The sequence below is a fragment of the Typopeltis vanoorti genome, chromosome 10, assembly GCF_054136105.1.
Source record: "Typopeltis vanoorti isolate ZY-2024b chromosome 10, IOZ_Tvanoo_1.0, whole genome shotgun sequence".
Classification (NCBI taxonomy): Eukaryota; Metazoa; Arthropoda; class Arachnida; order Uropygi; family Thelyphonidae; genus Typopeltis; species Typopeltis vanoorti.
Window position 1 is genome coordinate 37,084,978 of NC_143558.1, and position 60,948 is coordinate 37,145,925.

The 60,948-nt window shown below is 35.8% G+C and overlaps 2 protein-coding genes across 2 annotated transcripts; one reads left to right on the forward strand and one right to left on the reverse strand.

Moving 5' to 3' along the window:
- Positions 1 to 5,317: 5,317 nt before the first annotated feature.
- On the reverse strand, positions 5,318 to 29,473 carry LOC150102345 (cystatin-POGU1-like). The gene is made up of 3 exons (XM_090398955.1): positions 29,122 to 29,473; positions 8,914 to 9,024; positions 5,318 to 5,556 (listed from the first exon to the last, which is right to left on the reverse strand). The coding sequence occupies exons 1-3, from the start codon at positions 29,323 to 29,325 to the stop codon at positions 5,461 to 5,463; spliced, it is 411 nt and encodes a 136-aa protein (XP_090255081.1). The 5' UTR covers positions 29,326 to 29,473; the 3' UTR covers positions 5,318 to 5,460.
- An 8,643-nt stretch (positions 29,474 to 38,116) lies between these two features.
- On the forward strand, positions 38,117 to 60,172 carry LOC150102346 (uncharacterized). Its single transcript, XM_090399407.1, has 3 exons — positions 38,117 to 38,463; positions 56,860 to 56,970; positions 59,874 to 60,172. Exons 1-3 carry the CDS (start codon positions 38,260 to 38,262, stop codon positions 59,967 to 59,969), a joined length of 411 nt encoding a protein of 136 aa, XP_090255533.1. The 5' UTR covers positions 38,117 to 38,259; the 3' UTR covers positions 59,970 to 60,172.
- The last annotated feature ends 776 nt before the right edge of the window (positions 60,173 to 60,948 follow it).

Genomic DNA, 60,948 nt, shown 5'->3' on the forward strand with positions numbered 1-60,948 from the left:
CCTCGAAGAACTTGATTACAGGAGGACAATCCATTCCACAAAACCTGCCATCTCCAACTACCATGTAGTGTTCATCAGGAGTATTTTTACATCACCTCTTTCCAAGTATTATTTGCAATATGTGAAGTTATTGAAAATAAGTATTAGAAGTCATTGATTTATTTTTTATTTATTCTTTCTTGCACACTTGTTCTCTACACTCAGATTTCTTCTTCACTCTCTTCAGTTATATTTGTCATGCAGCTTCTCTTGATATTTCGTAACTCAAACTCTCCTTTGTTACTCTCCTATGCGTTCTCGTGGCTTCTTGTTTGCTGCTGTAGTCACTCCAAATGGCTCACACTAAAACCATTCAGTGGGAGTCCATCATTCTTATACATTCAATTCTTCCTTCAGACTCATTTTAAACATTAAAAACTGCATTGCATTCTATTCACACATCTCTGCTTACATATCATTCATAATTCTTGCTCTCCATCTCATCTCATCATTGTCATACCTGAAAACACACTGACCACCTTTCTTATCACAAATGTGGTTTTTCTAAGACTGCGTTTAAGAGCTCATTCTGGAAGACTCAAGAACTGTTCCGTTCAATGGCATTGTCATTTATTATTATTATTATTATTATTATTATTATTATTATTATTATTATTACTATTATTATTATTACGTTGCACCTTCAGTGAGTTCAAAGACTCATCGAGGAAGGGTACCTAGTCTACCTCTCTCCGCACCACTCAATCCAGTGACTGCAACTAACCACAACTATATCAACGCCATCTACTTCGTGAAACCACCACTAGTATTTCCACAGACAATCACAAACATCCACATCCAAGGCAGGATTCGAGCCCGCATCCTTTTGGCTGGAGAGCGGATACGCTAATCACTCGGCCAACCAGGCAGCTTATTATTTCCTTAATAAGAAGCAAAATCAGATCTAGTCCCACTACCTTGATGACACAGGTTATATTGTACGATAATATATCCTCTTCATTCTTTCATATTCTACCTTTACACTTCTCTATTAGTAAAACATACATCACCCGGGATACGTTCCTTAAAGAAAAAGTAATATCCTCTTATATTCTCAATTTTTCCTTTTTTACTGTAGTAGTCACTTTTTCAGTTTGAGCCATATTTCTCATGCAGCTGCTCTCCACTCTCTCTCTCTCTCTCTCTCTCTCTCTCTCTCTCTCTCTCTCTCACTCTCTCACTCTCTCTCTCTCTCTCTCTCTCTCTCTCTCTCTCTCTCTCTCTCTCTATATATATATATATATATATTAAATTGTGAGTTTTTTTATAGTATATTATAGATTAAAAACTTGTTTCTTTCGGTCGCCTAAACACATCAGTTCGAACTTCACACGTACTAAAGAGATGAAACTCAGAAAACAAAAACAACAACGCAAGACAAATCACAAAGTTAAATTGGATTGGTTGAGAATATAGCCAATGACAACAACGACTGCTAGGTGCTAGTGTCTCAGGTCACATTCTGCCCCACGTCTGGGTGGTTTATAACATTAGAACGCTACGAATTCCACAGCACCATCTGCACGTCTGTACCAACGTCTAAAAGGTGTCCATATTTTTGATTGCTCACCGGCTATTTACTATCACATGACCTTCTCCATTCTTAAACATTGTGTTTAATTTCAGAAATCATGGCAGCAAACAATTAGGAGAGTGCTTAACAGGTATCAGCATAACCAACTTCAGTTGTCAGGAGTTTATAAAAGCATCTGCAGTTGTGGAAAAACGTATTACGGGCAAACCCATAAGTCGGTCTCACTACGTCTCGAAGAGCATCAACGTGATATCTCTTACAACAGAACCCGTGCAAGCGAGCTCTCCACTCATGTCCGTTTCTCTGCCGATTCCAATTTAAAAGAGTGTCAACACCATTTAGACTGGAATCTTACTACTAATATCCATAAATGCGCTGACGAACCATAAAACCGCATCTTAGAATCAAAATAAATAGCTTTGGACCCTTCACACATGAATAGTAATTTAAGCTATAGCTTACCTGACTCACACAGCGCAGTGAATCATTTGTGGTGCTCACGAGATAGTTGCCACTCACTAACGCCTCACGCTAGACCTGCCACGCGGACATCAGTTCAAACTTGACTGTTGTTATTCCTAATTTGTTTATATGAGAAGTCTATGTTTTATCTTTCTATTTTTCCAGTTTTATTGATAATGTATACACCTGAAGAAGTCGATGTTCTGAAGAAACTAGTTGCGTTTTAAGTAAAATTTTTATCTTATCTTATCCCGGTCTGGTGTTCCTAGTTAGTAAAATTATGATTAAAAGCACACACACACACACATGTGTGTGTGTGTGTGTGTGTTTGTGCATATTAGGGGGATACGCCCCCCCCACCCCCCCCACCCCACACACACTGGAACCTGCGGCGCCCAACACTCCGTTTTCCTGACTGGTAGGCCGGTTTCTCTTGAATTCTGAAGACTCGAATTTTGAAGACTCGACACACAAGGTAGCCACAAAGTTTCTAAACGTTAAAAAAACCTGACAAACAAATGTGACATAAAAGGCTTGTAGAAATTAGGGTTTTCTCGGGATGTATACATTTATAAAAATAAATTTAACTGACTAGAACTCGAGAAAGTATAACAAAAACCTTTAATACATCACAACTAGTTTCATCGGTGCTCCGACTTCTTCAGGTGAGAAATACAAAACATAAGATATAAAATAACACGGTAAAAAGTGAACTTTCCAGCTTAATAAAAAGCAGAATAGTAACAGTCATATTTGAATAGGTGACCGCGTGCTACCGTTGGCATGAGTAGAATGTGTGCGATAGCTAATTTTTGAGCGCCAGTACTGGATTACTGCGCTATGGCAATCAGGCAAATTGTAGCTAAGATTATTGTTTAAATGTGAAGGGTCCAGAACTATTTCTTTTGATTCGATAGTTCTTCTTTCGAATTCATCCTTGCAAATATATAAATTAGTAGTGCGTTCCCAGTCAACTTGATGTGGCTGTTCTTCAAGGTTAGAGTTTGCCGAGAAGAGGACATGACTTGAAAGGGCGCTCGCTCGTGCTCTATTGTAGGAGATGTCACGTCTATGTTCCTCAAGACGAAGTGAAACAGATTTATCTGTCTGGCCAAAATAAGGTCGACCACAGTCGCACAAAACTTTATAAACACCAGGAAAATGCATATGGTTGTGTTTTGGTTTTGGTCGACTCAGAAAAGAACGAAGTTTTGCAGCGTAGTATAGTCGGTCTTTATGTTGAATTTTTTCAAAATCTTAGCTAGTTTTGGGGTAAGAGTGCTGATAAAAGGTAACTGTATATGAGTGATAGGGTTGGAGTCATCTTCTTGTCGAGGATGTTGGTGTGGCCTCAAACGTTTAGTGATGTTACGAGATGAATATCCATTATTTAAGAAGGTGTTTTTTAGGAAGTTAAGCTCTGTTTGAAGGTCTTCTTCTGTGGAAATGAGACATTTTGCTCGATGCTCGACTACTAATTTATATATTTGCAAGGATGAATTCGAAAGAAGAATTATCGAATCAAAAGAAATAGTTCTGGACCCTTCACATTTAAACAATAATCTTAGCTACAATTTGCCTGATTCCCATAGCGCAGTAATCCAGTACTGGCGCTCAAAAATTAGCTGTCGCACACATTCTACTCATGCCAACGGTAGCACGCGGTCACCTATTCAAATATGACTGTTACTATTCTGCTTTTTATTAAGCTGGAAAGTTCATTTTTTACCGTGTTATTTTATATCTTATGTTTTGTATTTCTCACCTATATATATATATATATATATATATATATATATATATATATATATATATATATATATATATATATATATATATATATATATATTTATATATATATATAAATATGCATCAAGGGTTCATTTAGTGTGTGTAGGTTTTTTGTATGTGTAGGTTTTCTGTACATCGAAAGTTTACGTTTTTGAAAAGAACTGGTTAGTTTGACGTCCTGGAAAGGCAGAGCACCATTAGTTTCAATTAGTTTCGTTCCTGGCTGAATTTGTAACTAATGGGTCCCTGCTTTTCCAGTACGTGAAACTCGCCAGTTCTTCTTAAAAACGTAAAATTTCGATGTAAAGAAAACCTACACACACCAATAGATATCTCCATAGTCAATACCATCATTTCCCCTCCTCAGAAACGTGAAATTATTTCTATTTTGGGACATAGAGCTCGCTCTCTACTTGACGACCCAGATGAACTTCGTAAAGAAATCAATTTTCTTAGATCTACTTTCAGACTGAATGGCTATTCTCAAATAATTACTAAAAAATACGATTTCAATCTCCTAGTCGCCATACTGAAGAAAGAATAATGTTAAAGAGAATACACCTATACCATACATAAGCTCAGTCTCTCAAAATTGAGTCAAGGTTCTCAAAAATATAACATTAGAAATTTATTTACTCCGTTTCCTAAGATCCGCTCTTTAGTTAGCTGTCCAAATCCTAGTAATCACAATCTAAAATATCCCGCTGTGTACAAGATATGGTGAGTCTGCGATATTCCTTACTTTGGCCAGACGAATAAATCTATTGAATTGCGTATGGAGGAGCACAGGAGGGACATCGCTTACAAGAGAACACGTGAAAGTGCTTTATCCAGCCATGTCCTCTTTTCGGCCGATTCTGATGATGAACTCCATTGTCATACAATCCTTTGGGAAAGATCTAACAACATTTTCCATTGCCATGACGAATTGGAGAGAACAATTGTAGAATCTAGAGAAATCATCCTCAACCCTGTACATTTAAATAATAATTTAAGCTACAACCTCTCAGACTGTCATTCGGCTGTGATCAAATACTGGCGCTCACGAGATGCTATATGCACGCACTCACCCAACAATGTGGCCAACGAAGGAACAGCTTTGAATACGTTAAGTACAACGTTTTCACGTTAAACATGTGTCGGGATTTTCCTGTGCTGGTCACAATTTTTATCTTCAATGTTTAATGTTTTTGTTTTTTATAAATCACCTGAAGAAGGCTGTAAAAAGCCGAAACTAGTCGTGTGATACTATTAAACCTTTTTTCTTTTCTCTCGGTTTATACCATTCAATTCTTTTAATTAAATAAATATATAGATATATATATATATATATATATATATATATACACACGAGACAGAGAAATCAATTCAGCAATGCATTGCAGAGCACATCCGTCGGTGATATTGTATAAAAAGAAAGTGAGGCCTCAGCTTCGTCATCAAATATATACTCTTCAGCTGACCCACTAGACGCATTTCATGATAAGAGTATACACAATGGGATGTATTTTATTGAATAATATTGTTCAAAAGTTTTACATTCAATATATATATTTTCTGAAACACCAAAAACATAAATCTACAAACGAAATGGATTTTTGTTTCTTTTTTTTTAACATTCGCTGCTGTGTTTTCTAAGTTTTTTTCTTGCAGGAATGAGCAGTCATCTCCATTGAAGTTTTCCAGTCTTTTACCCATACAGTCACTTCACATATTTCTATGTTCTTGCCCTGTAATAAACAAACGGTTATTTCATAATATTACAGTGGCGAACAATTAATCAGAACATTTCCAATTTTAAAGAAAAATTTAATTTCGTAAGAAAATAAATACAAAAATTAATTTCCAATTTTACCTAATAATTTATATGTGCCTGTGTTCTATTAATTTCATTAATTCGCTTTACCAAAGCAGAATATTTTTCTCATTTTTCTTCTCGAAACCATACTTTTATGATGGATTGATTAAGTTATCCTTTGAACCACAAATTAATCTTCAAGTCTCTTTTTCACTATGACCCACAAATTTTCTATTGAGCTAATGTGTGGAGAATTACCGGTCCACTGAAACAATTGAATGTTCTGATTTTTGAGGAACTCTTTCACTTTTTTTGAAGTGTGGCATCGAACGAGATCCTTTTTGAAGATGAATTCTTTGTTTTTCGATCAGTGGGACAACTCTTTTCTCCGATAATACTTTTATGTACGGAGCACTTTTCATCATACCGTCGACATGCAGGAGTGAACGTGGACTGTCGTGTGTAAAACAGCCCAAGAACCTTTCAGGTGGGTGTTTAGGAGCTTGTTAAAGGTGGGCGCGAGAAGTCTTCTCAGCTGCTGATTTGCGAACATGGGATACTCGCTCTACTTGGACAAAGAACTGGCCCTCATCTGAGAAGATGTCCTTCTTCCATGTCTCAACAGTCCAATATTTGTGTACTAATGCAGACTGGAGCCTTTTTTTCTGCACAGCGTCGGCCAATAGTTGTTTCTTTTTTGGTCTGTGTACAGGCCTCCCTGCTTCAAACAATCTTTCACAGACCGTCATGTCCGAAACATCAATTCCACTAGCTGCCAAGCAGTGGCGGCCCGTACATAAGCGCTGAGACACTGCTCCATCCTCAAATAAAAAATAAAACATTTTTAATTTTGTTTGTATTTGTAAATAATAACAATTCTTACAACATTATATAAATGCAATACAACATGTTAAAGGTTACAGCTTATCTTCCGACAGTGATTGAATAGCTGGTAATTGGAATTGTTCGATTAACGCTTTATATTACGAAACAAATACACTGCGAGCTAAGGCAGTGTCGATATTATCACGTTCGACCAATTGCAGCCAGACTCGCGGATATTCGTTTGCGCTTGCTACGTTACACGTCATGCCGACACTGCTCGTTTGGGCAGTGTTAAAGCTCTTACCCTTAAGCAGTGCATCGTGTGCTTGCGCGCGTAATTTCTGTGAGAAACGAAACTTTTATTATTGGTGCGTGTTCGTGGTGAGGGTGAACTATTTTTTGTAAGTTTTATTTTATTTTATTAAAATAACATATAATTATTTATTTATTATAGATACAAGGCTGAATTATGATGAGTGTCACTGGTGAAAATATGACAGAATTATTCAAATTAAGAGGATATTGAATCCAACATTATTTCTTACCTCCAGCGTTTTACCAGGTGTTTGCATATGTTTGGACTCGCCGAACGTGTATAGTTTTCTATATTCGGCATGAAACCCTTAGATTTTCCATATTTGAGTTTCGTATTCGGCAAGTGGATCTACCAGGTCACTGATGAGGCCTCAAAATAAGGTCGAAACCTGTCTGGGTACTGTCCTTCTGCCATAAAGTATAACAACACACATCTCCTAGGAGGTGTGTTTTAGATTATGCGAAAATACTAAGGACAGTGATCGGAACGGCATATGAAAAAGTTATGCAAATAAAGGATAAAGAATGGGAAGGAAAGTAGATGCATGAGGAATATAAAACTCGAGCATTACTCTCATACTCCAAAAATGGAATATGAGAAGAAACTCTCACTGCTATCCCAGAAAATCACAAGGAATTCTTTCATTTTTCCAATTTTATGAATACTATAATATCTTCTTTAAAGTGTAGCCTATTATGACCAAAGAACATGATTTCTTATAAATCAATTTTTTAATTTTTTTTTTTTTTTTTTTGTTAATATTGGGAATATTTATAGCCATAAGTATTCGGGTGCTCTGGCTTATTTGTGTGTTTTTGTGAAAACACGAAACTCAAATTTCAGGAGCAAAAAACCTTAATTTTTGATAGGACTAGCTAATTCACTTGAAGCCGATAAGGGTCTTAAAATATGTCCCTCATGTAATAAACAAGATATTAACACAAATGTCTTAATCTAAAGAGATTCATCATTACTGACAACACATGGAATTGCCGTTAAAGTTAAGAACACAAAGACGCAGAGATGCATATTTCTGCAATTTTTGCAATGAATGAAACTCTTCAAATTTTTAATTTTTATCTTAATTACACTCTAACTAACACTTACGATGAGTTGTGCTGTATTCCTTCAGAGTGAAGAACTGAGATGAAAATGATGATTAGGATTTGAAAGAGTATGGTGTAAAGTGGAAGGTTAAATACAGAATATTTAGTCAGGTGTTGATATAATCACGTAATGAAGATGAAAGATGTGCATGAGATGTTTTGGAAGATTAGGTATTGTAGTGCAAAGCAGGTAATGTAGAGATGCGGAGACCTCATTCCAGAATAAGAAAGACTGAAATTCTTAAGGGATAATTAACTCAATAAAGATGTGGTTGAGAGAACATTATCATGTACAGTTTTAAATTTAGTTCCTAAATCAGAGGATAATATTGTGAAAAAAGATGTCAACTCCAAATCAATCGGAGAGAGAGAGAGAGAGAGAGTAATTGTGTAGTCCTAACTTATGCACGATCATTAAGAATAGTGTGACTACGCATATGAAAGTTTCTATAAGAAAGTAAGTAATGTAGAATTACAAGTCAAGTGATTATAATTGGTTTAGAAACCATACCATTGATAGCACACGAAGAAAAATACATCAGTCGCATTTGGTAGTTAGTTAACATATATGTGATAACATAATTAATACGGGGTTTCAAGGTGGGATTACGATGTTTATAAGCTAAGAGATATGTCAATGTTGAAAATAATTGAAGAAAAGGAACTAGCAGTGACTGATGGTAATTAAAAGAAAAGACTGAGGTATATACAGCAGACTGCCTGCAATGAGTTCCTTGACTTAATGGAGATCCAGGAATCATAACGGTGATATCTTGAAGCGAGAATAAAACTGCATTCAGATATGATATTTAACTTATTCAACATTAATTACTCAGTATTTCAAATCCTACTCAAATCGTATTGATCAATCAAATTCAAATCTTAGATGCATCATTTAAAAGAAAAAAATAATATTATTAACTTTACTCATGTATGTAAAATAATATATATTTTTCGTCAGATATGCAAATGATGAAGTGTAGCATCAAAATATATATTTAGAAATATAATAATATTATTAACTGGAAAGAAATATGCTTACTTTATCTTTCTTAATAGCACAGGTTTTTTCTTTAGTAACAGGGACATCATCTTTCTTACAAACTGTTTCGATAACTTCCATGGTTATGTAGTAATTCGTTCCAGCTACCTCCTGTAATAATATATATGTATTAAAAACACTGTATTTTTCAATGAAACATTGATAAAAAATAAATCATTTTTCTTATAATCCTTAGATATATATACTTATAAACTTTCTCGTCATTTACACCAATTACACTCTTCTTTGAACGTTCAATTTTCCCTCACAAGAGGCCGATTAAGAGTGGAAATCACTGAATAGCACATAACAACACCAACAACGAGAGCGTTTGGTGAGGGGAAAGGCAAACTGTAATTTTTTTCAGATTTTACAAAAACATTTCAAGTAGGATGAAAACGATATGTTGATATTTAAGGTAAAGCATATGGCTTTAGATGTTGAGTTAGTGAGTCGAAGATTGCCTACTGATATATATGAGACATTTGTATACAAGGGAGCAGTATGATAGGAGCATAAAGTTGCAAGTAGGAGTTCTCAATACTAGCACCTTATATACATGAGCACCTGTATACCAACGAATTTGCAATTGATGTACATTGGATTTCAGAGGGACATTCAGTTGTTAAAATGATATAAATTTGAGAAGAGTTATTAGTGATAGTGCAGAAATGAGAACTTATCAGAAGGATTTTCATAAGGACCCCCGAGACGGTTCTTTGACTCCATGGGGTAATAATAATGAGTGATTATGCATACAAATTTCTGCATTTGCTTATAAGGATTACTTGTAGATGGGTGAGGCAAGTTAATCCCACCTGCTTCGAAGCTTGAGTTATTTTTATGAAGAGAGTGGGATTTAGCCTTCACTATTTGTGTTGTTGCTACTATTTATGTATGGGATGTAGGCACTGGACGTTAGTGATTTGTGATGTGTATGTTAGTGTTAAGGGTGTCTTAACTTTGTTGGTATATTTTTTTCCAGAGTTAGTGTTTTAATGTTCTGTAGTTATCTGCGGGTTTTAAATTTCCTCTTAGGTTGTTGAGTTGCGTGGGTATCTGATATGATCTCAGAAAAAACCGTATGAGTTGTTGAAGCGTGTCGGGATGTAGAGAGTTGTTGTAGGTGATGTTATACGATATGTGTTTCTGTTGTTTCGATAGGTGATGGTGAAGTTATTCCTTCTTAATGTCATGTAGTTCTTCAGGTTTTCAATGCTCAGAATTCTGTGTATCGCTATGTGCTTGTCGGATATTGGTTGTTGCGTGTAAGGTGTCCAGATTACTGTTGACACAATTTTGCTGTGTAATGTTTCTAATTTGGTTAGGTGGGTGTTGGATGTATTTGCATAGACTGTTATTCGGTATCTGAGTAGGAATTCGCTGATACCGTGATATAGGAGTTTTTTTATGTTGAGTGGAATAATGTCTTTAACTTGGAAGAGTTTTGCTGCGATGATTCGGAGTTTGGTGTGTAGGTATTCTATATGTTTTGTCCATTTAAGGTGTGAATCTATTTAGAGACCGAGATATTTTGCGTGTGTTACAGGTTTGACTTCGGAACATTCGCAGGTATTTTTGTTATTAATGCATCGGTATGTGTGAAAATGCGTCGAAAGTGATGCGGGACGTATGATTCTTGGGTTGTGTATTATCAACATCTGTGTTTTGGTGCCGTTGATTAGAATTGCGTTTTGGTGTAAGTATGTTGTGATTTCGTTTAGGTCTTGTTGTGATTTGCAGAGAGCTGTATTAAGGTCTGTGTGGGTTGCTGCTAGTGCAATGTCACCTGCGTTTTGAAATATTTGATTTCTTATGGATATGTTGAATATAGTGGGTGATAATATGGCACTTTGAGGTACACCGTGTTCTACTTGTATACTCCGATTGTGACATGTACCTATTTATGTTACTTGTGTTCTGTTTTAGAGGTAGTTCTAGAACCATGTATGCAGTGTTCCTCTTACACCTATTAAGTATAGTTTGGTGAATAGTATGTCAGGTTCAAGTTTGACACACTTGACACATCTGAACATGTGTCAAATGCTTTGGTGAGGTCCAGCAGTATAAGGACGGCGTACTTGTTTTTGTTGAGAAGTTTGTTTATTGTGTCGGCGATGTCTTCTAATAAAGTAATGGTGCTTTTGTTTTCTGAAAGCCGTATTGGTTTTGTGAGATGATGTTGTACTTCTGTAAGTAGTTCTGTAGTCTGGTGGGTGTTATTTTTTCTGGAATTTTTGAGATGACTGGTAGTGTAGCTATTGGTCTGCAGCTCAGAGTGTGGTTTCTTTTGCCGTGTTTGTATATTGGTGTAATTACTGCAGTTTTTAGTTGCTGTGGAATAATGCCTGTGTCGAATACGAGTGTTCACGAGTTTCAAAAGTATTGGATTTATTTTTTCAATGTGTGTTATAAGGTCTGTGAGTCTTATTTTGTCGATTCCTGGAGTGGTCTTTAGTTTTAGTTGTAGGATTGCTTCTTTCAGTTCCTGTTTTGTTATCGGTGGAAAATACATTGTTTGTTGTTGACTTTGTGTCCGTAGTTTTTCGTTGATCGTTGGTAGTTTTTCTTTTTTTAGTTGTGTGATATTGTTTGCGAAAGCATGGTTGAATGAGTCTGCTAGTTCCTTTATTTTTTAATAATAATATTATTATTTTATTATTAGCTTTTTTTATTATGTCTCAGTATAAGTTACATACAATAATAATATTTATAGTATTTACAATAAGGATTATACAGAATTTTTTTTTTATGTCTCAGATCAATTGCATACATAGTTGCTGTAGTAATTATATGTATATAATATTTATAACGCATTACAAGTGTGTATAACAGATACTTGCAAGTTAGTAATTTTCTTCCTCGAAGCTTAGCTGAGCTTATCTGAGGAGGAAGATAATAGATGATAGAGGGTGATGGTTTCATGGTTGTGTTCCTATACTGGTCACAAGCCAGGTGTTGATTTTACTGTTTGTTGGTACATGCTTGGAAGACTTCGACTGCTATTACAGTTTAACTTTTTTTTTCTTTTTTTTTTGTGCAAATAGGGTTGGATTTAGACATGGTGTGTTTGTTTCTTTGTGTTCTTGTAGTGGTAGTTTTTTGAGAGGGGGTGTTGTCGTGGTTTGTGTGTGTGTATGTGTGGTGGGGGAGAGAGAAACAGGAATTGCTCTAATTTTCATTCTCGCTATAATATTTATATAGTGCCTGTTTCAGCTCTCTGTATGTTCCTAGGTTTCTGTTGTCGAACGGCAGTTTGTTTATCATGTCAGGTACGTAGAAGTTTCGGGTGGCTTAGCCGTAGTGATTGTTGTACTTATATGTTATGTAGTTTGTTGACTGTGATCTTGTTATTTGATATGTTGTTCTGGTTACTCTATATGTTGGGCTGTAGTAGTGTTTTAACATGACTGTGTAGTGGCGAAATTGTTTCACCTTTAATATTTTGTGTTTTGTATATGCTTCCTGCATAAGAGTGGGTTGTTCCCAGAAGATGATTATTATTATTATTATACATTTAACTGGACTCTTCAGTTTCATTAGCTCTTGCCCAAACTCTTCCATGTTACTTCTATTATTAGCATCGCAAGCACTCCCATCCATTTCTTGATTATTTTGTATCTATAAACTGTAAACTGTATCTCTTTAACTTTCATTGATTTAGGAGGGTTGCTGAAGATTCCAAAAACAGTTTTTCTTAAATTTACCATGATATAACATCAGTGTCTGATTGGTAGTGTGGACGAGTGGTCTAAGTCATTGGTTTTAGGCACCAGTCACACTGATGCGTGGGTTGGAATCCAGCCGTGTTCATGGATGTTTCTGGTTGCGGTGGGTAGTAAATGGCGTTGGTATAGATCAAAGATGGCGAACATGTGGCACACATGCCGGAGGTGCCATGTTCCATAATTTTGCTGGCACGTCAACGATTTACAGGGATATACTTTTATACGCTTATAGATTATTCAACCATTTTTTTTTAATTGTTACAATATGTACAATTTAAATTTTGTTTTACAGAGAGTAACTATGAAGACGTGCATATGATTGGTTTGGTATTAAGTAAGTGCTCCCACCGATGAGTCTTTGGACTCCCTGGAAGTGTCAGGTAATAATAAATAATTTGAGGAGAGGTCCTCTTGTAAGATGGAGGAAATTGAGACTTTTGTCTGCTCGATAGAGTGACCTACGACAGGAGCACGCACACGCCAAGGTGGCGATGAACCTATAGCATAAGGCGAGCCACCCAAGAGTAGTAAAGAGAGTCGAAAGAATAATGAAATAAATTGCCGTCATGGTTGGCAGAGTGGTTAGCGTATTCACTCTCAGTCCAAAAAGTTGTGGGTTCGAATCACTCCGTGGGCATGGATGTTTGTGATTGTCTGTGAAAATACTATGGTGGTGGTCAGCGGTAGATGGCGGTAGTGTAGATAATGAAGGTAGTGACGGTTGGTAGATTGGTGGAGACGGAGAGTTGTAGAGTAGGTGCCGTCCCTCGATGAGTCTATGCATTCCCTGGAAGAGTTAAGTAGTAATAATAATAATAATAATAATAGTTTTCTTCCAGGAGATTCCATGTGTGGTTTTCAATACATGGCCCACTAGACCAGACTGGCGATAGTCATCATTGCAGATGTAAGTTTTATGTTAATCTAAATGGATGGAGGCTGATATACCTGTCTGTGGATAGCATGCAGGGCCGTCGCCAGATTAGATCGTGCCCTAAGGCCAACAATTAAACATCGCCCGTAATGGATTATAAGAAAAAAATATAAGAAAATCTCCAACTGTTGTTTTGTTTTTATTACAAGAGAAATATTAATGCAAAACCATAACATATTAATATTAATTAAATGTTTGCTGTACAGGGATATCGCACAATAAAACTGTTAAAAGCTCTTCTAATTTTAAATTATAAGCTATGTCCACCTCTATCGTTATAGTTGCTAGACCAGCCAATATTTCTTGGTTCGTTGCTGTTTGCAAATAAAATAAATAAATAAATCAGCTAACGCTTGTTATATTTCCTTGTAGGGAGTAGGCGACGCCTTTATAGCCTATGTTGCTTTTTGAGGCTGAATGGGCAATTCACTCTCCACCGGTAGCCAATCAGAGATAGCTATGTCTATCACTAATTATAGCAGCCAGCGATGAAGATGCTGGCAAACAATTGCTGTCATCTCTTCGTACCTAAACCTAACAAGATATGTTACTGTCTGAATTGATGTGAGTACTTCGGTTGATTTTCTTCAGTTTACGGGAGGAAAAACTCGCTTGCCTGTGCCAGAGATCGACTAACTCGGGAACCGGTCAAAGAAAGGCTTAGAAAAAGTTCCTCCAGTAAGCAACTAGACTTGAACTTAAGTCTAATTTGGAGCGATCAAGTGCAGACAACGCAAGCGTCACTTCCACAGAGCTACACAGTCCTTTTGCAAATAATTTTTTATCAGTTTAAGCTTGAAAAAATTTCCTTTCGCACTTATTACATAGCGATGGCGCCTACTGCAATATGGCTGAACAAGCGCCCTTATAAAGCCACGCTTTGTCACACATCACACCTTCTTGACGGTATAATGCACGCAGGCATCCCCCCCCCACACTTGTTGAAATTGAAAGAACTAGAAAGGACTTCGTTTTCTTTTTAATATATATATCTTTCAATCAGTGTAAACGGATTTGTGATCAGGTATCTTAGAGCCTTTGACGGATAGTTAATAGCTCAAAAAATAAGATATGTTGGCTTATAAATAAGATATGGTGGCACTTGTATGCCAACATTTTACTCCAAAGTCTCGAAATCATCGATAACTAAACTACAGAGCGTATATAAGCTACTCACCAATTCCCAAATGTTTAGGATAAAAGAGTTTCACTTGCTCCCTTTAAGAATAAAAGCTGTTAGTGGATTTGTTATTATTATTATTTTTTAAATTTTATTTATAACGCTTTGATGACATCATTGCAAGATACATCACAAAGAATTAACATGCTTCAGTGCTCAGAAATTACTATGAGAAATGGAAGAGAAGAAAATAAAATAAAAAGAACAGAAAATGAGCGAATACGAAACTCAGTCCACAGCGAAAGTGCAGAAAGAATACATTTTTGAAAATTATGGAGACAACTACCGTGTTTCGATAAAAACTTTAGTTTAATATAAGTAAAATCTACATTCGACGTTTCGACATTTATCTCAAGGTCATCTTCTGAAGCATACAACTATACACAGAAAACAAGCTACACTACAATCAACTGGTTTGTTAAAGATACTGACCAACCGCTGCAACAATTGTTGGCCTGACCTCTGGTGAAAAAAAAAATATACATCAACGCTAGAGTACTATTACTAGTGTTATCTGTTGGTTGTAGAAATACATTGGGCGTAACAACAAGTATCTATCTATAGACATATATTAACATCATGATTATACTTGTACATTCCAGCCAGTTGGTATGGAATGGATTCTAATACTAGCTGAAGATTGGCTAGACTCCTGACTTATGCTGGATCTTGTATATTAGGTAGGCTGAATGTGTGCCATCCAGATCCTTGGAATTTTCATGCCATCTTTGTTGTTGATATTTGGGTGGTTTATCAGTATTTCGCAGGCTTCTTAAATCATACCAGGTTTTTGTGTGGTGTAAACAGCGGGCACTTTTCCATTTGATTTGGTGTAAGGTGTTGAGCGCGTGGTCTGTGAGGCCTGCTTCACCATAATGGTTATGGTTATATTTAATGTGTCTAATGCGTTCTTGCGTATAGGAAATGTCCGTCCTGTTTCACCAATGTACGATAAGTTACAGGTGCAGCGGATGCAATAGATTCCAGGATGTGCTAATGGGAGGAGAGGATCCTTAGAGGAGTTGAATATGGTTTTAAGATTAATGGGTGGTTTAAAGGTGGCATTGAGGTTATAATGTTGTAGGATTCTGTTGATTTTTTCTGATAACCCTTTAATGTATGGGATGGCTATGGTTCTACTGTAATCTAGATTCGTTTTTGTTGTTGTTTTATGGAGTATTTTATTAATAGCATTTTTGTTAAAGCCAATATTTATGAATATATCGCTGATGATTTTTAGTTCTTGTTTCAGGGCTTGCTGGTTAGAGCAAATTGCTGTAGCTTTGTTTCTAAGGGTGTTAATGACTCCATATTTTTGTGATGGGTGGTGGTTTGAATTAGCATGTATGTATTGATCATTGTGGGTGTGTCGCTGTTCGGTAGAACCGTGAAGTATAGACTGCCTGAAGGAAGATGTGTGACTAGTGTGCCTAGGAACGGAAGCTAATTTTGATATTCGATTTCGATGGTGAATTGTATCCTTTCGTGTTGTTTGTTCAGGTGGCTAAGGAATGTGTGTAGCGATCTGGCTGTACTGGCGACAAACGCTAAACACACTTGTTAGTTTCAAAAATTTTCAAAAATACATTCGGATCACCGTGTAAGCTTAAAAGAAAGGAAGCAGAAAGAATAAATGACAGTATCAAATTTTGCCTTTTAAACACAGTTGAACTTGATTATAATGATACCAGAGGACCGACAAAGGTTATCGTTATAAACATTACTTGCTTATATTGTTTATATATCAGTGATGAGTTAAATCTACCTTCTGTTTTTTTTTTTGTTACTTCTCTATAACTTGTTAACTATAGACAAAAAGAAATTAAGTCTCAGAGAGAGAAAAAATAAAATAATATAATTACACATCTAGATATTATTTGTATAATTATGCTTATTTAAACTATAATCCACTTAATACTAAACACAGTTTCTTTGTTTATAATTAAAAACAGTAGAGGTATATTTGAGAGCAGATTAGGTCTAATGCTTCAAGTGTTTTAATGAATTTTAAAGATTATGTAGTGTGTTAAAAATATGTGAAACTCTGGTTAAGTAGTGTAGCTGCTAGATTAACTCCCAGAGACGCGATTATAGTTTTTGAATTATATACAAGAACAGCAAGTTAACAACACAGGTAAGTGGACTGTAATTGGGCGATTCGATAGGCCTAACCGCCGTTGGAATCGCCATTGTTGATTAATTACTAAGAGCAACTGAATCGTAGGCATACCGCCCTTCTCTTTTTCGTAGGGTTTTTTTGTAGCCCTTAGATAAATCCAGGAACTCCCGATTAGTATGGAAGGCCTCAGGAAACAGATTAAGACTCTATACAAGGTGGAATCATTAGAAATTTTTAAACTTATCATGAAAACGTTTGAGACTGATTGGCCGGGTTATTTAAACTTGTACGCTCAAACAAATGATCCAGAAGTAGACGATGAAGAATCCCAAGGGGAATTCATAACTGTTCCACCATCTAAAAACCCCCGTCAGAATAACTCACAAGAAGAGCACTCAAACAAACGGAGACGAACAGCAGACGATCTTATGGAAGATGATTCACCCACACAGAACGCGCTGAAAAAGTCGGAGAAGGTCTCCACAGTTTTTCTATGGGACAAGGAGAAATGAATTTCTGTAATATCAGCCATTAAGGAGCAAACCATCACATACTCCTGGGCATAAATCTCAGAAGAGGGAGTCAAAATCAAGCCACCCACCGTCACTCACTACAGGCAGATGACAAGGCTACTGGACACCAAAAATCTTCCTTATCATACATTCGCTTTACAGAGTGAAAAGACACTAAAAGTGGTAATACTTGGAGTCACAGAAGGAATCATTCTAGAAGAAATCTCAGTTGATCTAAGCAACCAGAGACTGACACCCCAATCAAAGTAAGCAGGATGCTCAGGTCTGTTAAGAGGCCAATGCCTTTAGTACTCTTGGAGATTGATAACACCCAGAAGAAAATATACCAGCTGACTGCTGTCTGCGGCCTCAGAATTAATACGGAACCTGTAAGAAAGAGAGTATCAGCATGACAGTTCCACAGATGTCTACGGTTTTGGCACACCCAAAACGTATGCCGGGACAACTTTAGGTGCTTAAATTGTGGGGAAGGCCACCAGATCATCATATGCACCAAGCCAAGATCTATGCTAGCTAACTGTGCAAACTGCGGAGGTCCTCACCCCGCCAACTATAAAGGATGCTTAGCACACCCAAATAACCACGGGTCACCTAAAACCGCTAATCCATTACCCAGTAGTGACAACCTGGGCAACTGTGCAGATCGCCATCTAGTTCAAATAACCTCCACCTTGACAGCTCAGAAAGGAAATCAACCTGAATCCAGGATCAAAACATATATGACTCTGCACGATCCAAGAATACTTCCTCCAACGAATTTACAAGATCCAAACCTTACATCAGTTCTGATTGCTTCACTAGCTACCATGCTTCAGGAATTCAGCAAAACAATTCCTACACCATTCTCCACGAAGAAATTTCTTCAAGATGCCCATTCCATTCTGACAGCCCTCAATCATGAAAAATAGAAAATATAAGCCTAACTCCCTTACCATAACTGCATGGAATGCAAATGGATTGAACAAGAAATTCCTTCAACTACAAGAGATCACTCACAGATACACTCCTGATATAATTCTAGTAAATGAAACACATCTCAGGCCAGCTAATAACCCTATATTACGGAATTAAGCAATGTACGAAACAAACAGACTCACTGCAGCGGAGGAGGCACTGCCATATTCATTAAAAACTGCATAAGCCACAATGTACTGACCAATCCACAAACCAAGACCCTAGAGATAACAGGCTTTGAAGTTCATACAAACAATGCTGGCAGTATTAAAATCTATGCAGTATACAAACCGCACAGCATTCCATTAGTGGTATATGACTTGGAGTTTATTCTCGGCTCCACAGACTCCATTGCTGTAGATTTCAATGCCAAGCATACAGCTTGGTATAGCTCCACAGTCAATGACAAATACCGCACCCTAAACCATTACTCAACGCAAAATTCTATTGTTATAGCCGGATCCACTGAGTCCACTCATCACAGTCCAGGTGGAAGCTCACACGTACTGGATATCGAAAACCTCAGAAACATCAGACACCAACACCAAATGGAAATGCTAAACGAATTATCATCTGATCACAACATCATTCTGCTCAATTGGTTCTCCCCTACACACTCGTTTATATCATGGGAAAAGCTCTCCAAAGCTCTCTCTCAGACCACATTGGCCCTGCACCCATTATCCATAACAAAGAGGAGATAGATATAGCTCTCAATAACCACACTTACCAAATTAAACAAATCACCAACTTCAGTCACACAAATCACAATTTCTTATTCCAGTAGTCGGATCCCTGAGGAAATTGTGGACCTGATGAGACTGAAAAACAGATCTAGAAAGAGGTACCCTAATAACACAAAAGCCCCACAAGATGAAACTACTCTGAATAATTTAAATAGCAAGTCCGGGATGTTCTACAAACACATTGAAATCAAGATTGGGAAACCTAAGTGAATAAACTAAACCCAGAGAATAACCAGATCTGGAAATTCTTGAGAATCCTCCACACTAAAAGGTAACTCATACCATCAATTCAGACAAAGAACACTGACCAAGAAAAAGCAGAAGATTTGGTTGACAATTTGGAAACCCCTCATACAAGAAATTTAAACATCAATCTGATCTACAAGATTCACCACAGAGTCAAGGAGGTCATTATAGATCAAAAGGAAAAGGCAGAATCCATCATAACCACCTCTCCAGCAGACGTTATAAACCCTATAATCCGCTCAAATAACAACAACGCTCCAGGCCCAGACGGAATCACAAACAGAACAATCAAATTACTCCCCAATATTATCAATGCTATCCTCAGATTCAAATATTTTCTCTTAGTATGAAAAACGGCTGACATCACACCAATCAAAAAGATTGGAAAAAAAACATCAACTTTCCAAAAGCTACAGAGCTATCAGCCTACTGTCCAGCCTAGGTAAGGTTGCAGAAAAAATCATCCTTACAAGGCTTCAATCAGCAACAGATAAACTAGGTATTATCCCTAATGAGCAGTTCGGATTCAGAAAAAAACCGTAGCACCACACATCAGATACACCTACTGGATGAATTTATCACCACAGGTTTCAAATGGAACCTCCACACTGCTGCTGTCTTTATAGACGCTTCGATAAGGTGTTTTCTTTCGATAAGGTTGCTTTTGACAAGGTTTGGAACCAGGGTCTTCTGTACACACTCATCAAATTTAGCATGCCAACTAATCTAATAAAAAAATCATAGATAGTTAAAGACAGATTCATGCAAGTAAAAATAAATGAAACCGTATCAACCAGGCGCAAGATCCTGGCAGATGTGCCGCAAGTTTCTCTTCTCGCTCCCCTGCTGTTTTCTATCTACATAGCTGATATTCCACAAAATCCAAGTTCACCAATCACAGCATTATATGCTGATGATACCGCTATAGTAGCAAGATCTCCCATTCCCAAACTAGCTATCAAAAGACTGCAATACAGTATTCACACATTGGAAAAAATGACTGATGTACAGGAGCATCCGAACAAACCCACTGAAGAGTTGAGTCATCCTGTTCACCAAAAAGAAGTTTCAGATCGAGGAACACATACACTTGCTAGTTGTCAAGATCCCATGCCAGAGCGGTCAAATACCTCGGCGTTATGCTTGACAAAAAACTTCATTTTTTTTTTCATTTGTAAGATAAAATAAAATTTTATCGTACAGAGAAAATTGTATAACAATTAATTACGAACAAAATAAAACAAAGCAGTTAAATAGCATTTAAATTTTACATTTTACGAATAAGACTGGATTTTTTAATACAAATATTCTAAAAACCAATAATTTATACAATTATTTTGAACAGAGCTTCTTCATTTCTTTGGAAAAATAAATACTCTTTGATTAGAGTTTTCTATTTTTTTGGGTTAGTTTCATTTCTTATTGTTAAAGTGTGTTGAATTCTTTTGGCGCTAAAAAGTATAATGTTTATATATTGGTTCTTTATTTTTGCTTTTGGAACTAAATATTTTAGGCCCTTATGTCTACTAATTCTAGAGGTACAGAAATGATTTTTCTAGAGGGTACAGAATGGTTATTCTAGAGGTACAGAATGGATTTAGAAAAGGACGATCATGTATAGACCCAGCCTTTTGCCTAAAATTAATAGTAGAGAAAAGAAAAGAATATAATTTGGAAAAACATATTGCATTTATTGACTTTGAAAAAGCATTTCACAAAGTTAAAAGAAACATATTATTCAACATATTAAAAGATAGACAAATACCAAATAATATCCTAAAAGCTATCACAAGTATATATGAAAATAATCAAATACAAATAAGATTAAATCACTAGCTATCATATAGGAGGGAGATAAACCAAGGGGTCCGAAAGGGATGTCCCCTCTCAGCAACTATTTTTATATCTACTTAAATGAAATAATAATAAAATGGAGTAAACATTTACATCAAGGAATTAAACTTTCACCTAGAATTAACGTAAACACTCTCCTCTTTGCAGACGACCAAACAATAATTATAAATTCTGAATATAACTTACAGAAAGCTATTTTAAATCTATATGAGATATCCAAATGGTATGATAATATCAAGAGAGAAATCAAAAACTATGGTCTTTAAAGGACAAGATCCAGCAAGAACTAAAATGGTAATAGATAACAAGATCTTAGAACAGGTGAATTCATTTAACTACCCAGGATGTATGATTACATATGAAAATGAAAAGATATAAACGTAAAAATTGCAAAATATTTAAAAATAACAGGTGTAATTAACTCTATATTTAAACCAAACCTAGTTCAAAATCAAACCAGGCTAAAAGTATACAATAATTTAGCCTTACCGGTCTTCATGTATGGAAGCGAAATCTGGACAATAAAACAAAAAGACAAACAAAGATTAACAACAGCAGAAATGAAGTTTATGAGAAAAACTGCAAAGTATACCCTATTTGATCACAAAAGAAACGAAGATATTATGAAAGAATTAAACCAAGAACTAGTAATAGAAAAAATTAAAAAATATAAACATAAATGGATGGAACACTTTCAAAGAATGAAAACCGAAAGATTTCCAAAACAAGCCTTAAAGTGCAAGCCATTAGGAAAAAGAAAACCAGGACGTCATCTTAAACGATTCAACGATGACATCTAAGGCCGGAACAGGCTACAAGGCCTACATTCTTGATACGTATGATGATGATGATGTCTACTAAGGAAAGTATCTTGTTTGATATTTACGTATTCGTTGTCTTTTTTATGAATAATAGTACCCTGTAGACGTATAACTATCTAAGGAATTGTATGTTTAGTATGGTGTGTTTATTACACATTGCAGTATCCTTATATCTGAATAAATAATTAAGATTTTAATTACTTTATTCAGAGTCGAGCCAAACGTTTCAGAGTAGTGCGATAAATTCCTCCCCAACTTAGTATACCATATTGTAGTGTGCATTGCATCCAGGCAGAATACAATATTTTTAGCATATTTAAATTTAAGAATCTGTTTAGGTAGTAAAGTCTGTTTAACATAATCCTTACTTTATTTACGACATCGGTAATATGCGGTTTCCAGCTTAAATTACTATCAATTTTTAATTCCAAGTAAATTTTTACACTGACTTTTTTTATTTGATCGCAGTTGTAATTTGAATTTGTCCTGTAATTTCAATCATGCAAAATCAATTGTGCAGTGAAGTTCATTTTGCCAGTTGTATTTCTCAAGTTAAAATTTACATATTTAGTTTTTGAGACATTCAGACTGAGTTTGTTTGACTGGAACCAATTTGTTACTTTCAAGAGATGAGCATTCACGATGGTTTTCATTTGCTCGGCTGTGTCTGTAGAGAAAATTAGTACTGTATCATCTGCAAAAGTATTTATTTTACTGTTTAGTTTAAGACTGCAGAGGTCATTGATATAAATATTAAATAAAATTGGTCCCAAGACAGATCCTTGTGGTACACCGCAGTCTACTGTTTTGGAGCTGCTATAGCTGTTGTTTATTTTTACAATTTTTGATCTGGCATTCAAGTAATTTTTGAACCAGTTTAAAGCAGTACCTCGTATTCCTATGACTTCTAATTCTTTTTTAATTAAAATTTCAAGCGATACAGAGTGAAAAGCTTTGTGTATATCTAAAAATACTGCTAATGTTAGTTTATGTTCGTCAAGGGAGTTATAAACTGTGTTTGTGAAGTTCAGTAAAGAATGTTCTTTGTTAAACATTTGCCTGAATCGAAATTGTTTCTTTTTGTCCAAAAATTTCACGAGTCTAATTTTTACCAATTTCTCTAATATTTTCGAAACGACCTGTAGAATGGAGATCGGTCTGCAATTTTTCAAGTGATTTTTGTTTCCCTTTTTGCAAATAGCTACAACAACGGCTTTCTTGAAATCTGATGGAAACGTGCCTGTCATCAGTGATAAGTTAAAAATGTACATTAGGGGTTCTATGATGTACAGTAGGCATTCTTTCACAATGTTTGTGTTAATAACATCGTATCGTGAAGTTTTGATTGTTTTTAAACTAGAAATAACATTTTTAATTTCGTTTTCACAAGTGGGGAAAAGATATATGGAGTTTTCAAGTCTCTTTGGAGTGCAAATCCGAGGGGTGGGTTTAGCATATTTCAGAATGCTTTCACTGACTGTAGCAAAACTGTTATTTAATTCTTCAGCTAATCCTCAGTCTCCATTTTCTCTATTCCTATCGATATCTTTAAGTATGAGGAGGTTTTGTTTGTGTGTATCTTTGCCGATTAATTTATTCACAAACTTCCATTGATTTCTGGGGTTTCCTTGGTATTTTAGGAATTCATTTCTGTGTTGCTCGTTTTTACTTTCTTTTAATTTATGATATATCAGATTCCTATAGTACTTGAAACTGTGTTCATAGCATTGATTGTGCGGGTTTTTTAAACTTTGTATACATTTTATGTTCTAAGTTTTAGTTAGTGTGTGATTTCCTGTGTAATCCAGGGCTTTGTTTCTTTCATTTTGTCTATTATTTTAACTTTAATGGAGTCTTTAATTCAGTCGAACTTCTTAAGTAATTCATGTCGTTTTTTTTTAATTCTTTTATTAATCCCATTAAATCCGTTATACATATATTGGCTGCGTCACTAATCTCTGGAATGTACGAGTCATCACCCCTGGAAGAAGTTGCCGGTCCTTGTTGTTCGCCGAATTTGCAAGAAGCGCATTTCCAATTATGTTTCCTGTCTTTGGAGAGCTTTTTAAATTGGCTTTCATTGAGACCATCACAATGAAAATGATAACGAGTTTTGCACTTATCTGTACATTTCATAGTAGATGTAACATCAACACATGTGTCTTCACAAACTTTGCAGCGGATCCCCATTATGTTAGAGTTTAGTCCTTAAGGTTAAGCCTATTTGTTCGAGGTACTCACCTTGTATACTAGTATACAGGGTGGGATAGTATACTCACCTTGTATACTAGCCCAATGGCGAACGTTGAACAACATTAGATTGGATAGGCAATTTTTCAAACCTACTTGCAGAGGTTAAATTTCTTAGAGTTGAGCATTACAGTTCCACATAAATGACTTAATTTATCCTAGGAATGTCTTTACAGTTGTTATAATATTAGCGTTGTAACAGCAAATTGTAACAGCTGTTACAATTAGCGTTGGACACATCTTGGCTGTTGACCTTGAAGGATTAATAGGTAACCTCAAGGTGAGAATGGGGTTGATGCAACACGTGGCTTGAATTTTTTGAAGAACTAGTTTACAGGAACCACTGAATCCATTTCGATAATTTATACACTCTAATTTTTTACGTTACTGAGACAATTCATTAAAGCACATTTTAAAGATGATTATATCAATACAATTACTTACATTTAAGTATAACACCGGAGCAAATTTATCAAAAAAACGTTCACTCTGTACCCTCACAGCGCTTTGTTTAACTTATGTTTAACTTTGTTTAGTTTTTTTTAACTTATTCACGTAATTCCCATCACATAGTTTATGTTAAACCAAAAATTTCACTAAACTAGTCGAGCAAACATTAAAAATAGTTTTTTATTCCGTTCTGATTCATTAATTGTAATACTGGCAAAAACATTTCCTAGTAGGCAGCTTGATTCAGCAATCATATAAAACACACAAGCTCGACAACATCCAAATCAATCGCTCAGCTCTATCCCATGATCAACAGAAGAAGTAAACTCGATACCAGGAACAAACTACTCATATACCAGATGGCCATACGTCCAGTCAACACTTTAGCATCTCCTGCATGGAGCCACACCCCGAATACAAATATTCAAAAGTTGCAGAGAATAGAGAACAAATGCCTGAGAATGATTTATGGATGCCCGATGGTCCATTAGAAACTCCCAGATCTACAGAGAAGTCAAGAGAAGTACAAAGAAGAAGGCAAACCTTTTTCGTATGGAAGCTATTTTCACCATAAATCATCCAAGACCGCCTTCTGATAACATTTCTCATTCTGAGAGATCAGCTATTAAAAGTTTCAGATCTCCCTGCAGACAAAGGGAATGCTACTGCCATCTTAAATAGATTGGATTACCATAACAAAATTTTGGAACTTCTAAACACTGACACTTACTCTGAACTAAATAGTGATCCTACAAAAGAAATGCACAATAGAACCAACAATTTACTGAAACCATCTCAGGGTTACCAAGCAACATCCATCTTTCCCTTAGGTCGATTCATCCTCTAATCCCTAGATTATATGGACTCCCTAAGATCCATAAATTAAACTCTCCACTAAGACCTATCCTTGAGGGTAGAAACTCCCCTACTTACAAGCTTTCAAAATACCTCGCATCCTTTTTAAAAAACCTTTGTGGTACTTCCTTTTCTCATGTAAAAAATTCAGTTGATTTTGTCTCCAAAATAAAAGACATCAAACTCAACACATCAGATTTAATTGCAAGTTACCGATATTGTTTACCTCTTCACGAATGTACCTACTCAAGAAGGTCTAAACCTTCTCCAGAAGAAACTATCCAAGAAATTGTTATACTTATTTTCTCATTTTTGTGAACTCAGGATACTTCAAATACGATAACAAGATTTATAAACAAAACTCAGGTTTAGCTATGGGCAGGCTGCTCTCACCGATTCTTGGTGACATATTTCTTAAGGATTTTGAAGAAAAAGCAATTAAATCCTCGACTCTTAATCCTAAAGTATGGTATCGTTATATTGATGATGTATTTCTCATCTGGGAACACGATGTCAACAACATCAACTTTTTTTCCGGAACACCTCAACAAGTTTCATCAGAAATTTCATCAGAATGATGAAATTCTGATGAAACTCAACAAGTGCTAGATACTCGAATTCTGAGCCAATTCGAGTATCTAGCACTACGTACCTCTTTCCATCACTCGTAAATATGGACCCGAGGTATTTAAACTTCTCCACCTACCTCAGTGGGACTCCACTCTCACTTAGAGTTCACTGAGATGGTTGTCTTGAGACCACAAAATGTTTCATTTTTGGTCACACTGATCTTTATACTGGCTTCTGCATAAACAGCTACAAACCTAACCAAGGTCCGCTGGAGGTCAGCTGTGGAAGAATTAAGCAGAACTAGGTCACCTGCAAAAAGCAGACGTCCATCCAATTCTGACACATACACTGCCTCGTCTGCGCCTATCAATCCAGTCCATAAATATTATGAAAAGGAGGGGTGACAGAACACATCCTTGGCGGAGATCAACGGAGACTGTGAAAGATTCAGACTTTGTGCTGTTTACCCTGACACAAACCTCTGGGCATTCATACAGGCACTTAATGGCAGCTAATAGTTGGCCATTCACTCCATACTCCGATACTAATTGCCAAAGCTAATCCCGAGGAATCCAGTTATATGCCTTTTCCAAGTCTATAAAACATGTGTAGATATTCTCAGCGCATTCCCAAGATTTAACAAAGACTTGCCTTAAAGTGAAGATTTCGTCAGTTCTGCTTCTACCAAAACGGGGACACATTGAAATTTTCGAACAGAGCGTAAAGAAATGACGTAAGACCGGCCTGGCTGGATAAGTGGTTACTGTATCTACTCTCCAGTCAAAACACTGCGGGTTCAAATCCCGCCGTGGGCATGGACTTTTGTGATTTTCTGTGGAAATACTAGTGTTGGTGGGTGATAGATGGCGTTGGTCTAGATGATTACAACGACTGTAATTGGTGGATCGAACGGTGGAGATGGAGGGTTATAGAATAATTACCCTCCTCCAATGAGGAAGGGTAATTACTCTACATCTACTGTATTTTGGACTCCCTGGAGTATCACATAATAATAATAATAAATATCAACAGGATAAAAGGCTGTGCTAAGCGAATTGTGTTTGAAGGAAGCTGTTTTCGTGAAAGAATAAAGTTGCAAGCTTGGATGCCTTGTAGTGTCTCAAAGATATCTAGATGATATCACGCGGGGAGGAATTAAGTGAAAGCTTGAAGACCGGAGAATTACTGATATTGCCAGACAGTTTGGAATCTCACATAGTATTCTATCCAGGCTCATGGTAGCATTTCAAACCAATGTAGCGTGTTCCAGACGTCTGCTAAGAGGCCGTTCTCGCTCTAATACAGAGCTTTTTCTATAACAGCAAAACGTAATCAACGCATCACGGGAGGTTATCTTGCAAGCTGGCTCCATTAAACCACATGTACGCGAATATTTCGACAAACTGTTGCAAGACATCTGCAAAAAGTTGGTCTATTCATCGAAGGTCTGTAGTGTGTGTGTGTGTGTGTGTGTTCATTTATCCACAGCTCCTTGTAGACCATGTTTCTGTGGGGTAGTATTCATAAAAATTGGACGAGTCACCGATTGGTTAATGTACTCTTTACAGACAAGGTCGTTTTAGACTTTCATCCGAATTCTCAGACGGAACTTGATCTGGCGTAAAAGCGGTACTGCTCATGATCGCAAGAAAGTTCTTGAAAGGAATAGATACAGCGGCGTTGGGGTTATGGTGTGCTCAGACATTATATTTAATAGACGCACCTAGCTACAAGTGATGGGAAACCGAGTATTACTGGCTAACGATATTGTGATGAAGTTCGTCAAAGTCGAGTTCGACTGTTCCATGATGCTGTCTGTCATTTTTAATAATGACAATGCCACGCCACACACACAATGTACACATTGTGTACATTGTGTGTGTGGCGATTCATCTCCACTAGAGCGTTTGGTACGCATTGCCGCTCGAAATACTCGAATCACAAAAACAAGGCATTAACCTTTCTCTGAAGGAGGAGGAGTGGTCCTAGTTTCCTGAAGAACTGCTGAATCACGTGGTCCTAAGAATGGTACGAACTTGAAAGAACTGCATCGCAGTTTGTGGTGATCGTATTCCATGCTGAAACGTCTCCTTGCATAGTTTTCTTTAAGCAATGTACATTAGTTCCGTAACTACGTACTTAAGAAATTATTGTTAAGCACGTAAATTATTGTAAATTATTGCAATTTCATTTGTACAAAATTTATGAAACATTTTTGGGTAACATAATTTATTAGTAAGTTGAGAATAAATTAAGATCCACATTTCGCTGCAGACGTGAACTTTTTTTTCAGGTAAAAATGTAGTGGATTGTTTGATTTTTGACACTGCAATATATGTATATATATATATAATGCAATCCATATATATATATATATATACATATATATATATATATATATATATATATATATATATATATATATATATATATATATATATATATATATATATATATATATATATATATATATATATATATACATATATATATATATGCAATATATATTGATAAGCAAATGATAAGGTTTGGTGTAAAATAAATAATATAAAAATAGAAGCAGAAAATAAATTACAATAAAAATGTAACAAAGCGAGACAATGAAACAGTTGTCCAAATGCGCAGAAGTTTCCAAATGAATTGCATTTTTTGAGAAGAACAATAGAAAAATACTAAACGAAATCAGAAAAGAACTTCGGATTGTCTGAGAATGAATTCATTTCTGCAACAATTTAAGAAAAACTACTCAACAAACATGGATGAGACTTTGCCTAGAAAGAGAACGTTGGTCCGAGAAATAGGATGGGGGATATGTATTGAAATGAGATAGACAGAAAGGCAGACAGAGAGAGAGAGAGATACAGAGAGAGAGAGAGATACAGAGAGAGAGAGAGAGAGAGAGACGTTAGCAGCTAAAATAGACTGATACTTTCGATAAATTACATTCTAACAATAAATGATGTCGTACCTGAGATTCTGCCATCAAAATCTCTCCCAGTTTCATCCAATTTGGTGATTTTGATTGTTTATTCAGTTCTAGCACAGCAAATTCAGCTACTTCTCGTACTGTGTCGTCAATTGGTATGGGTTTCCGTTTGCCTTCCCCTAAAGGTTTGTCTGGGTGTGCATAAAAACGGAGAGGTAAAAGACTCAACAATACTATAAAAAGCATGCTGAATTCGTGAATGTTAACCAGAAACAATAACCACACTTATTGCGAAGAGCTTACTGATCTCGAATCTAGTAACTTAACCAGAATTAAACCATTAAACTCGCTTCATGTAAACTAAGAGACTGGATGCAGTGACTTATTCAGTATTAAATGAATCACTGCAGTATTTATATATAATATATAAGCTAACGCCCTTTATTTCCTTATAAGGAGTAGGCGAGGCGGTTTTAGTCCACCTTACTTTTTATTGGACACTGAATGGCGAGTTCAATCTCCTCTGGTATCCAGCCAAAGATAAATGGCCCAGTGTTAGCAGTCATTTAAGCGGCAAGAAAAGAAGAGACCGTTAACTAGTGCCGCCATCTCGTGGACTCTAATTCTAACACAATATTTTTAATGTCTGAAAAATAGTTTGGGTTCAACGGTCGATTTTTTTGAGTTTACGGGACGAAAACCCCGAAAAAATCCCGGGATAAAAAGCCACTTGCCACTGTCAGAGATCCACTAATTCGGGAACTGGTCGAAAACAGACTTTGAAAGTATTCCTTTACTCGGTGACTAGAATCGTACTGTCTCCGAAAGTAATGTAGGACTTAAACGAGCCCAACTATTCAGTATAAGGGAATAAAAAGTGTTAGACCACTTATGTAATCAGTCACCATTGACAAGCATCTTAATAGTAACAACTTTAATCAATGAAACGTTGTTACTTATTCTTATATGCTATGCACATTTATACATGTATATTCTGTGCGTGTTTTACATCAAAGTAAGTAGGTTATTATGCATCTACATTGTAATATTGTATATACATAGGCTGACCATATTTCCTTGAGACGAAAACAGGATAACTCGGAAGGAAAAACGGAACGAACGGTTACTTATTATTTTATGTTCTGAAAACGTAAGACGATAAAAGAAATAATTACATAAACATATTGAGCTTACCATTATTCTTCAGTAACAGAACCCTACAAAAATTTAGTTGGACTTAGAAAGGGGACTGCATTTCAGGTAAACAAATAAAGTCTATAATTTTGTCTTGAACACCACAATTAAGCAAAAATACCGCACAACGATTGGAAAAAGTTTGATGTCTTTAAATGTTTCTTGTTTTATTCAAATCCTCTATTACTTCGCTTAATATGCGTGGTAATAAAACATTGCTAATCATTGCTTCTGATTTGTTTCGTGCTGATGAAATTTTGGTTCATAAATTTTATTTGTCAATGTCTACCAGCAATCATTTGTGCGAAACCTTTGGCCGTGACGCACAGCAGGATAACTAATAAGAGCTTCACTTGCTGTAAATTTATCGCTTTCACTATCATCTCTCACCATAAATGAGCTGATGTTGTTAACTGAAGCCAGAGTCTTTTCAGCATTGTTTTGTTTCTGGCTATTTGGTTGTTATTAAACTTGCTTCTACCTCCGTGAACAACGGAAAAATGAACAATACAAAGTCGGCATAACAGTTTTGTTCCATTGCGAGAGAGATTGTTCAATTTAATAATTTTGAATGCTTTGTGGGGATTGTCATTAAATCTGCAGTTTCGCCTCTTTCATATTGCCAGGATAGACTTAAAAACTTAAAAACAAAATATGAAATTAAAACACCAGCATTGAATAACAAAGCCAACAGTTAACATACAGAAAAAACACAAACGAATAATATGGCAAAACAGACACCGCTTTCGAAACGCTCAAATTGCCGATATGCATTTTTTTATTTTCTTTGAATAAATCACTGCAGATATCGATATTTGGTATCGAACAATGTGAATCCATGGTTTTACAAATTACTGGGATCCGTGATATTGATGTACGATTATATGTTATGAATAATAAGTTATGATTGTCCAATAGTAAAGTGTATTTTTAGCTTTTATTAAAACGGTATTCAATTGACATTTTTGTTAAAATAACGGGATGGCCAGGAAATATGAAAAAAATGGCACCATCCCATTCAACACGGTAGTGTTTATGGTCAGCCTATATAAACAGTATGCTCAATGAAAAGTTATATCAAGTCCCGATGACATTTGTTACTCCTCTGTGCTAATTATGATAACGTGACAACATTTTTGGGTTGGAGTAATTCGTATACTGGAATGTTTCTGGATTTTGCAAAGGCATTTGACAGACCACCACATAATACATTGGTGAGCAGATTACCGCAAACGGATTGGATAATTAGTTGGTTGATAAGATAAGAAACTGGCTTTCTAATAGATAAAAAACGGTGGTGTAAAGAGGCGCCTTGTCTCTGAGGAGGAGAATTACCTCTCAACCCCAGATGGTTCTGTCCTACGACACACACTTGTTTATTTTGTTTGTTAATGATATTGCGAGTTGTTTGCAAGTCGATCTTCAGCTGTTCGTAGATGATAAAAAGTTCATAAAATTACAAAAATTATTAGGAATGATGCAGATGTACTGCTGGTAAAGAGTAGTTTGAAATGAGTGGCTATATGGGAAGAAAAATGTAGATTTACTATACATTTAAAGTAAATTTGAATAAATGTAAGGTTTTCACCATGGATCTCGGAAATACAATGCTGTGTATCATATTGAAGGCATTGTATTACAGGAGGAGAGGGGGCGAGGGATTTGAGGATATTAGTGAATAGAGAACTGAAGTTTCAAGGATATATTGCAAAAGTGATAAAAACACCACAAAAATATGAAAATATAATTCCCACCTGCCATTGAACTTCCTTTACCCAGGAAAATATCAAACCGGTAGGAAAATATAATTCCCACCTGCCATTGAACTTCCTTTACCCAGGAAAATATCAAACCGGTAGGAAAATATAATTCCTACCAGTTTGAACTTCCTTTACCCAGAAAAACAGCACATATGCGGTTTCGCATAGAATCCACAAGGTGTTGGATTGCACCTACATCTACATCGTAGCAGGTGTTCACCATACACTCCTTTAACGTTTTCAGATTTGACGCAAGAGGAATTGTTTCCAGATCTCTTTTCTTAACATGACCAATATATTCTCAGTAGGTTTCAGATCTGGGATTTGTAATAGCCAGGGAAGATGGTGAAAGTCACTGTCATACTAGCTAAGTTATTGTTGCATAATCTTGCGCCATGGATAGTATCATTCTTGTACATGACTCATACTGTACACATCTGTCATCACCACCACACCGAACCTCTACTCCATCTATACAAAGCCATCCACTACCCAGCACTTCCAAAACTAGAATTTTTTTTATCTGTAAAATGTGTGTGTTCTAAAGGATCGATTTGTGTGTATGAGGGATGAAAAACCCGAGTTTACCTGAGAAAAACCCTGCTAACACCGTATGAGACCCACTAACGCAACTTCTATTAAAAAATTCCATAAATATTCCTCCCCTCACGACAGGAATCGAGCTTAGGCCTTTGCTAATCGAAGGGCGCAACGTACCACCGTTCTTCAAATTGTGCTTCGGAGGCGCTGAAAAATGTGAAATATCTCTCTGCTATCAATCCGTTGAATACCTCTCAAGAGCTTACACCCATCAATCTATCCTTATAGCTAACATTTCCACAGTCCTAAAATCATTTCTGTCAGCTGCGTCTGCACCCGCTTCAAAGTATCTTCTTCTCCCTCTAAACCTGGTCAGCAGATTGGAGCACAGTAGTCGAGTTGTTGCCCTGTTCAGAACCTTGTACACGTGGAATCATTAGAATCATTATCATTTTATCTTTGCTGATCAACGTTCGTCTTAATACTGCAGCATTCCTCTCAGTTGTCTTAATCACTTTTCTAACACGTCCTGTAAATTTCAAATTTCGATCAACCATAACTCAAAAACGGTGTAACACGGTGTACCTCAAGGTGCCATATTATCACCCACACTATTCAACATATACATTAACGATGTTCATAACATATCCATAAGAAATCAAATATTTCAATACGCAGATGACACTGCACTACGAGCATTCCACCCAGACATTAACACAGCTATCTGCAAAGCACAACAAGACCTAAACGAAATAACAACATACTTCCACCAAAACGCAATTCTAATCAACGGCACCAAAAACACAGATGATTAAAATACACAACCCAAGAATCATACGCCCTGCATCACTATCGACACATTGTCACACATACCGCTGCATTAACAACAAAAATACCGGCCAATGTTCCGAAATCAAACCTGTAACACACGCCAAATATCTCGGTCACTACATAGATTCCCACCTGAAATGGACAAAACATATAGAATACCTACACACCAAACTCCGGATCATTGCAGCAAAACTCTTCCAAGTTTAAGACATTATTCCACCCAACACAAAATAACTTCTCTATCACGGTATCTGCGAATACCTACTCAGATTGGGAATTACAGTCTATACAAATATATCAAACAGCCTCCTATCAAAATTAGAAACACTACACAGGAAAATCGTGTCAACAGTGGTCTGGACACCTTACACGGAACAACCAATACCCGACAAGCACATGGCGATACACAGAATTCTGAGCATTAAAAACCTGAAACACTACATCACATTAACTAGGAATTACTTCAACACCATCTATCGAAACAACAGAGATACATATCGTATAACATGACCTACAACAACTCTCTACATTCCCACACCCTTCAACAACTCATACAGTTCTTTTGTGAGATCACATCAGATACCCACGCAACTCAACAACCTACCAAGAAAGTTAAAACACGTAGATAACTACAGAACATTAAAAGACGAACTCTGGAAAATATACCAACAAAGTTAAGAAACAATTAACACTAATATACACGTCACAAATCTCTAGCATCCAATGCCTTCATCCCATACATAAACAGTAGCAACAACACAAATAGTGAATGCAAAATCCCACTCTCTTCATAAAAGCTAACCCAAGCTTCGAAGTAGGTGGGATTAACTTGCCTCACTCATCTACGAGTAATCCTTATAAGGAAATGCAGAAATATGTATGTATAATAACTCTTTCTCAATCTTTAAAAAAATATTAAAAAAAGTTAATTTGATTTAAAAAATTCAGAAAATTATTAATTTTAATACATATTTCCAATCGTTAAAAAAAAAAAGTTGTTTTCGAGACACTATTCGAGATTTTATGCTAATTTCTGAAGTGGTCCATTTTTACATTAATAATATTGAGTGCGTTATAATGTATTTTCTAATATTCGTGTTTACTGAACAAAAATGTGAAGCTTTTAGCAATGTGAGTGTTGTGTTACAGTTTGGCAAATTATAGGTTATGTTATATTGTGAGGATATAAAACTAAAGATTATTATTTACAAAAATTGCTTTCACATGTGTATATACGCATATTTCTGCTTTTCAGAATAGAAATGGCAGATGAAGATACGTCAAAGAAGAAATGTAGGAAGTATAGCATTGAATACCAGAAATATGGATGCAGACCAGCACCACCAAACAAGCAACTGCCAATGCGTCCGTTATGTGAAAGGGTCTTCTCTAATGAAGCGATGAAGTCTTCCAGAATAATTGAACATTTGAAGACGGTACATCCTGACAAGGTAATAAGAATTTAACTTTCTTTCAATCTCTCCGAGAGAAATGTCAAAAGCGACCAACATTTTCAAAAATGTTTTCCAATGCTTCACAACAAAACACCTATGGTTTGCGTGAGTCGTACAAAATTCGTTGCTGAATCGCAAAGTTTGGAAACCACATGCTATTGGTGAGGAACTGTTTCTGAGTACTGGTTTCCGGAAGTCACCATTTAACATAATTAAGACGATTCCTCTCAGCAATCATTCTGTGAAAGGCGAGTAGATGAAATGGATGCTAATGTTGAAGAAACGCTAAGAACAGGTGTTGGATTAACTGATTGGCTTCGGGTTGAAAAAGGAGTTAGGCAAGGATGTTTACTCTCCTCATTGGTTTAGTATATATGCGGATGATAACATCCGTCAAGCCCTAAATAAGCTGAGGACAAGAATTAGGATAGGTGGTAGATTGATCAGTAATCTGAGCTATACTAAGGATACCGTACTCCTCTGAAATGAGAAAGAAGAAGTAGGACAAATTCTTGATAAAGGTAACAAGTTCAGTAATAACAGTGGACTTGAACTCTATTCTAAGCAAGACAAAGATTGTACTTATCAAAGGAAATACAAATAAGGATTCTCTTGAGAAACAAGTGTACATTTATAGAGAAAGAATAGACGAAGTCAACAAATTTGAGTACCTCTGATCCGTTATTAATGTGAAGAATTGCTGTTCAGATGATGTCAGACGAAGATTAGGATTGGCTAAAACAACAGTGTCAGAGATTTGTCTAAACCATACGGCGTCTGTGGATGCCCAGTGAACATATTACATCTGACACATGTAAGAGAAAGGCAAATATAATTCATTATTCATATAAATATCGCTCATCATTAAATTAATTATACATCTATTCCCATTTTTCGAACTCTAATAGTGTTGTTACTCGTACTAGACAGCTGCGAGTGAGACAAATGATTTCAAACTACTCTTTACCACCAGTACATCTGCATCATTCTTAATAATTTTTCTAATTTTATAAACTTTTTATCATCTACGAACAGCTGAAGATCCACTTGCAAACTACTCGCAATATCATTAACAAACAAAATAAACAAGTGTGTGTCGTAGGACAGAACATTCTGGGGGTTGACTGGTAATTCTCCTCCTCAGAGACAAGGCGCCTCTGTACACCACCGTTTTTTTTCTAATCGAAAGCCAGTTTCTTATCTTATCAACCAACTAATTATCCAATCCGTTTGCGGTAATCTACACACCAATGTATTATGTGGTGGTCTGTCAAATACCTTTACAAAATCCAGAAACATTCCAGTATATGAATTACTCCAACCCAAAAACGTAGTCCGTTATCATAATTAGCACAGAGAAGTAGCAAATGTCATCGGGACTTGATATAACTTTTCATTGAGCATACTGTTTATATAGGCTGACCATACACACTACCGTGTTGAATGGGATGGTGCCATTTTTTTCATATTTACTAGCCGTCCAGTTGTTTTAACAAAAATGTCAATTGTGTCCCGCTTTAATAAAAGCTATAAATATACTTTACTATTGGACAATCATAACTTATTATTCATAACCTATAATCGTACATCAATATTACGGATCCCAGTAATTTGTATAACCATAGAGTCGCATTTTTCATCCCAAATATCGATATCTGCAGTGATTTATTCAGAGAAAATAAAAAAATGCATATCGGCAACTTGAGCGTTTCGAAAGCGGTGTCTGTTTTGCCGTATTGTTAGTTTTTGTTTTTCCTTTATGTTAACTGTTGCCTTTGTTATTCAATGCCGGTGTTTTAATTTCATATATTTGTAAAGTTTTTAAGTTTATCCTATCCTAGCAATATCAAAGAGGCGAAACTGCAGATTTAATGACAATTCCCACAAAGCATTCAACATTATTAAATTGAACAATTGCTGTAGCAGTGGAACAAAAGGGGTTTGCCGACTTTGTATTGTTCATTTTTCCGTTGCTCACGGAGGTAGAAGCAATCAAACAACATCCACGTAGCCAGAAATAAAACAGTGCTGATAAAGACTCTGGCTTCAGTGAACAACATCAACTCATTTATGGTGAGAGATGATAGTGAAAGGGAGAAATTTACAGCAAGTGAAGCTCTTATTAGTTATCCTGCTGTGCGTCACGGCCAAAGGTTTCGCACAAATGATTGCTGGTAGACATTGACAAATAAAATTTATGAACCAAAATTTCATCAGCACCTAACAAATCAGAAGCAATGATTAGCAATGTTTTATCACCACGCATATTAAGCGAAGTAATAGAGGATTTGAATAAAACAAGAAGCATTTAAAGACTTCAAACTTTTTCCAGTCGTTGTGCGGTACGTTTGCCAAATTGTGGTGTTCAAGACTTTATTTCCTTACCTGAAATGCAGTCCCCCTGTACGTCCGCCTAAATATTTGTATGAGTTCTGTCACTGAAGAATAATGGTAAGGTCTATATTCTTATGTAATAATTTTTTTTTATCGTCTTACGTTTTCAGAATATAAAATATTACGTAACCCTTCGTCCCGTTTTTTCCCATCCGATTATCCCGTTTTCGTCTCAAGGAAATATGGTCAGCCTATGTATATACAATATTACAATGTAGATGAATAATAACCTACGTACTTTGATGTAAAACACGCACAGTATATACATGTATAAATGTGCATAGCATATACGTATAAATAATAACGTTTCATTGATTAAAGTTGTTACTATTAAGATGCTTGTCAATGGTGACAGATTACATGAGTGTTCTAACACTTTTTATTCCCTTATACTGAATAGGTGGGCTCGTTTAAGTCCTATATTACTTTTGGAGACAGTTCGATTCTAGTCACCGAGTAAAGGAATACTTTCAAAGTCTTTTTTCGGCCGGTTCCCGAATTAGTGGATCTCTGACATTGGCAAGTGGCTTTTTATCCCGGGAATTTTTCGCGGTTTTCGTCCCGTAAACTCAAAAAATTCGACCGTTGAACACAAACTATTTTTCAGACATTAAAAATATTGTGTTAGAATTAGAGACCACGAGATGGCGGCACTCGTTAACGGTCTCTTCATTTCTTTTCGCTTAAATGAGTGCTAACCCTGGGCCATTTATCTCTGGCTGGATACCAGAGGAGATCGAACTCGCCATTCAGTGTCCAATAAAAAGTAAGGTGGAATAAAATGGAATCGCCTACTCCTTATAAGGAAATAAAAGGCGTTAGCTGATATATTATATATAAATACTGCAGTGATACATTTAATACTGAATAAATCACTGCATCCAGTCACTTACTTTACATGACGCGAGTTTAATGGTTTTATTCTGGTTAAGTTACTACATTCGAGATCAGTAAGCTCTTAGCAATAAGTGTGGTTATTGTTTCTGGTTAACATTCACGAATTCAGAATGCTTTTTATAGTATTGCTGAGTCTTTTACTTCTCAGTTTTTGTACAAATACAGACGAAGCTTTAGGGACAACCGAACGGAATACCAAACCAATTGACGACACAGTACGAGAAGTAGCTGAATTTGCTGTGCTAGAACTGAATGAGCAATCAAAATCACCAAATTGGATGACACTGGGAGAGATTTTGAAGGCAGAATCTGAGGTACGATATCATTTATTGTTAGAATGTAATTTGTCGAAAGTATCAGTCTACATGTAATTGTTTTTAGCGGCTAACATCTCTCTCTCTCTCTCTCTCTCTCTCTCTCTCTCTCTCTCTCTCTCTCTCTCTCTCTCTCTCTCTCTCTCTCTCTCTCTCTCTCTCTTTCTCTCTCTCTCTATCTCTCTCTCTCTCTCTCTTTCTGTCTATCTCACTTCAATACATATCCCCCATCCTATTTCTCGTACCAACTTTCTCTTTCTATTCAAAGGCTCATCTATGTTTGTTGAGTAGTTTTTCTTAATTTGTTGCAGAAATGAATTCATTCTCAGACAATCCGAAGTTCTTTTCAGATTTCGTTTAGCATTTTTCGATTGTTCTTCTCAAAAAGTGCAATTCATTTGGAAACTTCTGCGCATATGGATGATTGTTTCGTTGTCTCGGTTTGTTACATTTTCATTGTATTTTATTTTCTGCTTCTAATTTTATTTTATTTATTTATTTTACTCCAACCCTTATCTTTTGCCCTGTTCTTTCACACAGGAATAGTAATTTAAGTATGTATTGTTAGGACAAAAAATCAGCCTCAATATATTGCATATATATATATATATGCAATATATGGATTTCATTATATACATATACATATATTTCAGTGTCAAAAATCAAACGATAAACTACATTTTTACCTGAAAAAAAAGTTCACGTCTGCAGTGAAATGTGCACCTAAATTTATTGCCAGCTCAGTAATAAATTATGTTATGCAAAAATGTGTTATAAATTTTGTACAAATGAAATTGCAATAATTTACAATAATTTACGTGCTTAACAATAATTTCTTAAGTACGTAGTTACGGAACTAATGTACATTGCTTAAAGAAAACAATGCAAGGAGACGTTTCAGTATGGAATACGATCACCACAAACTGCGATGCAGTTCTCTCAACTTCGTACCATTCTTAGGACTACGACATTCAGGAGTTCTTCAAGAAACTAGAACCACTCCTCCTCCTTCAGAGAAAGGTTAATGCCTTGTTTTTGTGATTCGAGAATTTCGAGCAGCAATGCGACCCAAACGCTCTATGGAATTTAGATCTGGGGAGCGTGCTGAATATTCCATTGGAATAACATTTGAATCCTTGGTTTGGCAGACGTTTCTCCACGGCTCGTGTACATTGTGGTGTGGCGTGGCATTATTAAAAATGACAGATAGCATCATGGAACAGTCGAACTCGACTTTGACGAACTTCATGACAATATCGTTAGCCAGTAATACTCGGTTTCCCATCACTTGTAGCTAGGTGCGTCTATTAAATATAATGTCTGAGCACACCATAACCCCAACGCCGCTGTATCTATTCCTTTCAAGAACTTTCTTGCGATCATGAGCAGTACCGCTTTTACGCCAGATCAAGTTCCGTCTGAGAATTCGGATGAAAGTCTAAAACGACCTTGTCTGTAAAGAGTACATTAACCAATCGGTGACTCGTCCAATTTTTATGAATACTACCCCACAGAAACATGGTCTACAAGGAGCTGTGGATAAATGAACACACACACACACAAACATACACACACACTACAGACCTTCGATGAATAGACCAACTTTTTGCAGATGTCTTGCAACAGTTTGTCGAAATATTCGCGTTTATGTGGTTTAATGGAGCCAACTTGCAAGATAACCTCCCGTGATACATTGATTACGTTTTGCTGTTATAGAAAAAGCTCCGTAGTAGAGCGAGAACAACCTCTTAGCAAACGTCTGGAACACGCTACATTGGTTTGAAATGCTACCATGAGCCCGGATACAATACTATGTGAGATTCCAAACTGTCTGGCAATATCAGTAATTCTGCGGTCTTCAAGCTTTCACTTAATTCTTCCCCGCGTGATATCATCTAGATATCTTTGAGACACTACAAGGCATCCAAGTTTGCAACTTTATTCCTTTAAGAAAACAGCTTCCTTCAAACACAATTCGCTTAGAACAACCTTTTATCGTGTTGATATTTATTATTATTATTATTATGTGATACTCCAGGGAGTCCAAAATACAGTAGATGTAGAGTAATTACCCTTCCTCATTGAAGGAGGGTAATTATTCTATAACCCTCCATTTCCACCGTTTGATCCACCAATTACAGTCGTTGTAATCATCGATCACCAATTACAGTCGATCCACCAATTACAGTCGTTTTGGCTGGAGAGTAGATACAGTAACCACTTTGCCAGCCAGGCCTGCCTTACGTCATACCTTCACGCTCTGTTCGAAAATTTCAATGTGCCCACGTTTTCGTAGAAGCAGAACAGACCAAATCTTCACTTTAAGACAAATCTTTGATAAATCTTGGGAATATGCTGAGAATGTCTACACATGTTTTATAGACTTGGAAAAGGCATATAACTGGGTTCCTCGGGATAAGCTTTAGCAAGTAGTATCGGAGTATGGAGTGAATGGCCAACTATTAGCTGCCATTAAGTGCCTGTATGAATGCCCAGAGGTTTGTGTCAGGGTAAACAGCACAAAGTCTGAATCTTTCACAGTCTCCGTTGACCTCCGCCAAGGATGTGTTCTGTCACCCCCTCCTTTTCATAATATTTATGGACTGGATTGATAGGCGCAGCCGAAGCAGGGGGTGTGTCAGAATTGGATGGACGTCTGCTTTTTGCAGGTGACCTGGTTCTGCTTAGTTCTTCCACAGATGACCCCCAACGGACCTTGGATAGGTTTGTAGCTGTTTGTGCAGAAGCCAGTATAACGATCAGTGTGACCAAAACTGAAACATTTGTAGTCTCAAGACAACCATCTCAGTGCACTCTAATTGATAGTGGAGTCCCACTGAGGCAGGTGGAGAAGTTTAAATACCTTGAGTCCATATTTACGAATGATGGAAAGTGGTACCTAGTGCTAGATACTCGAATTGGCTCAGCACGCGCAATATTGCGGCATCTTTGCCAAGCCAGAAGGCGGAAGGCCATGTGGAAAGCCAAGGACTCGCTGGATAGATTATATCCTAAATCTTCGATGGACACGTTTGGGAATCCCACCAGAACACCTGAGCTTGATGGCAGAGGATCGTGACCAATGGAAGTTCCTCTTGCAGCTGCTGCCCACACAACCCAATTCGGAAAGGTGGGCCTTCCAGATGTATGTGTGTACCTGTTTGGTATTCGAAATCATTTCTTAAACAAACTATCACAAGCTGATCTGATTCGTCTGAATTTGCGGCTTGCAACCCTAAGAAATAGCGGTCGTGCTTAGAATTCGTCGCCAGTGTACATATATATATATATATGTATATAGTATAAAATGTATTTAATAATGAATTGAAATAACTCTATACCGATAAAGAAAAGTTTAAGGATAAGATACAATAGTCTCGTTAAAAATTCAACTTCTTCAGGTATCACAGGCAAAGAATTAATACAGAATAACAGAGACATGATAAAATACATTAACATATCTAGTATAAAACACACAAGTACATTTAAAAACAAGAATTCGTGCTTGAGTTCCAAATGAAGTAGACTACGTGCGTGAGCTGTCACGAGTGCGCCAGTATTGGACAGTGGCAATGTGTGCATCAGAAATATTGTAGCTAAGGCTGTTATTAATATGAGATGATTCAAGCGATCTTTCTCTAGATTCAATTAATCTTCTTTCAAGTTCATTATAGCACACGTAGATATTAGAAGTTTGCGGCCCGTCTACAAGGTGTTGGCGGCCTGCGTCCGAGTTGATAGAGAAGTGAACGTGGCTAGAGAGAGCGCTGGCTCTGGTTCTCTTGTAGAAAATGTCTCTTTGGAGTTCTTCCATGAGTAAACGGGTGGATTTAGCTCTCTGGCCGTAGCATGGTTTGCCACAATCACACAAAATCTTATAGACTGCTGGATACTGAGCAGGAGAATGTTTCATTTTAGATCTACTTAGTATGGATCGAAGTTTAAGAAACGTAGTGAAGCAAGTTCTATTGTTGAATTCCTGAACATTTTGGCTAGTTTTGTGGAGAGAGAGAGAGAGAGAGAGAGAGAGAGAGAGAGAGAGAGAGAGAGAGAGAGAGAGAGAGAGAGAGAGAGAGCTGATCTATCGTTACGAAATAATAGATCTTCGTGGAGAAGAATCTTCAAAAGCAGTTGAGCGGTGGACAGAGAGAAATTTATTGATCATTTTAAGAGAAATTCCATTGTTAACAAAACACCTTTGAGTTCATACTCAATTTCTCTTTCATCTGTTAATAAAGATCGGGCTCGATGTGACAGCGTTGAAATAATACCAAACGTTTGTGGAGGGTAGTCATGTGAAGAAGCATGAAGGTATCTGTCTGTGTGAGTGGGTTTTCTAAAAATTGAGATTTTGATATTTTCAGCACATCTCGTAAGTTTTAAGTTCAGACAGGGAAGACAGTCGTCGGATTCCAGTTCTCATGTGAAATTGATTTTCTGTTGAAACTTGTTGAGGTGGTCCAGAAAAAAATGTTGATGTTGTCGACACCGTGTTCCCAGATGAGAAATACATCATCAATATAACTATACCATACTTTAGGTTTAAGAGTCGAGGAATTAATTGCTTTTCTTCAAAATCCTTAAGAAATATGTCACCAAGAATCGGTGAGAGCAGTCTGCCCATAGTTAAACCTGAGTTTTGTTTATAAATCTTGTTATCGTATTTGAAGTATCCTGAGTTCACAAAAATGAGAAAATAAGTAGTTTCTTCTGGAGAAGGTTTAGACCTTCTTGAGTACGTACATTCGCGAAGAGGTAAACAATATCGGTAACTTGTCATTAAATCTGATGTGTTGAGTTTGATGTCTTTTATTTTGGAGAAAAAATCAGCTGAATTTTTTACATGAGAAAAGGAAGTACCACAAAGGTTTTTTAAAAAGGATGCGAGGTATTTTGAAAGCTTGTAAGTAGGGGAGTTTATGCCCTCAACGATAGGTCTTAGTGGAGAGTTTAATTTATGGATCTTAGGGAGTCCATATAATCTAGGGATTAGAGGAAGAATCGACCTAAGGGAAAGACGGATGTTGCTTGGTAACTCTGAGATGGTTTCAGTAAATTGTTGGTTCTATTGTGCAATTCTTTTGTAGGATGACTATTTAGTTCAGAGTAAGTGTCAGTGTTTAATAGTTCCAAAATTTTGTTATGGTAATCCAATCTATTTAAGATGGCAGTAGCATTCCCTTTGTCTGCAGGGAGAATAATCTTGTCATTATTGTATCTGAAACTTTTAATAGCTGATCTCTCAGAATGAGAAATGTTATCAGAAGCCGGTATTGCATGATTTATGGTGAAAACAGCTTCCATCCGAAAAAGGTTTGCCTTCTTCTCTGTACTTCTCTTAACTTCTCTGTAGATCTGGGAGTTTCTAATGGTCCATGGGGAATCCATAATCATTCTTAGACATTTGTTCTCTATTCTCTGCAAACTTTTGAATATTTGTTTTCGAGGTGTGGTTCCATGCAGGAAATGCTTAAGTGTTGACTGGACGTATTGCCATCTGGTATATGAGTAGTTTGTTCCTGGTATCGAGTTTACTTCTTCTGTTGATCATGGGATAGAGCTGAGCGATTGATTTGGATGTTGTCGAGCTTGTGTGTTTTATATGATTGCTGAATCAAGCTGCCTACTAGGAAATGTTTTTGCCAGTATTACAATTAATGAATCAGAATGGAATAAAAAACTATTTTTAATGTTTGCTCGACTAGTTTAGTGAAATTTTTGGTTTAACATAAACTATGTGATGGGAATTACGTGAATAAGTTAAAAAAAACTAAACAAAGTTAAACATAAGTTAAACAAAGCGCTGTGAGGGTGCAGAGTGAACGTTTTTTTGATAAATTTGCTCCGGTGTTATACTTAAATGTAAGTAATTGTATTGATATAATCATCTTTAAAATGTTCTTTAATGAATTGTCTCAGTAACGTAAAAAATTAGAGTGTATAAATTATCGAAATTGATTCAGTGGTTCCTGTAAACTACTTCTTCAAAAAATTCAAGCCACGTGTTGCATCAACCCCATTCTCACCTTGAGGTTACCTATTAATCCTTCAAGGTCAACAGCCGAGATGTGTCCAACGCTAATTGTAACAGCTGTTGCAATTTGCTGTTACAACGCTAATTATAACAACTGTAAAGACATTCCTAGGATAAATTAAGTCATTAATGTGGAACTGTAATGCTCAACTCTAAGAAATTTAACCTCTGCAAGTAGGTTTAAAAAATTGCCTATCCAATCTGATGTTGTTCAACGTTCGCCATTGGACTAGTATACAAGGTGAGTATACTATCCCACCTTGTATACTAGTATACAAGGTGAGTACCTCGAACAAATAGGCTTAACCTTAAGGACTAAACTCTAACATAATGGGGATCCGCTGCAAAGTTTGTGAAGACACATGTGTTGATGTTACATCTACTATGAAATGTACAGATAAGTGCAAAACTCGTTATCATTTTCATTGTGATAGTCTCAATGAAAGCCAATTTAAAAAGCTCTCCAAAGACAGGAAACATAATTGGAAATGCGCTTCTCGCAAATTCAGCGAACAACAAGGACCGGCAACTTCTTCCAGGGGTGATGACTCGTACATTCCAGAGATTAGTGACGCAGCCAATATATGTATAACGGATTTAATGGGATTAATAAAAGAATTAAAAAAAAACGACATGAATTACTTAAGAAGTTCGACTGAATTAAAGACTCCATTAAAGTTAAAATAATACACAAAATGAAAGAAACAAAGCCCTGGATTACACAGGAAATCAGACACTAACTAAAACTTAGACATAAAGTGTATACAAAGTTTAAAAAACCCGCACAATCAATGCTATGAACACAGTTTCAAGTACTATAGGAATCTGATATATCATAAATTAAAAGAAAGTAAAAACGAGTAGCACAGAAATGAATTCCTAAAATGCCAAGGAAACCCCAGAAAACAATGGAAGTTTGTGAATAAATTAATCGGCAAAGGTACACACAAACAAAACCTCCCCATACTTAAAGATATCGATAGGAATAGAGAAAATGGAGACTGAGGATTAGCTGAAGAATTAAATAACAGTTTTGCTACAGTCAGTGAAAGCATTCTGAAATATGCTAAACCCACCCCTCGGATTTGCACTCCAGAGAGACTTGAAAACTCCATATATCTTTTCCCCACTTGTGAAAACGAAATTAAAAATGTTATTGCTAGCTTAAAAACAATCAAAACTTCAGGATACGATGTTATTAACACAAACATTGTGAAAGAATGCCTACTGTACATCATAGAACCCCTAATGTACATTTTTAACTTATCACTGATGACAGGCACGTTTCCATCAGATTTCAAGAAAGCGTAGTTGTACCTATTTACAAAAAGGGAAACAAAAATAACTTGAAAAATTTAAACCGATCTCCATTCTACAGGTCGTTTCGAAAACATTAGAGAAATTGGTAAAAATTAGACTCGTGAAATTTTTGGACAAAAACAACTTCTTTTCAAAGAATCACTTTGGGTTCAGGGAAATGTTCAGCACAGAACATTCTTTACTGAACTTCACAAACACAGTTTATACCTCCCTTGACGAACATAAACTAACATTAGCAGTATTTCTAGATATACACAAAGATTTTGACTCTGTATCACTTGAAATTTTAATAAAAAAAAAAATTAGAAGTCATAGGAATACGAGGTACTGCCTTAAACTGGTTCAAAATTTACTTGAATGCCAGATCACAAATTGTAAAAATAAACATTACTAATTTTCTCTACTGACACAGCCGAACAAATGAAAACCATCGCGAATGCTGATCTCTTGAAAGTAACAAATTGGTTCCAGTCAAACAAACTCAGTCTGAATGTCCCAAAAACTAAATATGTAAATTTTAACTTAAGAAATACAACTGGCAAAATGAACTTCACTGCACAATTAATTTTGCATGATTGGAATTACAGGACATATTCAAATTACAACTGCCTGAAAATAAAAAAAGTCAGTGTCATAATTTACTTGGAATTAAAAATTGATAGTAATTAAGCTGGAAACCGCATATTACCGATGTCGTAAATAAAGTAAGGATTATGTTAAACAGATTTTTACTACCTAAACAGATTCTTAAATTTAAATATGCTAAAAATATTATATTCTGCCTGGATTCAATGCACACTACAATATGGTATACTAAGTTGGGGAGGAACAATCGCACTACGCTGAAATCTTTACTCTCGACTCAGCATAAAGTAATTAAAATCTTAATTACTTTATTCAGATATAAGGATACTGCAAAGTGTAATAAACACACCATACTAAACATACAACCCATTAGATATTTATACGTCTATAGGGTACTATTATTCATAAAAAAGACAACGAATACGTAAATATAAAACAAGATACTTTCCTTAGTAGACATCATCATCATCATACGTATCAAGAATTTAGGTCTAGCATGGCCTGTTCCGGCCTTAGAAGTCATCGTTGAATTTTTTAAGAGGACGTCCTGGTTTTCTTTATCCTAATAGCATGTACTATAAGGCTTGTTTTGGTAATCTTTCTGTTTTCATTCTTTGAATGTGTTCCATCCATTTATGTTTATATTTTTTAATTTTTTCTATTACTGGTTCTTGGTTTAATTCTTTCATAATATCTTCGTTTCTTTTGTGATCAAATAGGGTAGACTTTGCAGTTTTTCTCATAAACTTCATTTCTGCTGTTGTTAATCTTTGTTTGTCTTTTTGTTTTATTGTCCAGATTTCGCTTCCATACATTCAGACCAGTAAGGCTAATGTATTGTATATTTTTAGCCTGGTTTGATTTTGAACTAGGTTTGGTTTAAATATAGAGTTAATTACACCTGTTATTTTGAAATATTTTGCAATTTTTACGTTTATATCTTTTTCATTTTCATATGTGATCATACATCCTAGGTAGTTAAATGAATTCACCTGTTCTAAGATCTTGTTATCTATTACCATTTTAGTTCTTGCTGGATCTTGTCCTTTAAAGACCACAGTTTTGATTTTTCTGTTGATATTATCATACCATAATCTTTGGATATATCATTTAGATTTAAAATAGCTTTCTGTAAGTTATCTTCAGAATTTATAATTATTATTTGGTCGTCAGCAAAGAGAAGAGTGTTTAAGTTAACTGTAGGTGAAAGTTTAAATCCTTGGTGTAAATTTTTATTCCATTCTATTATTATTTCTTTTAAGTAGATATTAAAAAGAGTTGCTGAGAGGGGACATCCCTGTCGGACCCCTTGGTTTATCTCCCTCGTATATGATAGCTCGTGATTTAATCTTATTTGTATTTGATTATTTTCATATATACTTGTGATAGCTTTTAGGATATTATTTGGTATTTGTCTTTCTTTTAATATGTTAAATAATATGCTTCTTTTAACTTTGTCAAATGCTTTTTCGAAGTCAATAAATGTAATATGAGTTTCCAAATTATATTCTCTTCTTTTCTCTACTATTACTTTTAGGCAAAATGCTGGGCCTATACATGATCGTCCTTTTCTAAATCCATTCTGTACCTCAAGAATAACCATTCTGTACCCTATAGAAAAATAATTTCTGTACCTCTAGAATTAGTAGACATAAGGGCCTAAAATATTTAGTTCCAAAAGCAAAAATAAAGAAACAATATATAAACATTATACTTATTTAGCGCCAAAAGAATTCAACACACTTTAACAATAAGAAATGAAACTAACCCAATCAAATACAAAACTCTAATCAAATAGTATTTATTTTCCCACAGAAATGAGGAAGCTCTGTTCAAAATAATTGTATAAGTTATTGGTTTTTAGCATATTTTTATTACAAAATCCAGTCTTATGCATAGGACGTAAAATTTAAGTGCTATTTAACTGCTTTGTTTTATTTTGCTCGTAATTAATTATTATACAACTTTCTCTGTACGTTGAAAGTTTATTTTATCTGCGATTTTATTATGTAATTATATTATTATAATAATATGTAATATGTATAGTATATAAATGAACATATGTGTATGTAATGAAATTGTATTACATATATGTTTGTGACTTTATGCCTATCGTAACCTGGATGAGCTGTTGCTCTTAGGTTACACATATGATTGTTCAACATTTTGTACTATTATAGGAAGCTTACAAATAATTTTACAAATGAAAAAAAAAATGGAGTTTTTTGTCAAGCATAACGCCGAGGTATTTGACTTCGCTCTGGCATGGGATCTTGACAACTAGCAGGTGTATGTGTTCCTTGATCGGAAACTTCTTTTTGTTGAATAGGATGACTCAACTCTTCTGTGGGTTTGTTCGGATGCTCCTGTCCATCAGTCATTTCTTCCAATGTGTGAATACTGTTTTGGAGTTTTTTGGAAGCTAGTTTGGTACTGAGAGATCTTGCAAATAAAGCGGTATCATCAGCATATAATAATGTGATTGGTGAACTTGGATTTTGTGGAATATCAGCTATGTAGATAGAAAACAGCAGGGGAGCGAGAAGGGAACCCTGCGGCACATCTGCCAGGATCTTGCGCCTGGTTGATACGATTTTATTTATTTTTACTTGCATGAATCTGTCTTTAAGGTAACAATCTATGATTTTTTATTAGATTAGTTGGCATGCTAAATTTGATGAGTGTGTACAGAAGACCCTGGTGCCACACCAGGTCAAAAGCCTTCGAAGCGTCTATAAAGACCGCAGCAGTGTGGAGGTTCCAGTTGAAACCTCTGGTGATAAATTCATCCAGTCGGTGTATCTGATGTGTGGTGCTATGGTTTTTTCTGAATCCGAACTGCTCATTAGGGATAATACGTAGTTTATCTGTTGCTGATTGAAGCCTTGTAAGGATGACTTTTTCTGCAACCATACCTAGGCTGGACAGTAGGATGATAGCTCTGTAGCTTTTGGGAAGTTGATATTTGTTTCCAATCTTTTTGATTGGTGTGATGTCAGCCGTTTTTCATACTAAGAGAAAATATTTGAATCTGAGAATAGCATTGATAATATTGGGGAGTAATTTGATTGTTCTGTTTGTGATTCCATCTGGGCCTTGAGCCTTGTTGTTATTTGAGTGGATTATGATATTCATAACTTCTACTGGAGAGGTGGTTATGATGGGTTCTGCCTTCTCCTTTTATTCTATTATGACCTCCTTGACTCTGTGGTGAATCTTGTAGATCAGATTGATGTTTAAATTCTTGTAAGAGGGGTATCCAAATTGTCAACCAAATCTTCTGCTTTTTCTTGGTCAGTGTGAGCTGCTCATTTCTTTGTCTGAATTGACGGTATGAGTTGCCTTTTAGTGTGGAGGCTTCTCAAGAATTTCCAGATCTAGTTATTCTCTGGGTTTAATTTATTCGCTTAGTTTTCCCAATCTTGAATTCGATGTTTTTGTAGAGCTTCCCGTAATTGCTATTTAAATTATTCGAAGTGGTTTCATCTTGTGGGGATTTTGTGTTATTAGGGTACCTCTTTCTAGATCTGTTTTTCAGTCTCATCAGGTCCACAATTTCCTCAGGGATCCGACTACTGGAATGAAAAACTGTGATTTGTGTCACTGAAGTTGGTGCTTTTTTTTAATTTGGTAAGTGTGGTTATTGACAGCTATATCTATCTTTTCTTTGTTATGGATAATGGGTGCTGGGCCAATGTGGTCTGAGAGAGAGCTTTGGAGAGCTTTTCCCATGATATATACGAGTGTGGAGGAGAGAATTGTTTTCGTGTACTGACCTTGAGCAGAATGAGGTTGTGATCAGATGATAATTCGTTTAGCGTTTCCATTTGGTGTTGGTATCTGATGTTTCTGAGGATTGCGATATCCAGTACGTGTGAGCTTCCACTTGGACTGTGATGAGTGGACTCTGTGGGTCCGCAAAATTCTACAACAATAGAATTTTGCGTTGAGTAATGGTTTAGGGGGCGGAATTTGTCATTGATTGTGGAGCTATACCAAGCTGTATGCTTGGCATTGAAATCTCCAGCAATGGAGTCTGTGGGGCCGAGAATAAACTCCAAGTCACATACCAGTAATGGAATGCTGTGTGGGTTGTATACTGCATTGATTTTGATACTGCCAGCATTGTTTATATGACCTTCAACGCCTGTTATCTCTAGGGTCTTGGTTTGTGGATTGGTCAGTACATTGTGGCTTATGTAGTTTTTAATGAATATGGCTGTGCCTCCTCCACTGCAGTGAGTCTGTCTGTTTTGTACATTGCGTAGTTCCGTAATTTAGGGTTATTAGCTGGCTAATTTAATAGAAAATTAATCTAACTTAATTTATTTTTTTATAATATATATATTTATTTATAATATTTTATAAATAGTTATTTATAATTTTATAAAAATTATTTGTAAAAAAGTAAATATTATTTTATTTTATTTACAATATTTATTTATATGTAAATTTATAACATTGGTTTGTGATTGATTTGTAATATTATATTGGTTTAAGAAAAAATTTATGCATTGTAACTCACCATCGAAGTTAGCTGAACATGGTAAGTTGCAGAAGGATATCAACTTGTTGGTGAAATGCTTACCATATTTACTCGAAACTAACTCGCAACCTTGATTTTACTTTAGAAAAAAGTCATTAAACAGTTATGCATATAACTCGCACACGAAAAATGTTTAAATATGTTCACGCGAGGCGATAGTAACTCCTCCCAGCGCTTAACAAGATGCCATCCCTAATAGCCATTACATTGCATATGCAAGAAAAAGAAGTACGCTTCTTGTATCCCTGAATAAGGTACACAGCCTTTTGCAGTCTGTGTAATATATTTCTCAACAAGCAGCGAAATTATAGACTGCTGGAATAAAAACGGTGCTAACTAATGAATCACATGTCTCCACTCACATGAACTATGCTATATAGACTTAAGCAAAACCATATGTTGCACCAGAAACACAGTATCTAACTAAAATCCCTTATCCAATTTTTCAATTACGTTAAATAAATATTTGTTTTATTGCATTTGAAATTGTCGATGCCTTTATGACAGTTCACAAAGGCTAACTTGAAATGAAATTCTACCACAAATTGAAATATGCGATATCATTCATGTCTGAGTTCCCATGCCCACTCAAATGCAAACAAGCATCAATAAAATTCTACCAAGGATAGGAACTATGTGTGAGTTGAGCCCGTCGGAAATGAGAAGTTCCGTCAGAACGATAAACGACATCCCTTTGTGAATATGTTAAAACTAAGAAATATATAGTGAATGTTGTTATGCTCGTTTCACCTGTCATGGAATTCGATTGAAGAGATTTGGCATTTCAACTGAACAGTTGTAACTTGCCTTTGTCTTTGGGTCGCGCGATCGTTTGTTAATACCGAACCAATCATATGCACGTCTTCATAGTTCCTCTCGGGTGTAAAACAAAATTTAAATTGTACATATTGTAACAATTAAAAAAAATGGTTGAATAATCTATAAGCGTTTAAAAGTATATCCCTGTAAATCGTTGACATGCCAGCAAAATTTCGGGACATGCCACCTCCGGAACGTGTGCCACATGTTCGCCATCTTTGATCTACTCCAACGCCATTTACTACCCACCACAACCAGAAACATTCCAACCCACGCATCAGTGAGACCGGTGCCTAAAACCAATGCCTTAGACCACTCGGCCACACTACCTATCAGACTCTGATGTTATATCATGGTAAATTTAAGAAAGACTGTTTTTGGAATCTGCAGCAATCCTCATAAATCAATGAAAGTTAAAGAGATACAGTTTACAGTTCACAGATACAAAATAATCAAGAAATGGATGGGAGTGCATGCGATGCTAATAATAGAAATAACATGGAAGAGCTTGGGGAAGAGCTAATGAAACTGAAGATTCAAGTTAAATGTATAATAATAATAATAATAATAATTATTATTATTATTATTATTAATATTATTATTATTATTATTATTATTATTATTATATTGATAGAGGGCGCTGTGTAGGCATACGAACGGTCGCATGGTGATATCGCTGCTCCAGTTTTTAATAGTTTTAAAGTGGTTCCAACTCCTGTTTTAAGTTGAAAGTGCTCCCAAGTAACCCTACTTATCACGCCGAAGACAGTGATATAAAATTCAACGAGATCGGCTAAGAAGAAACCAAGTTTTGAAGTGTTGAAAAGGGAACAGAGAGGACCGTGGTCAACAACGAGCGAAGAACAAAGGACGTCGCCATCTTTATAATCACGCCTCACTGCCAAAGGGAAGAAAGGTGAGTCATGAAGTGTATCAAATGCCTGGAGGAGTTATCGTCCAACGGAAATAATATAACTTGTACGAAATGCAGCAGGATTCTACACTTAAAATGTGCCGGCTTTTTTAGAAATAACCGGGCAACATAAATATGAACCCGATGTAACACGTGAGGAATGGAAGTGTGTGTAATCTGCTTGAGGAACAAAGAAACGCACGTAAGGCAGCCACCTACGATGCAGCTGATTATACTGGAGGCAAAATCAGATGACGAACTGAACAGATAAAAAAACGCAGGTGAGTCCTATAATTTAAACTCTTTAAGTATACTAATAGAAAACGGTCTAGTGACTATAAAAGCCAGCTTAGTAGATCTTGTGCAACAACTCTTTAAGAAACAGAACGAACAAATAACAAAACAATCTAGCGAATATGAAGATTTGGTAAAACATAATAATTTAGCAGTTATAGAAGTGTTGCAAACGGTAAAAGACATTAAAATGAGCATTAACGCACTAAAAGACAGGCAACACAATTTGATGAAAGAGACATCCGAACTCCCCGTCAAGAACTTCATTCTATAAAACTACAATACGAACGTTTAAATCAGCAACAACATAAAAAAGATCTTGTCATAAACGGTCTTCCTGAAACTGCACCTACAGAAAACCTCAGAGACGTGGTTTTAAAATTAGGCCATGTAATTGATATCCCCCTACAGCTTAACGACATTCAGACCGTAAATCGGATTCCTAGGAAGAGCAAAAACCAAGGCTTCCCACGACCTGCACCAGTTATAGTTCGTCTTAAAAGCAAGTCCACAAGAGACAATCTCATAAAAGCCAGCAGGCAGAAAAAACCAGTTGCCAAGGACTTGAACGCACAGCAAGACAATACACCAATCTTCCTATCCGAATATTTAACACCATTCAACCAGAATCTGTTGTACCAAATAAGAAAAGCAAAAGTGGAAATAAATTACCAATTTTTGTGGACCAGAGATGCCAAGATATTCATAAGGAAGTCACAAACTTCAAAGCCGATACAAATTAAAAGCACAGAAGACATAGAAAGGCTGCCACTGTGAAGAAAAAACCTCCTAAATAGTTCAAAAAGAAGCCCACAATAAAACAAGAACGTGAACCATCAAGACAGATGCAATAACACAGGATATATAAGCAATTTCACTTTGATCCGACCTTTCAGATCATTCATTTGACCTCCCAAAGATCTGCCTACTTCCAACACAGCAACCAAATCAATAACAAATATACGTATATATAACCAGTATCACCTTCAGATAAACTAATTACAAAGCTTCGAGGGTGCAGTTGAGTTACATCCCAGTAGTAGTATTTATCTAACATTATCCACTTAACATTCTGTAATGAATTCTAGTAGTAAACAGAAAATGTGATAGTAATACTTCAGTTACATATTTAAGTTTAAAATTATATATTTAATTTACAATTTAAATTTAAAAAAAAAATTATTATTATATAAACTGCAACATAAGTAATATTGTTGAACTTGTGAGTCATTAACAATAAACACGATTACTATGATTATTATTAATGGTAATAATACGCACTTTTTACTCTTGTGTCAATGAGAAATTCTGCAAATAATAATGATATTAAGAGTAATTATAATTCTTATTGAACCATTTTGCAAGAAAAAGTTGCATTGTTGCCTAAATGTTAGTATATTCATGTAATTATTTGAGAGATAATAAACTAAAAAAAAAATAAATAAATAAAAAAAATTAAACTAATAATAAAATAATATTATTATTAAAAAATAAAGGAACTAGCAGACTCATTGAACCATGTTTTCACAAACAACATCACAAAACTCAAAAAAGACAAACTACCAACGATGAACAAAAAACGACGGAGACAAAGTCAACAACAAACAATGTATTTTCCGCCCATAACAAAAGAGGAACTGAAAGAAGCAATCCTACAACTAAAACCAAAGACCACTCCAGAAATCGACAAAATAAGACTCACAGACCTTATAACACACATTGAAAAAATAAATCCAATACTTTTGAAACTCGTGAACACTCGTATTCGACACACGCATTATTCCACAATAACTAAATCTGCAGTAATTACGCCAATATACAAACACGGTAAAAGAAACGATACTCAGAGCTGCAGACCAATAGCTACAGTACCAGTCATCTCAAAAATTCCAGAAAAAATAACACCCACCAGACTACAGAACTATTTACAGAAGTACAACATCATCTCACAAAACTAATACTTGAACCTGACATACTATTTACCAAACTATACTTAATAGGTGTAAGAGGAACACTGCATACATGGTTCAAGAACTACATCTCAAACAGAACAAAAGTAACATAAAGAGGTACATGTCAAAATCGGAGTATACAAGTAGAACACGGTGTACCTCAAAGTGCCACATTATCACCCACTCTATTCAACATATACATATCCATAAGATAACATATCCATAAGAAATCAAATATTTCAATACGCAGATGGCATTGCACTAGTAGCAATCCACACAGACCTTAATACTGCTCTCTGCAAATCACAACAAGACCTAAACGAAATCACAACATACTTCCACCAAAACGCAATTCTAATCAACGGAAACAAAACACAGATGTTGATAATACACAACCCAAGAATCATACGCCCCGCATCACTGTCGACACATTGTCACACTTACCGAAGCATTAATAACAAAAATACCTGCGAATGTTCTGAAGTCAAACCTGTAACACACGCAAAATATCTCGTCTCTATATAGATTCACACCATAAATGGACAACACATATAGAATACCTACACACCAAACTCCGAATCATCGCAGCAAAACTCTTCCAAGTTAAAGACATTATTCCACGTAACATAAAAAAACTCCTATACCACGGTATCAGCGAATCCCTACTCAGATACGGAATAACAATCTATGCAAATACATCCAACACCCACCTAACCAAATTAGAAACATTACACGGCAAAATTGTGTCAACAGTGATCTGGACACCTTTCACGCAACAACTAATATCCGACAAGCACATAGCGATACACAGAATTCTGAGCATTGAAAACCTGAAGAACTACATGACATTAAGAAGGAATAACTTCAACATCACCTATCGAAACAATAAGACACATATCGTATAACACCACCTACAACAACTCTCTCTATCTCCACACGCTTCAAAACCTCATACGGTTCTTTTCTGAGATCACATCAGACACCTACGCAACTCAACAACCTACCAAGAAAGTTAAAACACGTAGATAACTACAGAACTTTAAAATACGAACTCTGGAAAAAAATATACCAACATAGTTAAGACACCATTAATACTAACGTACACATCACCAATCACTAGCATCCAATGCCTACATCCCATACATACACAGTTGCAACAACACAAAAAGTGAAGGCTAAATCCCACTCTCTTCATAAAAGCTAACCTAAGCTTCGAAGCAGGTGGGATTAGCGTGCCTCACTCATCTACAAGTAATCCTTATAAGCAAATGCAGAAATTTGTATGCATAATCACTCATTATTATTACCCCATGGAGTCAAAGAACCCTCTAGGGGGTCCTTATGAAAATCCTTCTGATAAGTTCTCATTTCTGCTCTATCACTAATAACTCTTCTCAAATTTATATCATTTTAATAACTGAATGTCCCTCTGTAATACACTGTACATCAATTGCAAATTCGTTGGTATACAGGTGCTCATGTATATAAAGTGCTAGTACTGAGAACTCCGACTTGCAACTTTATGCTCTTTTCAAACTGCTCCCTTGTATACAAATTTCTCATATCTATTAGTAGCCAATCTCCGACTCACTAACTCAACATCTAAAGCCATATGCTTTACCTTAAATATCAACATATCGTTTTCATCCTACTTCAAATGCTTTTGTAAAATCTAAAAAAAATTACAGTATGCCTTTCCCCTCACCAACCGCTCTTGTTGTTGGTGTTGTTATGTGCTATTCAGTGATTTCAACTCTTACTCGGCCTCTTGTGTGGTAAAATTGAAGGTTGAAAGAAGAGTGTAATTGGTGTAAATAACGAGGAAGTTAATAAGAAGTATATATATATCTAAGGATTATAGGGAAAATGATTTATTTTTAATTAATGTTTCATTGAAAAATACAGTGCTTTTAATACATATATATTATTACAGATGGTAGCTGGAATGATGTACTACATAACCATGGAAATTATCGAAACAATTTGTAAGAAAAGTGATGTCCTTGTTAATAAAGCAAAAACCTGTCCTATTAAGAAAGATAAAGTAAGCATATTTCTTTCCAGTTAATAATATTATTATATTTCTAAATATATATTTTGATGCTACACTTCATCATTTGCATATCTGAAGAAAAATATATATTATTTTACATACATGAATAAAGTTAATAATATTATTTATTTTCTTTTAAGTGATGCAGCTAAGATTTGAATTTGATTGATCGATAAGATTTGAGTAGGATTTGGAATACTGAGTAATTAATGTTGAATGAATTAAATATCATATCTGAATGCAGTTTTATTCCCTCTTCAAGATATCATCCTTATGATTACTGGATCTCCATTAAGTCAAGGAACTCATTGCAGGAAGTCTGCAGTATATTCCACAGTCTTTTAATTACCTTCTGTCACTGCTAGTTTCTTTTCCTTCAATTATTTTCAACATTGACATATCCCTTTGCTTATAAACATCGTAATCCCACCTTGAAACCCCTTATTAATTATGTTAACAGATATCTGTTAACTAACTCCCAAATGCGACTGATGTATTTTTCTTCGTGTGCTATCAATGGTATGGTTTCTAAACCAATTATAATCACTTGACTTGTAATTCTACATTACTTCCTTTCTTATAGAAACTTTCATATGCGTAGTCATACTATTCTTAATGATTGTGCATAAGTTAGGACCACCCAATTACTCTCTCTCTCTCTCTCTCTCTCTCTCTCTCTCCGATTGATTTGGAGTTGACATCTTTTTTCACAATATTATCCTCTGATTCATTGACCAAATTTAAAACTGTTCATCATAATGTTCTCTCGACCACATCTTTATTGAGTTAATTATCCTTCAAGAATTTCAGTCTTTCTTATTCTGAGAATGAGGTCTCAGCATCTCTACATTACCTGCTTTGCACTACTAGACCTAATCTTCGAAAACATCTCATGCACATCTTTCATCTTCATTCCGTGATCTATAGCAACACCTGACTAAGTATTCTGTATTTCACCTTCCACTTTACACCATACTCTTTCAAATCTTAATCACCATTTTCATCTCAGTTCTTCACTCTGAAAGAATACAGCTCAACTAATCGTAGGTGTTAGTTAGAGTGTAATTAAGATAAAAATTAAAAATTTGAAGAGTTTCATTCATTGCAAAAAGTTGTAGAAATATGCATCTCTGTGTCTTTGTGTTCTTAACTTTAACGGAAATTCCATATGTTGTCAGGAATTAGGAATCTCTTTAGATTAAGAAAATACTGTTCTTAGTATTTTCGCATAATCTAAAACACATCTCCTAGGAGATGTGTGTTGTTATACTTTATGGCAGAAGGTCAGTACCCAGACAGGGTTTCGACCTTATTTTGAGGCCTCATCGGTGACCAGGTAGAACCACTTGCCGAATACGAAACTCAAATATGGAAAATCTAAGAGTTTCATGCCGAATATAGAAAACTATAAACGTTCGACGAGTCCAAACATAAGCCAACACCTGGTAAAACGCTGGGGGTAAGAAATAATGTTGGATTCAATATCCTCTTAATTTGAATAATTCTGTCATATTTTCACCAGTGACACTCATCATAATTCAGCCTTGTATCTATAATAAATAAATAATTATATGTTATTTTAATAAAATAAAATAACATTTACAAAAAATAGTTCACCCTCACCACGAACACGCATCAATAATTAAAGTTTCGTTTCTGACAGAAATAACGCTCGCAAGCACACGATACACTGCTTAAGGCTAAGAGCTTTAACACTGCCCAAACGAGCAGTGTCGGCATGACTTGTAACTTGGCAAGCACAAACGAATATCCGCCAGTCTGGCTGCAATTGGTCGAACGTGATAATATCGACACGCCAACTAATACACTGCCTTAGCTCGCAGTGTATTTGTTTCGTAATCTAAAGCGTTAATCAAACAATTCCAATCATCAGCTATTCAATCACTGTCTGAAGATAAGCTGTAACCTTTAACATCTTGTATTGCATTTATATAATGTTGTAAGAATTGTTATTATTAACAAATACAAACAAAATTAAAATTTTTTATTTTTTCTTTGGGGATGGTTCAGTGTCTCAGTGCTTATGTACGGGTCTCCACTGCTTGGCAGCTAGTGGGATTGATGTTTCGGACATGACGGTCTGTCAAAGATTGTTTGAAGCAGGGAGGCCTGTACACAGACCAAAAAAGAAACAACCATTGACCGACGCTATGCAGAAAAAAAGGCTCCAGTCTGCATTAGTACACAAATATTGGACTGTTGAGACATGGAAGAAGGTCATCTTCTCAGATGAGTACCAGTTCTTTGTCCAAGTAAAGCAAGTATCCTATGTTCGCAAATCAGCAGCTGAGAAGACTACTCGCGCACACCTTTAACAAGCTCCTAAACACCCAACTGAAAGGTTCTTGGGCTGTTTTACACACGACAGTCCACGTTCACTCGTGCATGTCGACGGTATGATGAAACGTGGTCCGTACATAAAAGTATTATCGGAGAAAAGAGTGGTTCCACTGATTCAGAGAAACAAAGAACTCATCTTCAAAAAGGATCTCGTTCCATGCCACACTTCAAAAAAGTGAAAGAGTTCCTCAAAAATCACAACATTCAATTGTTTCAGTGGACTGGTAATTCTCCAGACATTAACCCAATAGAAAATTTGTGGGTCATAGTGAAAAAGAGACTTGAAGATTAATTTGTGGTTCAAAGGATAACTTAATCAATCCATCATAAAAGTATGGTTTCGATATTCTGCTTTGGTATACGAATTAATGAACTTAATAGAACACAGGAACACATAAATTATTAGGTAAAATTGGAAATTAATTTTTGTATTTATTTTCTTACGAAATTAAATTTCTTCTTTAAAATTGAGAATGTTCTGATTAATTTGTTCGCTACTGTAATATTATGAAATAACCGTTTATTTATTACAGGACAAGGGCATAGAAATATGTGAAGTCACTGTATGGGTAAAAGATTGGGAAAATTTCAAGGAGATGACTGCTTCTTCCTGCAAGAAAAAAACTTAGAAAACACAGCAGTGAATGTTAAAAACATAGAAACAAAAAACCATTTCGTTTTGTAGATTTGATTTACAACTAAATATTTTACTTTTCGAAATCTTTTTGCTTTTTCAATTTATGTTTTTAGTGTTTGAGAAAATATATATATTGAATGTAAAACTTTTGAACATTATTATTCAATAAAATACATCCCATTGTGTATAATCTTATCATGAAAAGCGTTTCATTGGTCAGCTGAAAAGAGTACATTTGATGACGAAGCTGAGGCCTCACTTCCTTTTTATACAATATCACGGAGGGATGTGCTCTTCAATGCATTGCTGAATTGATTTCTCTGTCTCGTGTGTGTGTGTATATATATATATATATATTCAGGTGATTTTATGAAAAACAAAAACAATAAACATTGAAGATAAAAATTGAGACCAGCACAATAAAGTGACTATACATGTTTAACGTGAAAACGTTGTAGTTCACGTATTCAAAGCTGTTCCTTCGTTGGCCACATTGTTGGGTGAGTGCGTGCGTATAGAATCTCGTGAGCGCCAGTATTTGATCACAGCAGAATGACAGTCTGAGAGGTTGTAGCTTAAATTATTATTTAAATGTATAGGGTTCAGGATGACTTCTCTAGATTCTACAATTGTTCTCTCCAATTCGTCATGGCAATGGAAAATGTTGTTAGATCTTTCCCAAAGGATTGTATGATTATGGTTTTCATCATCAGAATCGGCCGAAAAAAGGACATGGCTGGATAAAGCACTTGCTCGTGTTCTCTTGTAAGCGATGTCCCTCCTGTGCTCGTCCATACGCAATTCAATAGATTTATTCGTCTGCCCAAAGTAAGGAATGTTGCAGACTCACCATATCTTGTACACCCCGGGATATATTAGATTGTGTTGATTAGGATTTGGACGGCTAACTAGAGTGCGGATCTTAGGAAGCGGAGTAAATTAAGTTCTAATGTTATATTTTTGAGAACTCT

Excerpts from the sequence above, each read along its gene's own strand:
- LOC150102345 (XM_090398955.1), bottom strand. The coding sequence starts at position 29,325 with ATGCTTTTTATAGTATTGTTGAGTCTTTTACCTCTCCGTTTTTATGCA. Across the intron at positions 9,025-29,121 it reads TTTTGATGGCAGAATCTCAG|GAGGTAGCTGGAACGAATTA; the intron begins GTACGACATCAT and ends ATATTATTACAG. Across the intron at positions 5,557-8,913 it reads GTGCTATTAAGAAAGATAAA|GGCAAGAACATAGAAATATG; the intron begins GTAAGCATATTT and ends TGTTTATTACAG.
- LOC150102346 (XM_090399407.1), top strand. The coding sequence starts at position 38,260 with ATGCTTTTTATAGTATTGCTGAGTCTTTTACTTCTCAGTTTTTGTACA. Across the intron at positions 38,464-56,859 it reads TTTTGAAGGCAGAATCTGAG|ATGGTAGCTGGAATGATGTA; the intron begins GTACGATATCAT and ends ATATTATTACAG. Across the intron at positions 56,971-59,873 it reads GTCCTATTAAGAAAGATAAA|GACAAGGGCATAGAAATATG; the intron begins GTAAGCATATTT and ends TATTTATTACAG.